Below are 65,529 nucleotides of genomic sequence, written 5' to 3'. Positions count from 1 at the left end.
ATTCATGTGTATGTACGTCAGGGCACACATACACACAACATAAAATAGGTATTTTTTAAAAATTTCAGGTAGAGGCCGGGCGTAGGTGGCGCACACCTTTAATCCCAGCACTCGGGAGGCAGAGGCAGGCGGATCTCTGTGAGTTCGAGACCAGCCTGGTCTACAGAGCTAGTGCCAGGACAGGCTCCAAAGCTATAGAGAAACCCTGTCTCGAAAAAAAAAAACAAAACAAAAAACAAAAAAACAAAAATTCAGGTAGAACTTCCAATATATAGCCTTCAAATCCTTGGCCAATGTCTCTATAATTACTCAGACTGTTTGACATTTTTCTAAACCAAAGTTATTCCAGCACAAACAAAACTTTCCCTGCTTGTAAGAATGAACTCTCCAGGGATTCTGAAGTCAAGACTGAGTCCTGCAATGGTTAGTCTTCTTGCAGCTCTACAACATGTCACCTTCTGTAGCAAAAGCTCCAAGGAGCTTTCCCCATCTTGAAGAGTGACCACACGCAGTCAATGATGCTGACTTCCTTCTGTCTTGATGGGACTGGAAAGTGCCTCTTTCCAGTGAGTGTAACCAAAACAGCTGTCCTGATACTACCTAACTTCCTCTCTCGTTCCCATTGTGTTAAGGAGCTGGGTTATTCAGACTTCTCCATTCCTTGTTTTGCTGTTTGTTTGTTTGTTTGTTTGTTTGTTTGTTTCATAAAACTACACATGGGAGCTGAGAAGGAAGAATGAGGGATGGCTGTACTGCCCTCCAGAGAGTGTATTATAGCCACTACCCAATTATCTCATTCCACCTCTGTCTTTCTTTGTAGACTGCAAACTCCTCAGTTGCCACAGTGTGACATTTTATTAGCCTCCTAGTCATTGGTCACTGAAGATTGCAAAGTACAGCAAAGACATAGGAAAAGTCATCGGTGGGCTGGAGAGATGGCTCAGCGATTAAGATCACCGACTGCTCTTCAAGAGGACTCAGGTTCAATCCCCAGCACCCACATGACCACTCACAGCTGTTTGTAACTCCAGTTCCCGTGAGTCTGGTTCCCTTATATATACATGCAGGCACAACACCAATGCACATAAAGTAAAAATAAATAATGTTTAAGGCCGGGCGGTGGTGGCGCACACCTTTAATCCCAGCACTCGGGAGGCAGAGGCAGGCGGATCTCTGTGAGTTCGAGACCAGCCTGGTCTACAAGAGCTAGTTCTAGGACAGGCTCCAAAACCACAGAGAAACCCTGTCTCAAAAAACCAAAAAAAAAAAAAGGAAAAGTCATCAGCTGGAGACATTTGGTGAGAACTAAATGAAGGGAAGAAACTCCCCTTGGAGAGCATAGAAAAAGTGATATGTAGAGCTTGGTCTTGACAGATAAAAGTAAGAATTCACAAGGCAAGTCAAACATGATAGTGCCTACCTGTAACCACAGCAATCAGGAGGCTGAGGCATGAGGACTAAATTCAAGGTCAGCCTGGGGTGCAGAATAAGACCCTGTCTGAAAGGAAAAAGGAATGAAGGAAAACAGAAAATTTACCAGACAAAAGAAAGAACAGAAGCCAAGCTACTATAAAATATCCAAGGTGAGCATAGTGATATACACTTGTAATCATTCAAGAGAGCAGGCCTGATAGCATGAGCCTATGTCAGCCTGAAATACACAGAAAGACCATGTCTAAAGAAGCCAGAAAGAAAGAAAGAGAACAGTGTGTCAAACAAGACAGAAACTCCTTTTTCCTTTCATATAGCAGTCCAGAAGTAGGCGGGCAGTCCATATCAGATAGGAGACTTGCTCTATATGCCCTGCCAAGATTATTTTATTTTATTTTGACAAGATCTCTCTATGTAACCCTGGCTATTCAGGAACCAGACTGGCCTCAGAGTTATAAAGATCCTCTGCCCTTGCCTCCAGAGTGCTAGAATTAAAAGTGTGCACCACTGTGCCAAGCTACAGAACTAATTGTATTACTGAAAATAGAGGAGAGAATGGCTATAGCCATAAATTCCAGCTTGAGGGGGCAATCAGCACAAAACTCATTCATATAAAAAGAGAACAGCTTGTTTGAAGAACAAAAAAGTTCACGTTTGTCTAAAAAGTAGAGTGTAAGCAGCTGACAGCGCCAGCAAATGAAGAGAGACGAGAGGAGGCCTCATCAGAGAGATTCCTCTGTGTTTCCCATCTCACCTCCTTCTAACCAGTCTCTTCCACACACACCCATCCTCCCGCCTCTGCTTCTTCCATCAGCGAACAGGATAGAGAGCCTGGGGACCGTTATATATCCTTCTACCTAGGATGCTCCTTTCCCCGTGTGTTTATCTATCCTTCTCTTCCGTTGAGACCCAGTTCAAATGTCATCTCCTGGGCTGGAGAGATGGCTCAGAGGTTAAGAGCATTGCCTGCTCTTCCAAAGGTCCTGAGTTCAATTCCCGGCAACCACATGGTGGCTCACAACCATCTGTAATGGGGTCTGGTACCCTCTTCTGGCCTGCAGGCATACACACAGACAAAATATTGTATACATAATAAATAAATAAATATTTAAAAAAAATGTCATCTCCTCAGAGTGGTCCTCCCTCGCATTGCCAGGCAAAGCAATGCACTCCACAACTCTTACCATGGGATCCTACTTTTCTAAAGATTGTTTTGATTTATGTGTGTGAATGTTTCTCCTGCATGTATTTGTGTGCACTGTGTTCCTGCCTGGTGCCCTCAGAGTCCAGAAGAGGGTATCAGAGCCCCTGAAACTGGAATTACAGACAGTTGTGAACTATCCACCATGTAAGATCTGGAACTGAACCCAAATCCTCTAAGAACGCAGCAAGTGCTTTCAACCACTGAACCTTTTCTCCAACCTTGCGGTACACTATTTTTTAATTTATGTGTGTTGTGTTATGGTATGTGCATGTATAATATCAGTGTGCATATAAATGTGAAGATGTACATGCATATGTGTGCATGTATGTGGAGGCCAAAGGTCAGTCAATGTCAGCTATCTTGTTTTCTATCTTCTTTTTGTTGTTGTTGTTGGTTTTTTTTTTGGTTTGTTTTTTGTATTTTAAGATAGGGTTTCTCGTAGCTTTAGAGCCTGTCCTGGAACTAGCTCTTGGAGACCAGGCTGGCCTTGAACTCACAGAGATCCATCTGCCTCCTGCCCTTTGGATGTTGAGAATAAAGGTATGCACCACCATGCCCGGTCCTATCCATCTTTTGTTGTTTTAGATTTATTTATTTTGTGTGTATGAATATTTTGCTTACATCTATGTGTGTGTGTGTGCCGTGTGCATGCCTGGTACCCTTAACCACTAAGCAATCTCTCCAGCCCCCAAAAGCAACTCTAACTAAGACGGAGTTGAATTTGATAAAGGACAGAATAAAGAGCAGTGGACACAGAGACCCTAGAATGTTTTGTCTTCGTGTAGGTGTGTGCACCATGTGTGCACTTGGTGCCGGTAAAGGCCAGAAGAAGGTGTCTGGGCCCCTGTAGTTATAGGTGGTTCTGAACCAACATGTGAGTGTTGAGAATCAAAGCCCGGTCATCTGCAAAAACAAGTGCTTTTAACTGCTAAGCATATCTCCAGTCCCTGCTTTCTGTTCTGTTCTCTTTTGAGACAAGGTCTCATTCTCAGTTCAGGTTGACCTGAAACTCCCTGACTTTGGGCTTCTGTCGATCCTCCTACCTCAGCCTCCAGGGAACTGGGATTATAAGCATGAGCCATCTTGCTGGCTGTCTTTTATTATTAGTGCTGTTATTTTAAAAATAAGCAATAGCAAGAATTCATTGCTTGCTCTATTGCAGTGTGAAGATTTTCTCTGTGGAAAAAAGAATCACATGTGACATTTCTGCCCAGGAAGAATCTCACTCTGTCTCCTAGAACAGAGACTACCCTGCCGAGGACACATTTGTGGTGAGGCAGTGATTACCCCACGCACCTGCCATCAGATCAGTAACAGGGTCTGACTGGGTCTCTCTGAGCTGCGACTGCCCTGGACTGGATGGGGCATTTATCACACTGTTATAGATAGATCAGCTGACCATCATGCACAGGATCCAAGAGCCTATCAATTAGCTCCTGTTCATTCATTAGCCCTTGTCCAAACACGCAAACACTCTGGCCCCAGTGCTGCAGCTCCATTATCAGTGTCCTCCAGCCTCGGAACTGCGATAAGGCAGGAGCTTGATAAGGCACCAGCTTGCCACCTCCTTCCATCCCTCATCTCCACTTGGACAAGCTGTCAGCTAACTAGCCAGTGGAAATAAAAATGCCTGTGAAGCCGAAGAAAATCTCGGCTAGGCTATTGTGACAAGCTCCTGGGCCTCCTCCCAGTCTCCTTCCACCCTGAAGTCTGCCCACAAGACTCCCTTTCAGTCTCTCAATCAGAAAACTACACAAGGGACCAGTGAGGTGGCTCAGCAAGTGAGGTACTTGCCACCAAGCTTGGCCATCTGAGTTTGATACCCAGGACCTACATGGTGGCTAGAGAAACAACTTTTGCAAATTGTCCTGTCTTTCACTTGTGCTGGGACACATTTGTGCTAGCACAGAAACACACACAATCAATAGATAAATAGTGTAACAAAAAATTAAGCAACTTCTTTGAAGGAAAGAGAAAGGAAAAACAAGAAGAGACTGCGTGGCCACCCATGCTGGAAGGCGGAGTCTCTCGGTAGGTGATTCAGATTCACTGGGTTTGACTCAGAAATCCTAAAGCTTGAGGAATCTGGGGAGGATTTCCTCTTTGAAAGGAACAAATAGTTTAATAGATTCGGTACTCCCCCAAATTATCAAATTGTGGAGGATCTTTGATTTCTTTTTGAAGGTAAACAGATTATGGATAATGTCATCCAGCTTTTGAAATGATTACGTGGGAATTGTCCTCTTTCCCGCGGCAAGTTCACAGACATTCCCAGCACGGATGCTCAGTCCTCCATCTCTCAGTTCAAGTTATGAAAGCCTTAAGAAATCTCTTCAGAAAGCTGATCCTCAAAGGGAAGCATGAGAGATAAAATAGTCCAAACTGCAGAAATGTCCTGCAGTGCTACCCAATGTCAAAACAGGAAGGTGTCTGAAACAACTTCCTGTCCTTCCTGTCCACCTGCCCTCTCTTATTATAGGGTATGTCTGTGAGGTACAATTGAAAATAACTGACCTCTGTCTCAAAGCCAAGTTTCATCTGGCAACATTTGGTCAATTCCTTTATGATCCTGAGGATGTATAGAGAGTAGCCGCAGCATCCTCTTTTCCCTGCATCCCTGTTATCCTCTCCGTTTGTGTTCCTAGGGCTTCATCAGTAGTCAGTCAGCTCTTACGGGTTCCTGGCTTGTCCCACTCCACTCCTACCCCTACCCCAACCTGGCTGCGGCCTAATTATGAAGACATAATAATGACTCTATTGCTTCTTGCCTGAAAGTGTTTGGTGGCACTAACAGAGTAAATCCAAATTGCCTAACTTCACAGTCGAGCCCATGATGACCTCCCAGGCTGTTCCCCCTTCCCCCACTGTGACTTGGGCTTGTGGGTACTTGTCTATGCCTAGCTCACACCATTTCCTTCCTCCTGTATACATGAAGAGCCTTTCCTCGGAGATGGAGAGATGGTTCATGGTCAGCAGCACTGGCTGCTCTTCCAGATGACCCGGGGTCAGTTGTTTTAAATAAGCCTTTCCTCAGAGGTCTGTCTAGTTGCAACCAATTTTAGCAAGCTCACCACTGAGCTCCCAGGTAGTTTTGCTTGTTATTCCCTTGGGCCTACTCTGCTTTAGATGGTGACTGTTGATGCACAGATTTTTTTTTCTTCTGCAGACAATGGACATTTTAAGAACATTCTGCTGCTGGGGTGGCACGTATTTTAGTCCCAGCACTCAGGAGGCAGAGGCAGAGGCAGGCAGATTTCTGAGTTTGAGCCAAGCCTGGTCTACAGAATAAGTTCCAGGAGGCTACACAGAGAAATCTTGTTTCAAAAAACAAACAAACAAAGAATGTTCTAGCCAAGTGTGGCAGCACAGTACTCGAGGAAGCAGAAACAGGCAGATCTCTGTGAGTTCAAGGCCAACCTGATTTACACAGTAAGTTCCACACCAGCTAGGGCTACATAGTAAGACCCTGTCTCAAAACAGGCGATAAAAAAATAGGAACCCTTTTTAGTCTTTGATATGTAATTCCACTTCCAGAAAAAGTAGAAAATAATTCAAAATATAAACAAAGATATATGCACACAGATTTTCATCATTGTATTAAATTTTTCCGTGTATGTGTGTGTGCATGTACCATAATCTGTGTGGGAGTCAGAGGACAGCTTTGTAGAAATATTTTCTCACACCCTGCAGGTTCTGGAGATGGACCATGTCATCAGGCAAGTGCCTTTATCTGATGAGTCATCTTGTCAGCCACCATTTAAATTAAGATTTATTTTTAGGGCTGGAGAGATGGTTCAATGGTTAAAAGCACTGGCTGTTCTTCCAGATGTCCTGAATTCAATTCCCAGCACCCACACTGTGGCTCACAACCACCTGTAATGAGATCTGGTGCCCTCTTCTGGCATTCAGGCATTTATGCAGGCAGAATAATGTATATATAATAAATAAATCTTTTTTTTTTAAGAAGATTTATTTTTAGTTTATGTGTCTTGTAGTTGTTTGATGTTTGGTGGTGGTTTGTTGGGTTTTAGTTTGTTTTGGAACTCACTATGTAGATGAGGCTAGCCTTCAGTTCATGTGGCTTTGCCTGCCTCTACTTCCGCAGTGCTGGGTTTAAAGGATGCCACCACATCTGCCTGTGCATGAGTGTTTAGCCTGTGTATATATAATACGGTACCCATCACATGCATGCAATGCCTACAGAGACCAGAAGAGAGCATCAGATTCCCTGGAACTGGAGTCACAGATACTTGTGAGCTGTCACGTGGGTGCTGGGAACCCAAAACCAGTCCTGCAAAAACATTACATGCTCTTAAGTGTTGTGCCATCTCTGTAGCCATAACATTTTTAAAGAAGGTTGTCATTTATTTGGGGAAGGGGTCATGGGTTTGCTGCGGCACACGTAGTCAGAAGACTGCAGGAGGCAGTTCTCGCCTTTCTGTTTTTGCCACTACAATTGTATATGTTAGCTCCCTATTGAGTCTCCTGTCTTTAGCTCCCATCTATCCATAAGGGTCCTAGGACTATAGATCTGAACCACTGAGTCCAGTTTTCTTAGGTTCTAGGGATCAAACTTAGGTCATCAGGCTTGCAAGGTAATCAATCTCAGCAGGGTGAATTGTTTTTGTTTCCTTTGTTGTTGTTTTGTTTTTCAAGACAGGTTTTCCCTGTGTGACAGCCCTGGCTGTCCTAGAACTAGCTCTTGTAGACCAGGCTGACCTCAAACTCACAGAGATCTGCCTGTCTCAGCTTCCCAAGTGCTAGGATTGAGGGTGTGCGCCACCATCACCTGGCCCAACATTATCTTTTTTTTTTTTTTAAATATTTATTTATTATGTATAGAATATTCTTTCTGTGTGTAATGCCTGAAGGCCAGAAGAGGGCACCAGACCTCATTACAGATGGTTGTGAGCCACCATGTGGTTGCTGGGAATTGAACTCAGGACCTTTGGAAGAGCAGGCAATACTCTTAACCGCTGAGCCATCTCTCCAGCCCCCAACATTATCTTTTAAAGGGTACTCTTTGTATAATTTTTTTGCTTGCTTTTATTTTCTAGTTTCCTCATCAATTAACTGACATTGCTTAGAATCTTTGGGTATATAAATATATACACACACCTTTACCTACATACATATATATATATATATGATGGAGGAAGGTCATTGGTTAAAATAAAAGAAGCTGCTTGGCTCTCATTGGTTAGGAGATAGGTGGGAGGAGTAAACAGAACAAAACGCTGGGAGGAAGAGGAAGTGAGGGCAGACTCGACAGCTCTCCGCTGGGGAGCAGATGCTTCAGAGAGAGACGCCATGCCCCGCTCCTGGGCAGACACACACGATGAAGCTCCGACCCAGGATGGACTTAGGCTAGAATCTTCCCGGTAAGACCGGTGCTATAAAGATGATAAGAAATGGGCTAGTCCAGGTGGGAGAGTTAGCCTAGAAGATGCTAAGTAGAAATGAGCCAAGCAGTGTTTAAATGAATACAGTGTCCGTGAAATTATTTCGGGTAAAGCTAGCCGGGCAGGCGGCCGGGTGCTGGGAAAATAGCCCACCGCTCCTATTACTACAAATTATATATATGTAAAGGTGTGTGTATGTGTGTGTTTCTGGAGGCTGCCACTAAGTGTCTTCCTCAATCCTCTCCATCTTTTTTTAAAATATTTATTTATTTGTTATGTATACAATATTCTGTCTGTGTGTATGCCTGCAGACCAGAAGAGGGCACCAGACTCCATTACAGATGATTGTAAGCCACCATGTGGTTGCTGGGAATTGAACTCAGGACCTTTGAAAGGGCAGGCAATGCTCTTAACCTCTGAGCCATTTCTCCAGCCCTCCATCTTATTTTTTGAAACAGGGTCCCTCACTAAACCTGACTCTCACCAGGTTTATTTGGCTGGTCTGAGAGCTCAAGGGAGCCTTTTGTCTCCTTTTCTCCATGTCCGTCTTTATGTGGATACTGGGAATACAAACCCAGGTTTATACTTGCCTAGCAACATTTTACTAACTGAGCTATCTTCCCAGAACAGGATTTTGTCTTTCTTTTTTTTATGTGTATAGCTGTTTTCCCTATATGTATATCTGTGCATGCCTTGCATGCCTGGTGCCCTCAGAGACTACAAGGGAACTGGAGCTAAATATGGTTGTGAGCTGCCATGTGGGTGCTGAGATTCAAACCCAAGCAGCCAGTGCTCTTATCCTGTGAGTCATCTTTTCAACTCAAACCCAAAAGTGTAGTCATCTTTATTAGCCACTAAAAATGTGGAGATCCCTTTATTATAGCAGTCTGTCCTCAGCCATGTGGACTTGGATAAAATAATGGTGGCAGATAAAAAGTTAGCAAACCTCTCTCCCTTCCTTCCTTCCTCCCTTCCTCCCTCCCTCCCTCCCTCTTTCCTTCCGTCTCTCTCCTTCCCTTATTTCTTGTCTTTTCTTTTGCTAAAATAGGACTCATACTGGCCTTGACATTGATATTTTCCTGCCTCAGCCTTCTGAATAAGTGGAATTGCAAGCATATTCCAATGTCCTAGGCTTAGATTAGCAGTGTGTGTGTGTCTTTGTGTATGTATACATGTGCACCTGCACCTGTGTCTCCATGCAAGGCCAGAGGTCAGTTTCAGTTATACTTCAGAACAGAACAACCATCCAGTGTTGTAGAATAATCTTTGTGTCCACTGTAAAGCTGTGTCTCTGCCAAAGCATATTCTGATTGGCTTAATAAAGAGCTGAATGACCAATAGCTAGGCAGGATTCTGGGCAGAGAAAGAGGAAGAAGAGATGACTCTAGGCATGGGAGAGACACCAGAGGACACAGAGATGAAACAGGAGGTACGAGATGGAAGCAAGGTAAAACACCACAAGGCTGCACCCTGGCATCTTTTTCTTTCTTCTCCCAAGCCTAATTTCTCCTCCTCCTTACTCTAGTGCAAGGAATACCTAAACTTCCTCCTTTGCTATTGAACATTCAAGTTTTTATTAGACCAATCAGGTGCCTTAGGCAGGCAAGGTAAAAAAGCAACACATCTCCACATAATTAAACAAATATAACACATCTTTGCATAGTTAAACAAATATTCCACAACCTTTCTCCATTTTTGTCTAAATAAAAGTTTTAGCTTTAACATATGATATATACAATAAGAACAATTATCAAGTAAGAATTACATTTACAATATCCAATCCATTTGCATTTGGCAAATTCAGAGATAAAAGTCCATTATCTATCCTATTTTGGTGAGTCCAAAGTTGTAATAGCTAGTTTACTTTCTATCCTAATTTGTGCTGTGGGACAGTGGTCTGTACCATCACTTGTATTTTAAATAAATGCTGATTGGCCAGTAGCCAGGCAGGAAGTATAGGTGGGGTGACCAGGCAGGAAGTAGAGGCAGGGCAACAAGAATTCTTGGAAGAGGGAAGTTTCAGTCTGCGGTCGTGACCCAAAGACAGAGGAAGCAAGATGTGACTGCCTCGCCAAAAAAGGTACCAAGCTAACACAGACCAGAATTATGGGCTAATATAAGTTTATAAGAATTATTAAGAAGCCTGAGCTACTAGGTCAATCAGTTTATAACTAATGTAGACCTCTCTATATTTCTTTGGGACTAAACGACTACAGGACCAGGTGGGAGAGAAACCTCTGTCAACAAACTTGTATTACCAACACAAAATTATCTTTTTTACATTTCAAAACATTTCCTTAGACAGTTTTAACTTTTATGTTTCTCAACCTTATAAACTATATTTCTTTATGTAAGTTTCTTTTTTGAATTTGGTAACAAAGAAAACATAACTATAACTATCTCATCTTCAACTCCATCAGAGACCTGAGAAGAACATACTATTACCTGAGTAAACAGGAAGTACAGAGCAAGCAACTTCCAAAAATATAGAAATAACAAAAATAGCTGGCTGCCTGGACAGTCACCCAAGTTTCCTCTGCAATATTGAGGCATCCAACTTCAGCCTACAGGCCTAGAATATGTGGCAAACTTTTCTATGAAGCAGGAATTTTGAAGGACTTTCCTGCCTTGTCTTGGCAAAGTTTGACAAAGTTTGTGTCCTGCTTGTCCAGTTTGTACAGCACACTGTCAGCAGTCAAGGCAAGAACAATTTCTTGCCCAAATGGCTAGTTTTGTCACAATAAAAGCAAACTTCATATGGAGGTTCTTCAATGTCCATCATCTTTTTGTGTATATTGGTGCTGCCGGGAACAGAGGTGTTTCACTGTCATAAAATTCCTTAGGTTATTAAACATTTTAAATGACATATTCTGTAATTCACTGAACCATTTGAACATCACCTATTTAAAGTATATATGTTTAACCTTAGAAACACACCTAACATAACTACAAGTTTGATTGTTATAGATGACTACTAACCTGTTTCTTGATTATCATAAACAGTTTGTAATAATGGCTTTCAAGAACTAGAACTTTATATTACATTTTTAAATGAGCAGCATAGGTACAATACCTTAAATAAGAGTAGTATACACATACAGCATAACAAAAATAACCTTAAATTTGTATTATTATACAAAATTTATACCAATGTAAGATATTTGAGATGAATAGTTGTCTTTTTATTCTATATTCCTATATCACCACTAAATGATGACAAACATGCATAACCCACTGAATGACCAAAAACCACTCACTCCACCTCTTGAGAATGTGGATATTGTGTTTTCTATTGCTTTTTGTTGTCTGGGGGTAACATATCCCCCAGGAGACCCTGAGAAAATTGAAATAATGATTGAGTCCTAAGCTATAAGATTTTTTTGTCCAATTTTTGTGTAATGACAAAGTATAAGGCTTATCTGAAGTCCTGGTTAGAATAGTCTGTGAGACTGGACCATCTTAGCTAGCAGTCCTGAAGTTGTTCCAAAAACAGAACTCTGAGGAAACTAAACAGAGGCACTCTAAAACACTGGAACACCGGGGCCACCCACTTTCATTGGTGTGTGGTTCCCTTGCCCCCAAATCACACAGACTTTCAAAGGTAACATACATATCTACATTAACACAAGTATGGACTATGCACTGTACGCAAGCCAGACAAAGATGATTTTTTGTTTTATGTTTGAGCAGGTAAAAGACATCTCTCAGCTTTATAAGTTTGTTTGGACTGCATAACCAAACCTATATCCATGCCATCTGAAAGGATGATATGTAACTCTGTAACCAGCAAGATGTATCATGTCTCATCCAGTCTCACAGCTGTTCCCATTTCAAGGGGTCAGCATCTATATCAACTAGCTCATAGTTTTTCTAGGTTTATTTCTTTATGTCAGTAGCCAAGATTTTCAGGGAGTCTCCCCCATTTAAATCTGGTCTCTGTTGGGTTTGAAGGAATCCACAGCCTTTCATTACCTGTGGAAACAAAAGCACAACCTCCCCCCCCCCAATGAAATACATTTTCTGAATTCCATTTTAAAGTTAAGATACCCCTAAAGTATCTAGGCTCATTTAATTCAGCAGTTCCTTTTATTTATTTTGTAAATACTTTAACTTTATTTCATGTGTATTGGCATGAGGGTGTCAAATCCACTGGAACTAGACCTCAAACAGCTGCAAGCTGCCATGTGGGTGCTGAGAGTTGAACCTGGGTCCTCTGGAAGAACAGCCAGCTCTCCCAACTGTTGAGTCATCTTCTCTCCAGCCCCAGCAGTTCCTTTTATAATCCCACGTCTCTCAGCAGCTGCTGTTTTCTCATAAGCATTCAAAAAATTCAAAGTCAACAAAGCACCATTCAGGATCCAGACTCCCCATGCATTTCCCAATGCATGTGGCTATTCTTTTTTTTTTATTACTTTACTCTTTCTTTAAAGACTTGACTTAATTATTTTTAAACTGTTTATTTTTTCCTATGACTTTCTTAAGCACTTATGCACCCTGTAAACTGTTTAAAGGTTTTTTTTGTATGTACCTGTTTTACTGTGCACCTGTAGTGTTCTCTGACTCTGTGAGTCAAACCTTAAACTCACCAATGTGGTTTTGCCCTGGCAGATGATTCTGCCCCTGCTCAGGTCAATGAGAGTCAAGCTTCACTCCTCGTGGGCCTGGTCAAAAAGCCTAGAGCTGCATTTTACTGGGAGCTGCATTCATTGGGAAGTTGCATTTAACCACCCCAGCTCTAGGAAGTTGGTACCCACACTGTGGCAGGCGTTTTTACTTAGCTTGTTGTTTCTACTTAACATGCCAGCTACTCAAGGACTTGCTGTATGACAGGGATGCACCTCTGCATGCTAAAAGCACCAGACCACTAGGAAGCTTTGTTGGGTTTTCTCCCCAGCTCTCTCAGGCCCTAGGTAGAAATATGTGCCCCACATTGGGTGTCATGCCCGTGTGGTAAGCACTTTACTAAGTTATGCCCCTAACCCCAAGCAACATCTTTTTATGTCAAAAAAAAAAAAAAAAACCTTTTCCCAGAGTTAAATGGCTACACAGCATGAGGACCTGAGTTCAACCCCCCAGAACCTACATGAACAGCCATGTATGGTTACATGCGCCCCTGTGACCCCAGCATGGTGGGGAAGAGGGGAGCAGAGGTAGCTGTATCACTGGCTCCTAGTCTAGCTCCAGGCTCATTGAGAGACCTTGTGTCAAGGTTATAAGGTAGAAGATGACAGAGAAGGAGAGCAAGAGTTCTCCTCTGGCTTCTTCACAAGCACAGGTGCATGCGCACAGGCTTGCACAGCCCTTCTCTTGTTGTTTTAGACAGATTCTCACTAGGTCTGGCCTGGAACCAGCTCAGGCTGGTCTTGAGCAGAGATCCAGCTGCCTCTGCCTCCAAGTGTTGGGATTAAAGGTGTGCACCGACAAGCCCAGAGTGCCAGTCCTTCTTAGACACCGTCACTTTATCATGATGCTTTTATTTTTAATGTCTGTCTATCTGTCTGTCTGTCTATTTATTTATAAAGGAGTTGTTCAAATGATAAGGTACACATACGGAGGTCAGGGGTAAACTTAATAGGAGCTTGGTTCTCTTTTCCCAAACTGCAAGTGTCCTTTACCTGCCGAGTCACCTTGTCATGTGACAGACACTACCACCCCCACCTTCCCTGCTTCAAAGTAAAATTAAACCTAGGAAGTGAACGTAATCTTGTGCTGAACCCTGATATGAAAATGAGCAGGTACTAGCTTTCAACTCTGTGTTACAACAATGCAAGCAAATCCTGAGATGACCAATGCCCAAAACTGTGGCCTGAGGCCTGTCTGAAGGAAGCCCAGCCTGCCCTCGTGCAGGCTCTGTGGGCACATTCTGTCTACAGGCCCCTTAGATGACTGGATTCTCCTTGCTCCAGGCAGGGGCTGTTTGCCAAATACTGCTGGCCAGGAGTACAAGAACGAGATTATGCTTCTAGGATTATACAAATGGCGTCACCTCCAGGAAGCTTTCTCCGCTTCCTTCTCTGGTTGTCACTGATCCTCCCGGCCACATTGCTCTACCTAAGAACCTTAGACCTGGACCTGGACCTGGACTTCTGTCTTCTTAGAGCAAACGCCAGCTAATCCTGCGAGAGCACATTACACACAGACCTTTATCCACATCTCTGCTGTGCACTTAAGTCTGGGTCTCAGTTTTCTCAGCTATCAGGTGTATCGAATATTGTCACTCTCTCCTGGCAGCCCAATCCCTGAGCTAAAACAGTATGACTGCAGCCAGAGAAACAGCCTGGCGCTCCAAAACGATACATGGAGACACACCGATCTGGCTTTGCCCCACGGTGACATCAGCATCCCCTTTCAGCCAAAAACTTCCAATCAGGTAAAGCCAGGAAACAACCAATCAGCAATAGCTAATGACACTCCATCCCTCTCTGGATACAGTAATTGCCAGGTAGAATGAAAAGACCCTGGTTATTAAGGATCTGTCCACTGGTATGGCCACACACGTCGAGACCTAGTTCAGCTTCCCACCAAGTGTGTTACTCCTCCTACTTCCTATTTCAGAAATTAGTGCCACTGAAGACCGAGCTGGGACTAAGTACAATATTCTCGCGCTTCCCCACTAGAACTTGGATCGTGCAGGTCTCCAAAGGTCCATGAGTTGAAGGCTTGGGCCCCAGTCTGTGGCACCATTGGGAGTGATGGAGCTGTTGCATCACTGGTGGCACGGTTTTAAAGGCAGCATTTAGGACCTGGAGCCCTGATTTTCTTTCTTTGCTTCTGGCGGCCGTTAGGTAAATAGCCCTCTCTCTGTGATACACTGAACCACCATAAATACAAAAGAACCAAGCACCATGTACTAGAAACTTTAAAACCGTGAACCAAGTCTTTCCTCCTCTGAAGTTTATGGCCCCGGATATTGTCATGGTGAAAGGAAGCTGACTACCATCCTTACTTCTCCAGTCATCCATTCCGGGCATCGCTAAGATCCGACTCTCGCCTCTTCACTCCTGTCTCTTAGGTCTATCCATTTATTGTCATCCCCACTTTTGGGGGGATGGAGGTTCAAAACGGGGTTTCTCTGTGTATCCCTGGCTGTCCTGGAACTCGCTCTGTAGACCAGGCTGGCTTCAAACTCACAAAGATCCCCTGCCTCTTCTGGGATTAAAGGTGTAGGCTGCTGCCATCACCACCACCTGGCCAAACACTGTTCTTTCTTTCTTTTTTTTTTTTTTTTTTTGATTTTCGAGACAGGGTTTCTCTGTGGCTTTGGAGCCTGTCCTGGAACTAGCTCTGTAGACCAGGCTGGTCTCGAACTCACAGAGATCTGCCTGCCTCTACCTCCAGAGTGCTGGGATTAAAGGTGTGCGCCACCATCGCCCGGCTCCAAATACTGTTCTTAAACTCCTTTCTCCCTCACAACAAACCTTGTGCTTACCTATTCCCGTTATTTTTATTTTATGAAAAGAAAAATGAGGTTTGTTAAAGTTGGAAAAATGTCCAAGGCAAAACAATACTAGTGACTAGAGAAAAGCTGAAAGCCAAGTTGATTTAATTTTTGTTAATTTAAAAAATTAAATTTTTTGTTAATTTAATAAATTTAAATTTTTGTTAATAAAAGAGCTGTAGGGGGCTGGAGAGATGGCTCAGCAGTTAAGAGCATTGCCTGCTCTTCCAAAGGTCCTGAGTTCAATTCCCAGCAACCACATGGTAGCTCACAACCATCTGTAATGAGGTCTGGTGCCCTCTTCAGGCATACACACAGACAGAATATTGTATACATAATAAATAAATAAATAAATATTTTTTTAAAAAGAAATAGAATAAAAGAGCTGTATTGTTTTATTTTCTGTGTCTGCTTGTATGTATGTCTGTGTACCAGACAAAGGTCAGAAGAGGGTACTGGACCTTCTGCAACTGGAATTACAGGTGGTTGTGAGCTGCCATGTGGGTACTGGGAATTGAACCTGGCTCCTCTGGGAGACCAGTCGGGGCTCTTAATTGCTGAGCCATCTCTCTAGCCCTGTCTTTCTTTTCTTGTCTCTGCTTGCCAGAGGGTTTCACTATGTTGCCCAGGCTGGTCTTTGTCTTCAGCCTCGGCCCCCCGAGTAGCTGTGAGTACAAGATGACCACCACTGGTCACCTGACTTGTCCTTGGGCCTGGCTTGCTGTCAACAATACACGCGTCTCCGTGCCCGTACACTTAGCACTCCTCTTCACAGACTGTTACACAGTTCTGCTTCCAGAAATTGGAGCTCCCGCAGTCCCTTCTTCCTGCTCCCAGCAGACACACCTGAGAGATGAGGAAGTCCTCCTGAAGGCCAGGGACCGGTGGAATTAGTCCTTGGACCTAAACGCGTGTGTTTCGGGCAGCTCCTCACATTCCAGAATCCGCCACCCAATCAACCCTAAACTTGCTCACCAACCCCAAACTTTCAAATTTCTCTACCAAAAATCTGTCATAGACTTCTAAACCAGGGTCCTGCCTGCTCATTGTGCCTGTCACTCCTATTTGGCTCTGAGTCCGAAAAGTTTGCTAGACTTCAGTTTTCTTCTCCCGGCACAGCGCCTCCACATTAATTATCCTGCCAAGGAATCCCCACCTTCTCAGAAGAGAAACCCTTCAGAAGAGAAACTCCCCAAACCCCTGCGGGGTTCCTAACCGGGAGGGAACTCCCATCTCACGCCCACCACCCTTAGGTCAGGGCCGGGAGAAGTACTCCCAGCCAGGCACTGGCGCCTATTCGCCTGCTTCACGGAAAGAATGCCTTTAATAAATCCGGAACGGATTTGCATCACTGCAACAAGGGAAGGGCTCCCGGATCTCACAAAGCATCAAAGTTGAGCTGAGGGTGCCTCCATTTCCCCAACCCCAGAGCTGGGGGAGGGGAGAAGAGGGAGGCAGAGATGAGACTCTGGTCCTGAAACTTGGGTTGTGGTGGTCGCTAGTCACCTCTGCCTATTTTGAGCCAGGGGAGGAGAGAGAAAGAAGCGTAAGTGTGTGTGTGTGTGTGTGTGTGTGTGTGTGTGTGTGTGTGTGTGTGTGTGTGTGAGTGTGTGTGTGTGAGTGTGTGTGTGAGTGTGTGAGTGTGTGTGTGAGTGTGTGTGAGTGTGTGTGTGTGAGTGTGTGAGAGTGTGAGTGTGTGTGTGAGTGTGTGTGTGAGTGTGAGTGTGTGTGAGTGTGAGTGTGTGTTCGCGCTCTCCACATATACAATTAAGAATCATTTAGCTGTGTGGTCTTCTTTCAAGTCCCCCTAGCAACTGCATCTAGAGTCCTCCCATCCTGGGGGTGCCTGCATCTCAGTAACTACTCCGGTGCTTCTTGAAGCACTGACAGTTCAGACTCTTAGTCTCAGCCTTGGCTCTCTTTGCGCACGCCTTTAATCCCAGCTGTTGGGAGGCAGACGCAGGTGAATCTCCATGAGTTCGAGGCCAGCCTGGTCTACAAGAGCTAGTTCCAGGAGAAACCCTGTCTCAAAAAAACAAAAAAAAAGTCCTTTCCCATGCTTGCCAGGTGTTTAAGCCTACCCTAAAAGCAGCCTTCGCACTGGGCTTGGTGGCACACACCAGTAATCCTAGCCCTTAGGAGAGTGAGGTAGGAGGATTTGCATTCAAGACCAACCTAGGCTCTGTAGCAAATTCCAGGCCGGTTATGGCTACATAGTGAGACCTTGTCTCAAAGGGGGGGGGGAGGGGGGGAGACCAGAATCCACCCTGTGGAGTGCCTGGCAGGAGATAACAGTGTGACTTTATCAAGTCCTAGTCCCTCTGTAGACCGTAGACTCTCCCTCACTCCTAGAGGGCTCTGGATGAGATGACCCCCCCCCGGGGCTGCCTCCAGTCCCAACCCTGTATAACTAGTGATTTCTTGAATTCTCAGCCTCTTTGATGACCCAACCTTGGGCAGGTATCAGGAGTCATCTGAAATCCTCCCACCTCGTTTGAATTAGCTAATAAGGCAATCGAGCCAAGTTGCCTGGAACCTCAAAGTGACAGATCTGGCAGCATCAGGACAACATGACACTACCCCAATGGGAAAGTGCCACTGCCCCAGGCTACTGAGAATCACGCCTGCTCAGAAACCTCAAATCCTCCTTCACAGTCCCTTTTCCACAAGTTCACACTGTCTTTGAACACTGAAGGACAGCGCAGGGCCCCCACGTTTTTCTACTCCAGCCTGCAGCCATCTCCATAAACAGTTCATTCCTCTCCCAACACAAGGACCTGAGTACCTATCACAGAAAGAGACTCTTCACCTTTCCAGCTGGACCCTTGGCCACTGCTCCCTGCTCTGCCCATCCATGGACTCTCATTACCCACTAAAGCCTCATGGAACTAATGCTAGTCTGAAGCCAAGGTCTTCAGACTCAGATAGAATCCGACTTGCTATTCCAGTTCTGTAACACCCTAGGCAGGTGATCTTGGACGAGCTATTTACTCTTCTTAAGCTTCAGCCCATTAATCTATTAACAGAGCTGCGAGGACTTGAGGGAGGAGGGGCAGCTCCCTATAAAGTGCTTACTTAGCATGTTCAAGAGGCCCTGGGTTAAGTCTGTAGAACAAAATCAAACAAAACACCAGAGTGACAGTTATGGACGTTCTAGAAGATTTATGAAAACACACATCGGGCTGGAGAGATGGCTCAGAGGTTAAGAGCATTGCCTGCTCTTCCAAAGGTCCTGAGTTCAATTCCCAGCAACTACATGGTGGCTCACAACCATCTGTAATGAGGTCTGGTGCCCTCTTCTGGCCTGCAGACATACAGACAGAATATTGTATACATAATAAATAAATAAATATTAAAAAAAACACACATCAATGTAAGAATGTCAAATGTAAGCATTATTTCTATTGCCATTTGCCTTTTTTTCTCCCAGGAAGCCGCTTAATATATTCTTTGAAAGCTAGGTACAGAGATATGAAGCAGAATTTCTCTAAACAAAGCCAGGAATAAATAATATTAATGAATGCAGCTGGGCATGGTAGTGCACACCTTTAATCCTGGCACTTGGGAGGCAGAGGCAGGAGGATCTCTGTGAGTTTGAGGCCAGCCTGGTCTACATAGTGAGTTCTGGGACAGCCTGAGCTACATGGTAAGACCATATCTCAAAAAAAAACAAATAGTAATAATAAAGATAAATGATGCCCTAAGCACCCAAGAAGATTCGAGGCCCAGAGGTGACAGGCTTTGCCAAAGGTCAAACAGCAGCTGTGAGTTTGTAGAATGGCAGATAACCAAGGGCAGGGTGTGAAGTCAAAGTGTCAGTAGAGGTCAGAGTAGAGATACCGAGCTGGTTCCACAGACAGCTCAACATGAGGCCCTTCCGCTGACGTTGCCTCATTTCCCATGCCTAGCAAGGCCTGGCATCTGCCTGTCTTTGGAACTGCTCCTCCTGGGTTCCCAGAAACACTAGGTAAATTTGTCTATTTTTGACCAATAATCAACCCCTGAGCTCGGCAAGGGTCTCCACACAACTTTCCCCTCAAGATTAGCTGGGTGTGAGCCAGGTGGTGGCACATGCCTTTAACCCAGCACTTGGGAGGCAGAAGAAGGCAGATCTCTGTGAGTCTGAGGTTAGCCTGGTCTACACAGCGAGTTCCAGGCCAATAAGGGCTATACATAGTGAGAACTTGTCTCAAAAACCAACTGAACAAATAAAAGTCTCCCTTTATTTGGAGGGGGGGTAGGTTTTTTGAGACAGGATTTCTCTGTGTAGTTTTGGAGCCTGTCCTGGAACTCGCCCTGTAGACCAAGCTTCTAATTCTTAATTCTCTAGGATTAAAGGTGCCCGCCGCCACCACTAGGAAGAAGTCTCCTTTCTTGTTTAACATCAGTTTGATTGCTTTTATGGTTCTGAGGGTCAGAGATTGAACTACTTGTGCTATATGTATTCCAAGCCTTAGGTTGGCACCCTCCTTCTTTAGATGCCCAGCTCCTCTAAGTACTGCCTCAGATAGATGCCCTCAACAAGGTTCTCTCTTGGGACCTTGCTGTGGAGACTCTGAATCCTGCTACCGGGGGACATGTGTCATGGATGTAAATCAAGGATCAGCATCTTTCAATAAAGCTTGCTTTTCCCAGAGACCCTAAGAGAAGCCTGATGTGTGTCGTTTAGTATCTTTCCAAAGAAAACAATCTGACATGGGTTGTTGACTTGCAATGAAGTAAGGAGTCCCCAGTAACCTCATGAAATGTTTTTAATTCTGTTTTGGTGGATTTGTTTCATTTTTCAGACAGGGTCTTACTACTTAGATAGGCTTAGATCTTGTTACTTGTTACATAGACCAGGCTGGCCTCAAACTCTGCCCCTTGAGTGCTGGGACTGGAGGAATGTGCCAATGCACCAGGCTTTTTTTTTTTTAGACAAGGTCTCATATAGCTCAGGCTATCCTCACATTCACTACATAGCTGAGGCTAGCCTTGAACTCCTGCTAACCTTCAGAAATGGCTTTGGCTAATAAATAAATAAATAAAAACAAAGAAAAGTGAAAACAAACAAACAAAAAAAGAAATGGCTTTGGTTGTGCTTCACCCCAATCAGAGAAGCTGGAGCTACTAGAACTGGGCCTGTATGTTAAGCTTCTTGTTGAAACCACACACACACTCCTGTTTCTTTCTCCTGTTTCCTTTGATGAAGGAATTGCTATATTGCTCAGCTGGTGTTAGACTCTTGAATTCAGGGGTTTCCCCTCAAGCCTCAAGTCCTGGGACTAGAGCTGTGTGCCACCACTCCTGACAATGGCTCTTTCTGTAGGCTGTTCCACTCCATCTCCACCTGTGCTCAGGAACTCGGCTTCATGGACAAAGTCTGTGTCCATCCAGTTTATGGCAGGGTTATTATTTCAGTCTAACCTCACGTACCCCAGGCTGTCTGCCTCCCCAATGAGCACATGTCTGAGCTGCTTTGAGATCTGCAGCAGAAAATCTGGCTTAGGCATCCACCTGAACACGGGACTTCACTGACACCTCAGACTTTTAATTTAAACACATTCTAGCTTTGTGGGGGGGAGGACACCATTCTAGATTCCTCAACTTCTAGTAAAACTCTTTGATGTCAAGATCCTATGACTGTGGACTCTATGAATCCAGAGTTTCAAACCTTTTTTTAATGTGTGTTTAATGAATTTTGTGGTAGACATGGTAACAGCAGCCAGTGCCCCTTGCCCTGGGGTTTTGTGTTTGTTTTCTGTAAGTTATGTCTCAATTCTGGGGTTTCTTCTGTGCCTTCCACTAAAGGCAGAAGAAGGAGATGACTAGAAAAAGAGGGGGAAATTTCCATTCTTCCTGGGGTCACAGGACAATCCACGCAAAACCCAGCACTGGGTTCACACACCCTATCTCCCTCAAGCCCTTTATCTAAGCTCCGGAGCCTGAGAAGAAACAATCTCCCTGGTCTTTGCCAGAATCCAGAGGCAGTTTAGCGGGGGAACTGACTGATGTTGCCGAATGGGTAACAGGAGGGAGGGTTAAGCCAGGCAAGGATCCAGGGAAGGGAACGCAGAGATTCCCTAGGGAGCTCTATAGCCTTCCCCAGAGATGAGGAAGGAACAGAGACCGGAAGTGGGGGTGTGGGTAAGGGCACTTAAGGGTGGAGTGACCAGTATTGTATTGTGGGCCTGGAACTGGGTTTCCGGTGATTGACCCGCTAGTTACAAGGGAACTCCAGCCTCGTGCCCCAGGGATTGTCTGGTTCAGTCAGACCCTATCCTTTGACTGTTCACCCTCCCCCCGCCCCCCGCCTGAGTCAGACTCCCAGAAAAACTCACGGAACCTGATCTCAAAAAGCCCCTTCCTTTGGGGGCTCTCTGGCCAAGAAAGAAGGGAACCAGGACCGGTAAAGCATCACACTAGGGGTTAGGGCAAAACAGGGGTGCTTCCAGTCCAGGACTATTCCTACCTTCCGAAAGATCTCAAAATGTTCCCTGAACTTCATTGTTTCTGAAGAGGATGGCGTGCCCCAGGCCACTTCCCCGGAGCAATCTGGACATACACACACACACACACACACACACACACACACACACACACACACCCCGCCACACACACACCTCCAGCCCTTAGGCAGAACAGTTCAGCACAGGGCTGAAGCTGCCAAACCCGATTTTCCGGTGGCTGCCCAAGGCTGGCTAAAGCAGGAAGCCCTCCCTCCTGGCATGTACCCCTTAGGCTACTGTTCTCCTCCCCCTCACCTGATTCCCTGCCTGGGCTGTGCCTTCTGCACCTGTGCCAGCTGTCCCAGTGTGCCACCACTTCCTCCTCCACCTGCTTCCCATCTCCCTTGGGCTGCTTCCCCAGCACCATAAGGTGTGGGCCAGTGCTACCGCCCCCTCTGGGCTTCGGTCTTCCCATCTCCAGATGGAGAACAGCGGCCTTCCCACAGAGCAGCTCCGGGAGGGGTCCGAAAGTGGATGTGCCTAGCAGAGGGCCCTGCGTTTGCTTGGTGGGTGGGTGTGGGGTTGGGAACACCACAGCGAGGGTATGTGCAGGAAGCACTGCTTGTGGAAATCTCTAGGTGGAATTGCGGGAGTGAAGGGTGCTTCTTCTGGGTTCCTTATGTTAGCTAACCTGTGGGAGATGGAAGAGAATCCTTGAAGCTGCCAGGTTCCCAGAGTCCTGCCTCCCATGGAGGAAGACCTCTCATTGTCTTCACCCACCTCATCTCCAGAACTAGCAACTCCCTTAGTCCTAGCAAGTGCGACTGAGTCAGAGCTGCAGACTGCAGGCCTCTGCTCCAGGTTGCCCCATAGCTCAAGCCCCTTCCTCTAGTCCGGGAATCATCTCTGTGTTCTCAGCCTCCAAAGAACTCCAGAGGGGTGAAAGAGTGAGCTGCACCCAATCATCCAGAGGGGCCACCTAAACTGAAGGAGTGGGTACCTCTCTCTGGCTGTTTGCTTTCTTTGAGAGCCCAGAGAGGGAGGAGAACTGGGAACCTGGAGGAGGAGGGGTAATGGAGGAGAAGTCATTGCGGATGGAGCTAAAAATAGCTTGAAGAGATGATGTCATCGAGTTTCCTCTGCTTATCACCCCCCTCATACACATACACAGAAACACATGCACACACTCAGAGACACAGATACACAGAGACATAAGCAAAGGCACATATGCACTCACCGCACACAGCGATATTGGGGAGGGAGGCATTTGGGCCTCGGGGCTGCAAGGATAGGAAAGGCTGGTGAGTGTGTCTATGTGTATCTGAGTTTGCATAAGTATGTGTCTGTGTTTATATGCTTGTGTTCTTGTGTCTGGGTGCATGTATGTTTGTGTCTGTGTATGGCCATGCCTCCTGCAAGGGGGTGGGTTGGTACCTATTGCGTTCTTATCAGTGCTGATCTCTGTTTATAGCATGTGCCTGAATACATGCATTCATTTGCTAATTACGTTGTATGGACGTGAGTCCACTTATATTTACATGACTACATTTGTTTGTCACGTGTTCGTTATGTGCAGACCCATTATGGGCCTTGGACACCAGTCCAGTCCTTTTCTAGGTGCAATTAATGTCCACACCAAGTAGCTCAGCACTCTCTGGACCCAGTATAACTGTGAATTATCTGCTCTAGCCCTCCCCTCAGGATCCCATGCTCTGGCAGGCTTATTGTAGATGAACATAATTCATTCCTCTTATGAGAGGAAAATGATATTAGCCAGACTTCTTAAAGCCCAGAGGACAGGCCACCAAAAGTCTTAGGGATTACTCCTGCTCCCCAGTCCTCACGCTAGCCCATCCTCACCCCCCAATCCTCACGCTAGCCTATGCACAAATCCACTCATTAGAGACAAAGACACTCACAATGCTACTGCACAACCCCACAGAAACACAACCCACAGAAACCTAGTTAAACCCTATGATACATGGGCACACACTCAGAAATCCAAATGGAAAATCCCCAGGCCAGACAGAGTGCAACACCCTCCCCTGTTTCTGGGCTCAAACTCAGTCTTGCTCCACCCCCCAAGTGCCCCAGCTCAGCTGGCAGTCCTGGAAAACGCTGACCTCAGAGGATGGCTGGGGGCTGAAGGTGACATGTCCTCCTACACTAACCATTCTGCACCCCCTCCCTCCCGCAGGCGGCCCCCTCCCGCTTCTGACCTTCATTCTTAGCTGAGCCAACACCGCTTTGGTTTGCCTCTGCCCTCACAGGCGCTCCTTGACTCTCGCAGCTGACAGCAGAGGCACGTTCAGTCACAAAGGCATATCTAGTCAGTCACATGTGCCTCAATGTTCCCATTCTCTTGTCACACACAGTGACACACACACACTGACCAACACCAGCATACCTCATGCTAGAGCACTTGTGGGGTTCTGTCTTTCATCCGGTCTCTCTCTTATCTGTGCCTTCTTGTTCTTTCCAAGACGCCTTGTGCCCATGGGAGTGTAAGGCAGAACAGCCCCTTACCTCACAGGGCAGATCAAAATGCTGAGGACAAAGATGGGTTTGTCTGGCTGACCTTGACCTGTCCTTCCACTGTCTAACTGTGGTCCACGCATGCTGGCTCAGAAGCTCATGCCTAAGTGTCTCCAGCCCTGCCCCTGCTCTCCTGTCCTGCATAGTTGGAACACTTCGGATGGAGAAAGACAGCTTAAGCAGAGTGATTGTATTTGTTGTTTACCACCAACAGCCCTCTGGAAGAGCAGGTCCAGTGCAAGCCAAGCTTCTGGGCATTTCTAGAGGATCAGAACGCCCCCAGGTTGACAGAGGTGTCTGAGTACTGGAGAGAGAAAAGAGAAGGAAGAATATTCAGAAAAAGAAAAAGAAAAAAAGGCAGTTGTGCAGGCTGGGGGAGGTAACTCAGTGAAGCCCTAGTTTTCTCAGGACCTGAGGTCAATCCCAGGATCCAGGTAAAGGCTGAGCATGGTAGCACATGCTTATAATCCCAGCCTTGTGGAGGCAGAGACACAGAGATTCCTGCTGTTGGATGGCCAGCCAGCCTAGCCTACTTGACACATTCCAGGCTGCTGAGAGGCCGTCTCCTAAAAAGGTTCATGGCAGCCAAGGTTGTTCTTCGGCCTATACGTGCAGGCATACACACATGCATACATGTGTACATGCACACACAAAGAAAATAGGCATGTGTGAGAACCCCATAGCTCCCCCACCTCCCCCAAGCTCTCTGTTTCACAGACATGTTGTTTTTCATTAAGGCTCTCAGCATTTGGTGACGTGTGCCTTCAAGACGCTGCCTTGGGTGGAATTTCACAAATTGCCCTTTAGAGCACGTAAGCAATAGATAGTTCTGTTTTTCAAATCACAGATCCCCCAGCCCAGACTCCCCCACCAACCTTGAGGTGAGAGGATCCACACACTGGTGGTAGTACTGCTGTTTGTGGCCATAGTGGCAAGATTGGTGGTAGCTGGGCCTGGGCCTCGGGGTTTCTGCCGGTATGTTCTGCGGCTATACTTGAACATCCTGGAACACTTGCGCCGGGACCCACCCATACCTGGCCTTCGGTATGGAGAACTCATGCCCCGAGGCCGAGGGGCACGGACAAGCTGAGAGGGCCCCATGACTGCAAAGAGCTTCTGGGGGGTTCTGTTGACCAGGCAACTGAGGTCTCTGTGACATAAGGAGCCTGCCTGAGGGTGATGCTCTTTGTCACAGGTTTGTCCCCTCCCCCACCCAGACATAGCTCAGACTTCCTCACAGTCCTCTTCATGGAGAGTAGCCCAAGAGCCAGACAACCACAGTTTGATCCCTTAGGGAAAAGAACTCTGGTGGGGGTGGGGGAAATCACTCAGTTATTTTCCTTCATCCACATTAATAATACTAACAATGTATTGAGCACCTACTGTGTGCCAGATACTAAGCTTAGTATTTCACAAACTTGATTTCATTGACTTCACCACAGCCTTGTGAGGAGACGTTATCAATAATCTTATTTATAGAAGTTAATTATCATTCTTCCCAGTAATTAGAGGTTTAGAAAGTCGTTGTAAACACTGAATTAGCAAATACTGAATCTGGGTGTACTAGTAAAGTTCTTTGATCCCAGCACTTGGGAAGCAGAGGCAGGAGGATCTCTGAGAGTCTAAGGCCAGGCAGGCTGGTCTACACAGAGCAGCAGGTTCTCAACCTGTGAGTCGAGACCCCTTTGGGGGTCGAATATCACATCTCCTGCATTTCACATTAGATTCACAACAGTAGCAAAATTATAGTTCTGAAACAGCAATGAAAATAAGTTTACGGTTGGGTCATCACAACATGGAGAACTGTATTAAAGGGTTGCAGCATCAGGAAGTTGGAGAACCATAGAGTTCCAGGTCAGCCTATGACTATGTAGTGAGACCCTGCCTCAAATAAACAATAATACTGAATCACTCATTACTTCTTTTTTTTTTAAATATGAAGGGGGTACTTTTATTATTTTCTTACATAACATCTTAATGAATACATGTACATTTTTCTCAGCTGGCAACTAAGACACACAGCAAAACTTCCCTGTGCTTGGGAAGTCAAGAGCAATCACCTGTCTCTGGGAGGATTTGGTTTCTTACGACGATTGTGATACTGTTCGCGCAGGAACCAGCGGTGCTCCGTGGTGGAGAACACCTTGCTGAGTTGTTCTATCATGGGGCCTTGCTCAAGCCATTTGCTTTTTATTTCTAATTTGACTTTAAGCATTTGTTCATGTGTTTCTTCATTATTATTCAAAATGTCAGGGTGAGGGATAGGTTTTGTGTGTTCATACGGGATGTCCATAGAAGGGTGGTAGCACACTACTATCCGCCATGGGATGTCAAAGCGAGCTCTACCTTGCAGTTGTAGTCATCTGGAAGAGAAGAATGTGTAGATTTACAACAAACACTAGATAAGGCTCCATTTTGGATTGGAAATAAATGTCTCCAGACAGTTCTGCTTGATGTCACCCATTTTACTGCTGCAGCCATGATCTTTATAAGGTGACATGAAAAAAAAAATTGTGAGGCGAAATCGCTTCTCAAATCTGTTTTTAGGCACACAGGCTTTCATTCCACTGGCCCGCCATCTTGCTTCAATCCCACTCCTTACTTCTAAGAGCTGCACAGGTTCCTGTGACTCCTGGTCATAATATTTTTGCCAGACTATCAATGCATCATCTGTTTTTAGGTCTAGAGGCTATTTATTTGTTCTTTTTTTGTCATTGTTTTTTGCTGATATCTTTCTTTTCTTTTTATTTTGTTTTGATTTTTCAAGACAGGGTTTCTCTGTGTACCCCTGGCTCTCCTGGAACTCACTCTATAGATCAGGCTGGCCTTGAATTTACAGAGATCCACCTGCCTCTGCCTCTGGAGTGCTAGGATTAAAGGTGTGTGCCACAACCACCTGGCTATTGTTGCTTTGTAGCCTAGACTGGCCCAGAACCTGCTATAGCAATCCTCCTGCCTTAGCCTCCCAAGAGCTAGAAGTAATGAACCATTATCCTACAATGAGTCACTTTATGTAATATGTAGTGTTGAGTCTTCAACACTCAGCTCACGAGCAACAGCAATGTAACTGTCTGAATCGAGGTTAGCTAAACAAAGCTGAACCGGTAGTACAAGCCTTTAATCCTGGGAGGTCAGGTAGGCCAGGTATCTAACACTTCAAGGAAATGCATATCCTCTAGAGTATATCTCCACTCTTTTGTGCAGAGGAATACTAGATAATAGTAGCTCAGCACCACGAGGGCCACTTGGGCCAGCAACATCATTAATGACATAATAATCATCCAAGAAAAAAGAAAGAAAGAAAGAAAGTAAGAAAGAAAGAAAGAAAGAAAGAAAGAAAGAGAAAAGAAAAGAAACTAAAACATTTGTAGTAATATGGGCGGCGGGGCTGCGTCCCCAACACCCCAGCCGCCTGGCTAGTTTATGCCCAAAATAACAACACACAAACTGTATTCATTTAAAAACTGCTTGGCCCTTTAGCTCTAACCCTTACAGGCTAATTCTGATATCCCGATCAACCCATCTCTAATAATCTGTGAGCACCGGTCTTACCGGGAAGATTCTAGCCTAAGTCCATCCTGGGTCGGAGCTGGGGCATGGCATCTCTCTGAGGCGTCTGCTCCCGAGAGAAGAGCTGTGGAGTCTGAGCTCACTTCCTCTTCCTCCCAGCGTTCTGTTCTGTCTACTCCTCCCACCTATCTTCTAACCAATGAGAGCCAAGCAGTTTCTTTTTATTCAACCAATGACCTTCCTCCATCAAACATTTGAATAAAAAAAATACTGGTAGTAACTAGACTGCTGGGCAAACACTGGTTTGTAAGAGCTGGAGCATGTTTCTGGGGGCAGAGGATCCCTCCTACTCAACACACCTCTACTGGACATATGTGTCAGGCACCCAGGACTCTTACCTCTGTGTACCTCCTCTGAATAATTGGGAAAGCAACGTAAGACCTGGTCTTGTGGTCACAAATGGACGTGGTGACTAGGTGAATTCACAGATATGGAATATAAATGATGAAGACTGGCCATAGAAGGAAACCACCTTGGTGAGGTATAGTCATCAAATCAGAGGCAGCTAGCTGGGGGTGCAGATCCGCTAGCTGCCGGATCCAGAGCCCAGGGCACTCATCTTTTGCTATCCTACGCTTGTTTATGTGTTTATCCAGGATATTCCATGACAACCAGGGACATGGAGGGATGTGAACTCCCAGAGCTCTTCCTGAGATGGAAAAGAAAGCCCTGTGGAAAGAGGGGTAAGAGATGTTAACCCTGGTTTCACCTGTTTTTGTAGGAAGCAGACAGGAAAATTAGGTCTTCCAGGCCTTGCGCTAAGGGGAACTTTGGATTTGCTCATTTCTTCACACCTTAACCCCGACCCTCTAGTCCTCCAGGAACTTCAGGTCCCAGATTGTGGGGCCTCACCATCCCCCACTTTGCTCTCCTTAACTTTTAGCCTCTGTACCTATGAGCCCTTGGCCCCTATTCAAACGCCTTTGCCTCCTGAGAGCTGGGATAACAGGCAGGAACCACCAAGCTCAGTCCATTTGTTTAAATTTTGAGATAGAATCTCACTATTTTTTTCCCAGAAGAGTTTTTAACTTGTAAGATCAAGAGATCCTCTTGTCTTAGCCTCCAGAGTAGCTGGGAATATAAGAATGGTCCCCTGGCTTATTATCTGCAATGCTATTATCCCTTCCTCTCTGTCTCTACAGCTGTCTCCTTCCTCACAAACACAGCAAACTAAAAAATCCACTTGCAGGCTGGGGAGATGACTTGGCAGCTAAGAATGCTTACTACTCTTGCAGAAGACCCCTTAGTTTCCAGCATCCACACTGCTTAGATCCAACCATCAGTAACTCCAGCTCCAGGTAGTCTAAGGCTGTTTTCTTCTGACCTTTGCAGACACCACACACGTGAACACACACACACACACACACACACACACACACACACACACACACACTTATTTCCTTGGCTTTTGTAGAAGATAGAAATCCCCCCAATATGGAGGCAGAGGTAGACGGAGGATCACAGCTGGGGCTACAGAGTGCGTCCTAGACAAGCCAGGGATACATAGTGACACCCTTTCTCAAGAACACACGTCAGTGCTCTTCCAAAGGTCCTGAGTTCAATTCCCAGCAACCCTTGGTGGCTCACAGCCATCTGTAACGGGGTCTGGTGCCCTCTTCTAGCCTGCAGGCATAAACAGAGACAGAACATTGTATACATAATAAATAAATTTAAAAAAAAGGAAAGAACACATGTCAGTGGATGTAACTCAAGTGGTGAAGCGTTTGTCTAGCGTGTGCAAAGCCCTGGGCCCAATCCCCAGAAACACACACACACACTTTGCCACCACCACCGTCTGTCACCTAAATCCATCCCACAATCCCTCTAGCAGTGCTCTCTGTTCTGACCTCTTGATGCTCATTGCTCTGTGCCCCAGAGCAGGGAGAAAAACTTACTATAGTCATCATAACTATTCTCTTATATAGACTAGGAAACAAAGACCGAAAAACAAATCTCAGAGATGACCAAATAGCAGGATGGGTGTGCACGCCTGTAACCCTCACACTAGGGATTCTGAGTCAGGAAGACCAAGAACTCAAGTTAGCTGGGTGTGGTGGTTCACACCTTCAATCCTAGCACTTGGAAGACTGAGGCAGGAGGATTGCCTTAAGTTTGAGGCCAGTCTGGTCTATAGAGTGAGATATCTTCTCAAAATAAATCCAGATTTGGTGACTCACACCTATGAACCCAGCACTCTGTAGGCAAAAGCAGGCAGGTTGGGCTGGAGAGATGTCTTAGAGGTTAAGAGCACTGACTGCTCTTCCAGAGGTCCTGAGTTCAATTCCCAGCAACCACATGGTAGCTCACCACCATCTACAGTGAGATCTGGTGCCCTCTTCTGGCTTGTAGAATACTGTATAAATAAATAAATCTTAAAAAAAAAAAAAGCAGGCAGGTTTCTGAGTTCAAAGCCAGTCTGGTCCACAACAGGAGCTCCAGGACAGCCAAAGTTATATAGACCCAGTTACAAAAATTGAAAAATAAATCAATAGGGGCTGGATAGGTGGCTCAGCGATTAAGAGCACGGGCTGCTCTTCCAGAGGATGCAGGTTTGATTCCCAGCACTCACATGGAGAGTCATAACTGTCTGTAATTCCAGTTCTAGGGGATCTGAAGCCCTTTCCTAGCCTCTGCACATAGTACACTGATGTACATGCTCACAAAACACTCAAGCAAAGTAAATACAATTTAAACTAAAAAGTAAGTAAATAAATAAACTGGGCAGTTGTGGCGCACGCCTTTCATCTCAGCACTTGGGGAGCAGGTGCAGGTGGATCTCTGAGTTCAAGGGTAGTCTGGTCTACAGAGTTAGTTCCAAGCACCCAGGGAAACCCAAAGAAAAACCCTCTCTCAATAAACCAAAAATAAATAAATAAAATAGGCAAAGTGACATACATCTTTAATCCCAGCACTTGGGAGGCAAAGGCAGGAAGATCTTTGTGAGTTTGAGGTTACTCTGATCTACATAGTTCCAGGACAGTTAGATAAATGAGATCATGTCTTGACAAAATACAAATACAAACAAACAAGAAAATATTCCCAGAGCCCATAACCACATAGCTAAGAAATGACAGAACCAGAATCTGAGCCCCTGCCACAGAGAAACCCTGTCTCGAAAAAAAACAAAAACAAAAACAAAAAACAAAAACAGAATCTGAGCCCCTGATCTGAATAACTGGAGAGCAAGAACTTGTGAAGACCCTCTCAATGAGGAATAGTGGCGTGGAAAATCAGAGAGGGAGCCCCAGAAAGAAAGGGTTACGGAACCTTAGAATGGGAATGTCTCCTTTGTAGGCACACAGTGCCACCTGCTGGCAGAAGGGCCAGGGCTGTGCACAGAGGCCCAGATAAAGGAGAGGGGAAAAGAAGAGAAAAAGGTGAGGGGCAAAAAGATGAAGGGAGGGGGTTGGAAAGATGGCTTAGAGGTTGCAAAGAACCTGGTTTGATTTTCAGCTCACATGGTGGTTCAAAACCTCCTATAACTCCAGTTCCAGGGGATCTGATGTCCTCCATTGACCTCCAAGAGAACCAGGCTCACATACTCACATATCAGGGATTTGCAGGCAAAAGGTTATAAAAAAAAATAATAAAATAATAAAAAAAAAAGGATGAAGGGAGGAGAAGGATGGGGAGCTTGAGGTTTTATGGGGGAAGAGAACAAATAACCATTTCCTGTTCTGAGGAGAGAGCAGAGGTTGCCAGACCATGACCATTTCCTTGAGAGTGGGTGTGTGTTTGAGAGAGAGAAAGAGAATGCATGTTTATGAATGTGCATATGTGTATGGGTGTGTGCATGTATGTGTGCTCCATTAAATGTGTGTGTGTGTTCATTGGTGTATGTGCGTGCACACACACTTCAGGAGTACCAGTCCATGTTATATATGTGACTGTGAGCTTTGTGTGTAAACATACGGATGGCAGACTGAACAGATGTGGTGCCAGTGAACACACAGATTCGAGGGATGAATCACTTTACACTATCATGAGCAGGGCACACAGAAGGTTCTGGAAAGGCACTTGTCCTACTCCTGACTCTGCTGCCACCTAAACCCCTTTCCGGAGACCAGGAGGAGCCCTAGAGTCTATAGGTGACCCTTCCAGGTGGAGATCTGTTTATTGCTTTTGGAGTTGAGAACCTATCTCCAGGCAGTAGGGGGCAGCAGGGGCAAAGGAGGCTGTTCAGCCATGGGTGGGGCCAGCGGGCGGGCAGGCGGGCGGGCAACAGAAGGCTTTAAAACACCTGCCCCACCTGTAGGTGAGCAGTGGCGAGCGCGTGAGGACTAGGCGATCCCTCATCTTTCGGCCAGCACACTAAGTGGCAGCTTCCTGGAGCTGTTCTGTTCCTTCAGGAGTGCAGCGTATTCTGTTCAGAACCTACTGGAAAGAGCCCTGAACAGGTAATGGCACAGGGCAGAGATTAACCTATGAAAGGGTACCAGTTTGGAAACAGGTTTGGGGTGGGTGCTGGAAAAAGCCAATGAGAGGGTTACTGGAAGAGTCTAAGATTGGTCCAGGAAGAGAAACAGGAAAGGACATCGAGTGTCCTGCAGTGTGGGAGTTGGGCTTGTAACACCTGTGTGAGAGAATCTGGGGATGTTAGGATCAGAGAATTAAATTCTGGTAATCTGGGTAGTATAGTGTCAGGATGGGAGCTGGGAAAAGTTCTGAGATATCGGAATGCAGGCATAGAGTGAGAAGTTTGTGAAATTTGCGAGCGATCACAGGATGTGGGACTCGGGTATGCCAGGGTCCAAAAAGCAGGGCCAGCCCAGGGCAGCTGGGATGTAAAGCCCTAACTTGTATGTGTCTGTTTCCCAGGACCCACCATGCAGTGCTTCAAATTCATTAAGGTCATGATGGTCCTCTTCAATCTACTCATCTTTGTAAGTATGGAGGTTGTGGGCTTTTGGGGGTTCCCTACAAAAGCAGGTCACAATCGGAACAGAGTTCAAGCTGGGGAATGGGAGACTATGTACCCAGACCTTGCCCTGCAAATTCCCCTTTATGGATAGGAAGCAGAGGGTCTTCCCAATGTGGATTCCTGACCCCACTGGCTGGCTGCCACACACTGGGTGAAGATGGGGAGGTTAGGGATGAAGCCTTAGGCTCCCGCCTCCCTTCCAGGAAGGATGAGTGTAAGTAGGGATAGGTTAGCAGGAGTGATTCCCCCTTTTTGATGGGCGTTCAAGGTTCAGAGATGAAAGAGGATAGGCTTAAGTGCAAAAGTGACTACCATACATGGAAAAGTTGAAAGGGGAGCGAGTCCCTGCCTCTTAGAGTTGACTCTAGCAACCCTTATGCATTCAATAAACATTCATCAACTGAGTTGACATTTAAAGAAAGGAGATTGTTGCTCAGTGATAGAGTATTTGCTAAGCACGCGTGAGGCCACAAAGAAAAAGGAAAGCTTATTCACAGCCTAACACTCTAAGCCAAGGGCTAGGGTAGAAGGCATGTAAGGCCATTTATTGCCCTTGAAGGTCTCAGGACCAGTAAACTGTCAGATAGGCTGATAATTGCTATATACACTGATAATGGCACAGTGGTCCTTTCAGATTTACCACCAAGGCTAAGGGAGCCCCTGGAGGGGTTTGAATCTAGCCTAGGAGGAAAATACTTCCTGGAGGAAGTAGCTGAAGCTGGACTGGACATTTGCATTGGGTGGGGGAGCTGTAATGGGCGTAGGAAGGCCCACAGGTAATGAAATTTGATATTGTTTAGAAAAACAGGAACAGATTATATAGGGCTTGTTTGAGAAGCTGAACCAGGAGGCCTAAGCCCTGGAGATAGTGACAGAGATAAGAAGAAAGGGGCACAGTAAACAAAGAGGTTCAATGCTGAGGGGTGGTAGAACAGACAAAAGCGAGGTCTTAGAAATGGCCTGAGCAATGCAGGAAGAAGGAAGGGGTCATCCCCCTGGCTCAGTGGACTCAGTGGAGGTGTGTGGCTATTTGAAAGTCATAAGCCTGTGAGTAGCCAAGAAGTTTTAGGGGTAGGGTGGAGTCCTGGCAACAGTTGGGGAAAGTCTATCCTCCAGTCTATCTTCCATGCCCTCCCCAAACCCGTGAATATTTTAGAATCCCTGATTTGTTTTGTTTTGTTTTGTTTTTTGTTTTTTTGAGACAGGGTTTCTCTGTAGCTTTGGAGCCTGTCCTGTTACTAGCTCTTGTAGCTCTGGCCTCAAACTCACAGAGATCTGCCTGCCTCTGCCTCCCAAGTACTGGGATTAAAGTTGTGTGCCACCACGGCCCGGCTAGAACCCCTGATCTTAAAGAAAGTCAGTTCTGAGAAACTGAACACATTAGAGATGTGCAGAAAAATAACCACCGTGAAGGGGACATGGAACGGTAGGAAGGAAAGGAGGAGAACAAGAAGTATGAGAAAACAGTGGTCAGGGGCTGGGGCCACCAGAGAAGAACAAGAAAACAGTGGTCAGGGGCTGGGGCCACCAGAGAAGAACGAGAAAACAGTGGTCAGGGGCTGGGGCCACCAGAGAAGAATGAATGAAAGGGGAAACAGTAGAGACATGAAGTGTGACCAGTTTAAAGAAATTGGGGACGCCGGGCAGTGGTGGCGCACGCCTTTAATCCCAGGATTTGGGAGGTAAAGGCAGGTGGATCTCTGTGAGTTTGAGGCCAGACTGGTCTACAAGGGCTAGTTCCAGGACAGGCTCCAAAGCCACAGAGAAACCCTGTCTCGAAAAACAAAAAAACAAACAAAAAAAAAAACAAAGAAAAGAAAAAAAAGAAAGAAATTGGGCCTAGGAGCCTGGCAGTGGTGGCACATGCCTTTTAATTCCAGTCCTTGAGAGGCAAAGGCAGACAGGTTTCTATGAGTTCAAGGCCAGCCTGGTCTACAGAGCGAGTTCCAGGACAGCCAGAGCTACAGAAAAACCCTGTCTCAAAAAAAAAAAAAAAAAAAACTAAAAAGAAAAAAAAAGGGGGGAGAGAGAGAAATTGGGCAGAGTAGGCAGTCTCTTTGATTCCAATGTGATCTGTACCTTGGACTTCCTTTGGCTGCCATGAAATAGGTTTTATTAATATAACTGAAGAAAGTACTAAGATTTTGACAATTGGGAGTGCCAGGACTCTGGCCTGATAGGGTTAAAGCAAATCCAGTTTGGTTTCCGTCCTCTGTTGCCCATGCCTTGCCAGACTGGGCAGAACAAGGTAGGGAAGCCAGGCTCCTTGAAATTTGACCCTGCAGGCTAGAAGCCCGGCAATCTTGTCCTTAAGCAAACATCCGGGGATACAGCCCTTTATGTATATCTCTTTACCTCCATCCCAGACTCAGTTCCGTAGCTGGACAGTGGGAGCTGGGCACAAGTTAGTGCCCACTGCTAATCCACTGAAGCCCTGGCTAGGAGCTGTGGGACCAGGGCCTCCACTGAACCCCCTCGGAGCCTCAAGATCACCTCTGAAAGCTGAGGTTAACTCAGTGTCTTGAGGAGAAGCTGTAGTTGTGTTCAACCCGTTTTCTCAGTTTCTATTGTCAGGCAGTAATGTAGGTGAAAAATGTAGGCGTGGCAGCTGAGTCCGTCCTGGAGGGGAATCAAATGGGGCCTTTGGGCCTGTGAACCTTTCAACCTCCACCCCCTTTCAAGGTTGCAAGCAGGTGGAAGCCTCACCCTGCTGTTACTATAGTGACGGTTGAGCCAGCTCAACCCTACCACCCGCCTCCTTCCGTGTATCAGAGAACAGAGTTATTCTAGGCATTCGCAGCCCAAGAATGAGAGGCTGGACCTGTTTTCACTCCTACCTATGTGGCAGGACCCTGATTATAGAAAAAGGAAAGTTTTATGCCTCCTCCCAGCCTGTGGATCTTTCTAGAACCCCTGATATCATTTTTGTCTTCCTAGGTAAACAGATGGGTGAATTTGTTACGTGTCCCAGTTCCCACCTTTCTGGTACTAGTTAAGGTCCCCTCCAAACACAACACGTAGTTAGATTCCCTCGTTAAGAGAAGGGAAAGTTTCCAGACTTGATGGTGTCAAAGGGAACCATTGCTAGCACTGTTTCAAAGCCTGACTTCTGTCCGCAGCTGTGTGGTGCGGCCTTGTTGGCTGTGGGAATCTGGGTATCCGTCGATGGGACATCCTTCCTGAAGATCTTTGGGCCAATGTCATCCAGTGCCATGCAGTTTGTCAACGTGGGCTACTTCCTCATCGCGGCTGGTGTTGTGCTCTTTGTCCTTGGTTTCCTGGGCTGCTACGGTGCTCACTCTGAGAACAAGTGTGCACTCTTGATGGTGTGTCAGACCCAGCACCCCAGGCCACAACCAAGGGTCCCTTCACCCCTGACATCTTCCTCTGGGGATCCCAAAAAGCTACTCTGGATTCCGGGAGCATCCCCATGGGGACACCCTGCCTCTTTTATGGGAGTGGGTAGGGCAAGGAAGGCGGGTCTCCCTAAAACGTATTTCCTTGTTTCCCACTCAGTTCTTTACCATCCTCCTCATCATCTTCATTGCTGAGGTTGCGGCTGCTGTGGTTGCTCTGGTGTATACCACAATGGTGAGCACAGGGATGGGGCAAGGGAGAAAGACGGGCTAAAGCCCCGGAAGTGGGTGTAGCCTGTGAATGGCTACTTTCCCTACCTCTCTCTTAATACTGACCTGACCCATCCAGGCAGAAACCTTCCTGACATTGGCAATAGTACCTGCCATCAGAAAAGACTATGGTTACCAGACCGAATTCACCCAAGTGTGGAACACTACCATGAAAGAGGTAAGGTGGGCTGGGAGGATTTGGGAGTGGGGAGGAAAAAAAGCAAGGCCCCATCATTCACCAATCCCACTTTGTCTGCAGCTGAAGTGCTGTGGTTTCAACAACTATACAGATTTTAACACCTCGCGTTTCGTTGAAGAGAATAAACTCTTTCCTCCTTACTGTTGTCGCGGAGCTACCAATGGCACAGCTACGCAATCATGCACTGAGAGCGAAGCCGAAGAAACAAACGTACCGGTATGGGCTGACATGGAAGGGTGGCTTTACTTTTTTTTTTTTTTCAAGACAGGGTTTCTCTGGGTGGCCCTGGCTATCCTGGAACGCCCTCTGTAGACCAGGCTGGCCTCCATCTCCTGAGTACTGGGGCTGAAGGTGTGCACGTGCCTGGCACGGTGGGATTGTTTTAATGGTCTTACAGTAAGTAGTAAACAGATCAGAGGTAGGGCACTGCCAGCTATAAATACTTTCTCCCTTCCGCCCAAGGGTTGTTTCAAACAGCTTCTGCATGAGATCAGAACCAATGCGGTCACTGTGGGTGGTGTGGCAGCTGGAATTGCGGCCCTGGAGGTAAGTCAGTGAGGAGACTGGACCTGGGTACCAGTCTCTACTAGACCTGTACAGATTAGCCCCTCTCTGAGGCTTCTCTAGAGGAGTCAGATTTCTTGTGTTTTCATTCTGGAGCTGAGGGCTGAACCCAGAGGCCAAACATGTCCTCCAGCATCAGGAAAGCAGGGCTTCATGTTGTCTGTTCAGGAAACAGTCCTTGATCGTGTCCTTTCGTGTCTCCCTGTTCCTCCCCACCAGCTGGCTGCCATGATTGTATCCATGTATCTATACTGCAATCTGAAATAAGCCAGTTTCTCCCTCCCCACTTGCTGCTGCCACATGGAAGCCAAAAAGAGACAGCTAAGCAGCAGTGATCCGGGTGGAGATGAAATCTAACGTCATTTGGGCCGGAGTGGACCTGCCTTTGCTGCTCTGGACTGTGGGCTGAATAGGGACCACCTCCTTCGGGCTGTGTTTGCCTTGTTCTCTGTTGGTGGGGCTCGGGGCGGGGGCAACATCTGCTCCAGAGTCTCTGAAGCAGCCACTCTGCCCATCTCCTGAGTCTCTTCTTCAACCCTTGACACATCCTTGGTATAAAAGTGGTTCTTGATGATCCCAGCACCCCACTGGTGGATGAAGGCACTTACAGCCTGGGCATATTCAAGTCCAGCAAAGCCATAGAACGGATGTATAGAAGGCATTTTGGAACCTATAAACCAATAAAAATACTTCTATTTGGACTGTGTATACTTGGAGAGATGAGTTCTGCTTGCCTAAATTGCACTGCTTTTTGTGAGACTGGAGACTCAGCAGGGTAGAAGTGAGGTAGTGAGGTGGGTATTTAGGCTCCAGGTCTGGGAGGGAGAGTAAGGGAATGGCCAAGAGGGCACGAGGAAGTGGGAGCCAGGTTAGTCTGCCTTTATGTATTATGAGAGAACTTTGTCCTGAAAGTTCTCCTGCCTGGTGAAGGGCACTGGTCTGGAAAGCTATGAAACTAATGAGCGTGTGCCAAGTCAAGGAGAGAACAGAATTATTGTCAGGGCTGTGGCAGTGGAGTCGGTCTTTGGGCTCCAAGAAGCCCTCCTGGAACCCTGAGAAGCAGCTTAAAGTGCCCTACTTTGGAGAATCTTTTGCTTTTTCGAGACAAGGTTTCTCTGTGTAGCCCAGGCTTGCCTCGAACTCAAGAGATCCGCCTGCCTCTGCCTCCCGAGTGCTGGGATTAAAGGCGTGTGCCACCACCGCCAGGCATCTTGCTTTTTTTTTTCTTTTGAAACAAGGTCTATGTAGTTCTGGTTGTCCTAGAGCTTGTTCTGTAGATCAGGTTGACCGCAACTCAGAGATCTGACCGCCTCTGCCTCCCGAATGCTGGGACTAAAGTTGTGCACCATTACACCTTGCCAAGATTTCACTTTTTTTATTTTGTCTTGGTTTTTTTTTGTTGTTGTTGTTTTTTTGAGATGGGGGGGTCTCGTGTAACCCAGACTGGCTTTGAACTTTCTATATTGCTGAGAACACTGAATTCCTGCCTCTACCTCCTTAGTGCTGAGTTTACAGGTAGGTGTCACAACATCTGGTTTTATTTTGAACTACACCCAGTTCCATGCGCTCAGCAAGCACACTAATGCTTGAGGAACATCCCTAGTCTTTACTTCGGTTTTTGATTGCCAAAGTCCCACATGAGGCCGAGACTTTGACCAGACTCTTGTAACTGGTAACCAGGGAGACCTTGTTTGGTACAGATACAGTCCAACCTAAAGAACCTGAACCTGGAGAGATGGCTCAGAGGTTAAGAGCACTGGCTGCTCTTTCAGAGGTCCTGAGTTCAATTCCCAACAACCACATGGTGGCTCACAACCATCTATAATGAGATCTGGCCTGCAGGCATAAAAAAGGAACCTGAACCTGACCAGAATATCCCTGACAAAAATCTGAATGCCTATATATATATGCCAGATGGCAGTGGCACATGCCTTTAATCCCAGTACATGGGGGGAGGCAGGGCAGGCAGATCTCTGAGTTCAAGGGCAGTCTGGTCTACAGAACAAGTTCCAGAACAACCAGGCCTATAAAGTGAAACCCAGTCTCAAACCAAACTGAGTGTCTCTGAACTTCGTGGCAGCACCAAGACAGGGGCTGCCACCACGCAAAGCCACGCAAAGCCACTTGACTAACTGGCTTCCGCTCCTCCCTTCTCTTCGACAATCCCCTAACCCCCATCTGTCTCTATGGGCTTTTCCAGAGCAGCCTACAGTTATCGCCTACTTGCTGGGCCCAAAAAGGAGCAGAGATTTGGCCAGAGCCACACAGCTTCTGCTGGTGAAGCCTGGCTGAGCATCTTCTAGAGTTCTAGGTAGGGAGAGGAAATAGCTGGCCTCAACCCTTTGCGAGCATTCACCTCACATACCACCACTCTATTCCGGGAAGCAGGGTGAAGGGATCTGTTTGCCCAAGGAGGGCTGCCACTTCATCACGGACTAACTGCTTCTCCCGTGCCTGCTTTGCCACCTGAAACACTAAACAATGAAGGGGTCAGGGTGGTGAGCAACGTCAAAGCCACTGCACCGATGCCATTGCTGTGTGAGCTCCAGGTGCTAGTGAGAGAGGCCAGGACCACGAACAGATAAAGGGCAGGAATTCCAGTAAGTTCCTGACTCCTTGGCAAAAGATCTATACCCTTTCCTACAATGCAATCTACTCAGGTCCTGATCTTAATCCTTCAGAGACTTAATTTAAAGGTCATGTTCCCCTGGCTTGGTCTATCTGATTGCCAATGGACCAGAGTGTCCACTTTCTGGTGACTAACTCAGACTTTCCTACGCTCCTCTGAGTTACTAGCCTCTTGAGAATCTGTTGAAAACCATGGCCCTTTCCTCCAGAAAAACACCCCTACATGGAATTCTGCACACAACCAATCCAGAAGGCCACAGAAACCCTTGCTCCTACATCGCTTGCCCAGTATTCTATAAAATCATCTCCCCACTCCTGGTGCCGCCACTGCTTTTGGTCCAGTCACTTCTTGTCTCCACTGTTTACCTATTCTCCCATTCCCTCATTCACCCCGTGATCTCTCCTGGCTACAGCACTAATGGGGACAGGTGCTGGGCCCAGACAGGGGCGAGCCCGATGGTAAACAGTGAGGAAGGGGTGTGAGATGGCTGCTAGGACATAAGGCCCTAACTGGGAAGGGATGATGTCAGCTGGTCCCAGGGTGGAGCCTGCTTAAAACAAATAAAAACCAAAGACTTGAAGTTTGAGACTTGGGCATCCCCTGGTGGCCAAATGGCTTCCACAATAAAACTATGGAAGACAGTAAAACAACCAAAACACATCACCATCAGTCCAGATGATTCCCTCACCACCACGCTGTTCTCCCCACAAAACTACCACAAGACACACCCCAAAGGTTTTCTCCTTTTTTAATCAATGACCACCTTTATCCAGCTTTGGAAATCTGGACAAAGAGAAGGCTGAGAGGAGGCCTGGTCCAGTGTCTAAGGGTCTCTGAGTGAGTCTGCCAGCACATGGACCCAACTGGGCCTGTCATCAGTTGGGCACAGCAGTTTCCTGAGTATGAGCCAGTCCCACCCTCAGGGCAGCGTCCTGGTCCAGAGAGGACTAAAGGCCCCAGGTTGCGCCTATTCCCAAGGCCTTCAGGACGGTCAATAAATAGGTTAGATTCTGAGCCAGGCCTGGGAGGATGGGGTGAAAAAGAGCAGGATCAGCTGTCCAGGAATCCCAAAGAGGTCCTGGGTACTCTCCTGCCCTTCTCCAACAAGGAAGTAATAAATAGACCTTAACCTCAGGAACGGGGTGTTGGAGCAGGGGATCCTTCCCCTCAGAGTTAGTAATTAAATCCTCATGTTAAAAACAAACCAGCCCTAACCCCTACCAGCATCTACAAAATTCTACAGGAGAGGGCGACGGGCTAGCCTGCCTGGGGGTACACAGTACCCAGCCCTGCAGGGTCCTGGAGGAGGCTTCACGTTTGCTCAGCGACCCCTGGGGCTCCTTCTTCCTTTGGGGGTGGCTCCAGGAAAATAGGGGTGACTGATGGTGGCTTCTTCACTCTGAAATTCAACAGAAGAATGATACAGAGAAGAAGACATGTTTCAACCCCAGGAGGACATTTCCCAGGCACAGCAGGAAACTCACGAGTAAGGGGAGGCTGGGACCCCCACCACCAAAAAGTGGTTCTTCTTCCGAAATAATCTCCACAGGCCATGGTGGTTGCCACGAACATCCAGGTCCCAAATATGGAGGCACTGACAGGGATAGAGCAGGGGAAGGAGAAGGGTCAGGAAGCTGTGGAGATGGCCACTGAAGGTCTGGCAGCTGCCTCAATCAAGAGCAAGTATGCTCGGGAGTATGGATTTGAGCAAAGGGTTAGAAAAGAGGTTCTTTGTTTTTTTGAAACAGGGTTTCTCTGTGTAGCCCTGACAATCCGGGAACTTGTTCTGTAGACCAGGCTGACCTTAAACCTAAGAGATCCGCCTGCCTCTGCCTCCCTGAGTGCTGGGATTAAAGGCTGCGTCACCACTCAACCACACCTGGCCGGAACATGAAAAGGTCTGAGGCTGAAAACTCTACAGCAAAGTCTCTCTGCTAGTCGGGGCAAGGCCTGCTGGTGAGGGCACCTTGGCAAGCTGAGTCCAGGTAATGAAGTCATCATCTGTCACCATTTGGATAAAGGCCACATAGGTATGGCCCTCTGTGTCTGGCAGGAAAGAGTCTTCACAAGGGTCCTTGCTGTGGTCCAGAACCTCGGCTTCACTGCATTGGGGGTAGAAAAGTAAGGCCAAGACAGGAGTGGCACAGAGGCAGGGCCCTAGGCTTGGGTTAATGCTCTGCTGTCTCTGTCTCTGTCTCTCCCTCTCTCCCTCTCTCCCTCTCTCCCTCTTTCCCTCCCTCCCTCCCTCCCTCCCTCCCTCCCTCCCTCCCTCCCTCCCTCCCTCCCTCCCTCCCTCCTCTCTCTCTCCTGAGAACTTGCACCAGTCTGGCCTCAGAGATCCACCTGCCTCTGGCTCCAATCACCACCCTGACACCTTGAAATTCTTTATAATGTCTGCACTAGAGAACTCTGATTTTCATTTTCTATAGTACCAATAATTGTGGTACTAAGAAAGCCTGTATCTGATTCCCTTACTCAGGAATCAGTTTCCAGTTTCCCCAAGCCATACCTGAGCAGCCTGTGAATTTCCACTTCATAAGCTTCTTTCTTCAGACTGAAGGGGAAGGAAAAATTAATCAAGTGACGGCAAGGCCCTCAGGTTCAGGGAAAGGAATGGGCAGGGCAAAGGGTCACGTGGGGAAACGGCCTAGCAGGGCTGACAGGAAAGAACTAGCAAAGACTGGTCTTCGAGCCTTCAGATATCCACCCCTTGACGTGCAGCCAGTCTCTACCTGTCTACATTCCTGAGCTGGACACTTGGAACCGTGTTGAACTTGTGCTTCTTGAAGTAGGCCTCCTGAAACGCAAAGGATAGAAGTCAAGGCTTTCTTAGTCTGGCACACTTGCTCAGTGACCCACTACAGACATACAAGACCCCAAAAACGAAGTACTGATTCTGGAATGGGCTCTCTGATTTCCTCTAGTCTCTCCATTTTCTTTGCACCATCTTTGACAAGCTCTTACTAACTTTAATTTGGGCTGATCTCTTGGCTTATGCTACTGACCCACTGAACTAGTGTTGTTCCCACAAGTTTTTCCCAGGCTTACTGCAGAGTCCTAGAAATAAAGAAGAAAGATAGAGGAAGGAGGGTCAAGACCAGTCTCGGCTATATAGTTTGAAGACAGCCTGAATACAAGAGATCCTACCTAAAAAAACAAACAAAACAGGGGCTCGAGAGATGGCTCAGAAGTTGAGAGCATTGACTGCTCTTCCAGAGGTCCTGAGTTCAATACCCAGCAACCACATGGCTGCTTACAACCATCTGTAATGAGACCTAATGCCCTCTTCTGGCCTGCAGGTAAACATGCAGACAGTATACTATATGTATATACAAAATCTTAAAAAAACTTAAAAATGATTAAAAAACCAAGAGTGGGTGGTGGAGACACACACAGAGCTTTCTGTCGGATGCAGCCAAGAGCGTGAGATGGGTTAGAAGGAAGGAAACTGCCGATTCAGGCTCTGCTATGAACGACCTGAGGAAGCACTTGCACTTCCTTGGGAAGTAAGGTTCTTTTATTAGCTTCCTCTGGGGGTCTTGCTGTCTTCTAGGAGGTTCCAAACTAAATACACCCTTTTCAACTGGACTGTTTCAAATGCACTCTTATTCTAACAGGAGAGTGGAACAGAGGGGACTAGCAACATCCTGCTAACCTCAGGTTGAAATATGTGTGCCAATGCTTGCACGGACAGAAGGTCCAGTGCTTAGAACAGGCATATCCTTTCTGCATCCAAGTCCAGTGGTAAGAACAGTAGTAACATACAGTACCAGCTACCAGTTTCTCTAATATAAAGCTTATAGGTTTGTTTGTTTGTTTTTTGAGACAGGATTTCTCTGTAGCTCTGGAGCCTGTCCTGGAATTAGCTCTTGTAGACCAGGCTGGCCTCAAACTTAGAGATCCACCTGCCTCTGCCTCCCAAGTGCTGGGATTAAAGGCGTGAGCCACCACTACCCAGCAAAGTTATAGTTTTTAACATATGCATTTTACAAATATGAACTCATTTAAACTTCATAATGAGGCTGGAGAGATGGCTCAGTGGTTAAGAGTTGCTGCTCTCTTATAGAGGTCCCTGAATTCTCAGTACCCAGATGATGGTTTACAATCATCTATAACTTCAGTCCCAGGAGACCTGGCGCCCTCTTCTAGATACCTCAGCTATCAGGCATGAACATGATACATATACATACAGCAGGTAAAACACTCATATGCAGAAAATCATTTTTTTTTTTAAATTCAGGGGCTGGATAAGACTCAGTGGTTAAGACCACTTGATATGTGCGGTGATGGCATATGCCTTTAATCCCAGCACTCGGGAGGCAGAAGCAGTAAATTCGAAGCCAGCCTTGTCTACAGAGCAAGTTCCAAGACAGGCTCCAAAACTAAAAGCTGGGAGGTGATGGCGCACACCTTTAATCTCAGCACTTGGGAGTCAGAGGCAGGTGGATCTCCGTGAGTTCGAGGCCAGCCTGGTCTACAAGAACTAGTTCCAGGACAGGCTCCAAAGCTACAGAAGGACCCAAGAAGCACCTAGCACCAACATGGTGGTTCACAACCATTCAGTTCCAGGGAATCCAGTACTGCCTTCTGATTTTCTCAGGCACCAGGCACATATAGTGCACTTGCTATGCATACGCAAAACACTCAAGACACATAAAATAAATAAATCTATATTACTTATTTTTTATTTTGTTTTTTCAAGACAGGGTTCTTTGTGTAACCTTGGTTGTCTGCACTGTAGACCAGGCTTATCTCAAACTCTGAGATCCACCTGCCTCTGCCTGAAGAATGCTAGGATTAAAGGTGTGCACCACCACCACCATCAACAGACTAACTTTTTTCTCTTATTTCAGATCAAGCCTCATAAGAAGAGAAGTAGGTTTTTTCTGGGTTTTTGATTATCTTTTTTTGCAGGGAGATGAATACGGGTATTACACTGTAGCCTCAAACTCATGAGAAGCCCACAGACTCAGCGTCCTAAGTACTGGGATTAGGCCCAGCCGGTAGTCTTGCTATTGTTTTTATTTTCTGAGGATCTTCATTATGCAGTCCAAATGGCCACAAACTAATGTCCTTCCTGCCTCAGCCTCTCAAGTGCTAGGATCCTAAGGCCGTGATCTATGTTTGGCCCTTGGGAAGTAGCATTTTTTAAATGGATTTATTTATGTGTATGGATGTTTTGCCTGCCTGTATGACTATGCACCACCATGTATGTGCAGTGCCCAGAGGAGGGTGTCTGATCCTCTAGGACTGGAGTTACAGATGGTTGTGAGCCACCACGAGAGTGCTGGGAATTGAATCTAGGTCTTTCAGAAGAGCAGTCAGTGATCTTAACCGCTGAGACATCTCTCTAGCCCCACAGAGGTAGCATTTTTTATCTTCATCTTCCAGATAAAGAAACTGGCAAAAACAGAACAGTACTGACATGGCTGAGTGCCGCGACTAGGCTCCAGAACCCAGGTCCTTGACCACTGAATCATACAGTACCCAACTCACGTGGAAGTAGCCGTTCATGTTGAGGCCTACGATGCCAAAGTGATAGGATCGGGAAACATCTGGGATGATGCACTCTCGGCCCCGGCGCTGCTCTGGCATCCGCATCCACATGTCCCAGTCCCACAGCTGGGGTCACAGAATGTTATGAAGGCTAGAGGTTTGGAGTTGAAGGGATTCCAGCCCACTCATCCTATCCTGCTGGGTACCTTTTCTGGTGTGGGCCACTTGGGCTCAAGCTCCTCCTTGTATAAGGATTTCCGAAGCACCCACCCCAAGCCAGGCATGGTCTCCACACGGTACAATAGTGCTGGATCCTCAGCTGTGTGTTCATACCCCTATGACAGGGCGTGTCAGTAGCTCCAAGCTTTGACAGATTCCCATGCTGACTAAGTCCCTGGCCACCCAGCCTACCTGGTCATTCCAAGCAGAGATGCAGTACAGGCTGTCATCTTCCTCCAGCAGGTGGATGGACTGGCTCAGGAAACTGAGAGCCAAAGTTCAAGAGCTCAGAGAGTGGCAACCCAGATCCACCGTGATGCTGGGAGGGCAGAGCTGATGGTCCCACTGTCTCTACCTTTTCTACTGTGTAAGCCCAGCACATGCGTCCTAGCCATGCAAGCTCTCCCCCTGCTTTTGAACTCACTTAAAGCTGCCCAAGGCACCTCACTATATCCTTCCCTGAAGACCCCAGTCAAGTACAGAAGTCCCATGTGGCTTATAAGCACTTCAATGGTGGGCTACCCCTGTCACCTGAAGAAATCCACAGCGATGTCCAGGTCCTCTTCCAGAACCACTGCAAACTTGGCCTCCTACAGAGACAGCAGGGAACATCATGGTTCCAAGGAGGTTGCTCTCATGCCTCGGCTTTCTTTCTCCAACCCTCATGCTCAGGAATTGCTCTGCTCCCCCATTTTTCAGATCAGAAGTGCAAGGCCAGGTAAGGGAAGAGTTTTCTCCATAACATAATTTCTCTCCACAGACCCAGGGTATCTGTGGTACTCACCGGAAACAGGTTGAAAGTGGCAGTGAGGCTGGCCTTGTAGTGCTGGGTGGGGAATTGGGCACGTTAAGATTTGAGGCAGAGGATGAGACCAGGTTTCTGCCCCTTACACCCTTGCCGAGGAATACCTGAGACACACGGGCGTTCTTGATGCTAATAGGAGTGTGCTGGATGCCCCTCAGGCCAAACAGCGCCACCACATCCATGGGCTCCTGGAGATGGGGACACTGGTCATCACGTGCATGACCTCTACACCTCTACAGGTCCCAATAGGTCGAGCCTCTCATATTTCCCTGCCCTTACCAACCCTCAGTGATCGCAGCTGCTCAGTACCAATCACTCTGTGTCCTGCTCTGCCCCCAGCCCCACTCACCTCATAGTAGCCATCAATGAAGACCGTGATCATCTGCGGAGATACCCCTTGGGCTGAGAGCAGAGAGCGCAGCATTCTGAGGAGCCCGGAAAAGTAGATTAGCGCTTCTTTGTCCTCTCAACTGACCCCTCCCATGTTCACAAACCGGCTCCTATGTCCCGTGTCTACCCATATCCAACAGGCCTAGCATCTGCCGCTTTTCTGCCTCCTGTAAGAGTCCCTTGTACAGGAAGGCAAGCTAAGCACCCACCCACTTCCTGAGTATCCCCATTCACTGCTGGATACAGTCCACTTCCAAGCTCACCTGTACAGGTAATTGGGTCGGTTCCCTGCAATGACAGCCACAGGCACATTGAGGACCTTATTGTCTGGAAGCTGTGTGAGAAACAGCTTTTAGCTTCCCTTACTCCCCCTTCCAACTGGGATCTCCATTTAGAGACGACTTCTCAGGTGCAGTGAAAGGCCTCGGGAACAGGCAGGGAAGGACCAAAGGTCTTCCTTGTTCTTTTTTTTTTTTTTGGTTTTTTTCGAGACAGGGTTTCTCTGTATAGCTTTGGAGCCTGTCCTGGAACTTGCTCTGTAGACCAGGCTAGTCTCGAACTCACATAGATCCGCCTGCCTCTGCCTCCTGAGTGCTGGGATTAAAGGCCTGCGCCGCCCCGCCACCACCACCCGGTTCCTTGTTCTTGTCTTTACAGACATAAAATCCAACTCAGCCCTGATAACAGGGCCTGCGCCACCCCCAACCTGTGTTCAGAGTTCAGCATGCATACATTCTGAGCTCCTACCAGGTCAAGGTAGATAAAACCTAAGCTCTGAATCGTTCCTAGGGCCCTTTGCTAAACTGTGAAGGAGTCCATGGCTTTTGGCCCCACTTACTGGGTCAGGGCTGAACTCAATAGGTGTTGGGTCCTTGCAGCTGCACACACTCCCATAGCCCTCCACTTTGCTGCAGAAGCGCCTGCGGCGGCGGTTCAGCTCTGTGTCTGACCAGTGACACTCGGCCTCTGAGGGAGGGAGGGAGGGAGGGAGGGAGGGAGGGAGGGAGGGAGGGAGGGAGGGAGGATATCAACGGGATGAAGGCGGCAGGCCAGCTAGGTTAGGGAAGCCCCAGGTACACAGTCAAGGAAAAACAGCCTCACAGAGGATCCAAACGCCCACTCTCCAATCAAGCCTTGCCCCAGAGCCTGGCCCCCACTGACCCCACCTTCAGCCGAGCTCAGTGGCACATCTGTCTTCAGCAGGACTGGGTCACCCCAAGAGGAGAGGGCGGGAGATTTAGAATGTTTCTCGCCAAGTACAGGACCTGGCCGAAGGCAGGAATGAGGACAAATGAAGGCCCAGACAGGAGCAGGGGGCATCTTCCCAACTCTGCCCGCTTTCTCCCTAGGTATTACACCTGAGTCCTATCTTCCCCATCCCGCACCATCATTCTGTCCCTCCCTTGATACTACAGGGTGGATAGTCTTTAGTGCCCAAACCTCCTTTTCGTCCCACGAAGGCCCAAGTGTCCCTCCAGCCAAGGGCAGGGCCTGCCTGGCTTCCCAGGCTCCGCAGCAGAGCCTTCGCTGTATCTTTGAGGTGGAAGGAGCCCTCATCCTGGACGACCAAAAGAGACAGCCACCATGATTTGTGTGGGTCCCAGAGATCCGGCCTTATGTAGTACTGGCTATTTCCTGCACTACATAGAAACCCTTTTCCTTAAGCTGGCTCACTGGGTGACTCCAACAATACTCTTTAGTTACTGTCATTCCAGAAGTTTCTACCAAGGATGTTTTCCCTCCAGACAACCACCAGGCTTACTCCTCTCTCCCTCCAGTCCTTCCTAAAATGCAACCGTGACATTCTGCTTTTCTATTTTCTTCTTCTCTTGTCCTTTCCTGACACTATAGGCTGGGATGACTGTTCTATTGCTACCACTGGGATGTGAGCTCCAGGGAGGTAGGAATTCTGTCTGCTTCCTGCTGTATCTTCAGCAACCAGTGTAGTACCTGGCACACGGCAGGGGCTCAGTAAAAAACAAACAACACCTCCCCCCACCCCCCAAAAATAATAATGACCCAACCAAGGCTTGGACTAGAACCTGAATTGCCCTTCTCCAAAACTTCTTCCCATTCTCTTGAGCAAAGTCAGAGCTAGGGGCATGGAGAACGGAGCCAGGGGGACTCACTGACCTTAACAGTGCAGATCAACACACGGCCGGGCGCCACCATGTTGAGGAACAGCACCATGGCCTCATCCTCGTGAGGAGAGTACGTGTCAAACACACGCTTTGCCATTACATGACCCTGGCAGGAGAAAACCTCTTATGAGATAGTGTTACCAGTAAGGACGAGTCCAGCTTCAGCCCTCTGGGTTTCCCATCCCAAGCTCACCGTGGCCTGGTTGAGGACAATGACATGGATGCCTCGGCCCTGTTCTCGGGCCTCATCCTCTAGCACCTATAGAGCAGCAGAAACAAAATCCAGCTAGTCACCCTGGCATTCATGGTGACTCTGTCTTACAAGCACGAAACATTCCAGCCTGCCTGTACTGTCACTGTTTACAGTTCTAACTCAGACTGAAGGCCAGGCGCCTCTCCCAGAAAGCCCCCACGGTACCCTCATCAGAAAAGATCACATCTTTCTACAATCTTCCTTTTAACACTTCCAAGGCACCTAGAGTCCTGGACTGTCTTTGCTTAACTCTGAAGATCCCATCATCCTCTACCAGTAAGGCTCTCTAGGAAGAGCAAGTCCCATTACCTCTAGAGCTCCAAGTACCTGGGGCAAGGCAGAAGCCAAAGAGACTAGGAAGTGGTTACATAATAAGTAATCTGGGGAGTTAGTGGCCTGCTGAAACTCCTGATCACTTAGGAGACTCTGTCACACAGACATTCCATATACCTTTTACTTAATCCTAATAAGCAGAAACCATCAGCCAGACAGGGCTTCAGGGCCCAGTCCGCAGCGGACTGAAGATGCTGGTCCACTCACCGTGGTGCCGTCCACTGCCACGTAGACTTTGCTTCTACTTGAGTAGACTTCCACATCCAGGACACGCCGGGGACTGCTGCCTCTGCGCCGAGGGGATTCCAAGTGTCCTAGGGCCTCATCTGGAGAAGGAGTTGGTATAACAGGCATGGGTAACATCTCACTAGCAGTTGTACCCTGTAGGATCTGCACGCCCCTCTGCCACGAGACCCCAGGACCCCCGCCCCACCAACCATAGTCTTGCTCTGGTTCCGAGTCTTCATTGGCTTCATTGATCGCTCTCCGAGTGTCTAGGATCAACTTGATGTTGACAATGACAGTCACCAGCAGGAAAAGCACAGCCCCTGTCTGAGTGGAAAGATGGGGTGACTGAAGCACACCCCATCCAGATCATAGAGGTTTTCTGAAAGTTTGACCCTGGCTGTAGAGGACACAGGGATAAAGAACCTGGGACCCGTCTCTCTTCTTCTTGGTTCTCAATCAGGACACAGGTTTGTGGCCATCTCCTGAAGAACTTTCCCATCCGGGCCCTCTTACCCAGAGCTCTTGTAGTTTTCCATTTGAGTCCTTGTCTTCCTTGCTCCCCTCCATAACTAGTTCCGAGAGATGGGTTTAGGACCCGAGAACCACAGTGGAGAATCTGAAGACACTGAACCTGGGCCACACTACCTGACGGTTGTGTGTCAGGGCAAAGCCTTCCTGACAGACTCGTTGTTTCTACTGGATACCTAGGAGGTCAGACTTGGGTTCTGATTCCAGAATCCTGGGTCTTAACCACTGCCTGAGAAGGATGTGACATACAAAGGTTTCCCCTCTCGGAATCTGCTGCCTCTTCCTGATGGCCAAGGTAGTAGGCCACAGTCAATTGCTAGGGTCAAGTTAGGAGGCCAGCTTTCCTAACATGTGGGACCTCATTTACCTGACAGAATCTCCGCAGGGCCCGGTGGTTTGTCAGTTTATACTTCCAGGTAAGATACCAGCTCCGTTTCTTCCTAGCCCCAAAGGGCTTGATGGGGGGACTAGGCTTCCAGTCATCCATACTGGATTAGGGAGTCACCCCTGTCCCGGCCAGGTCCATGACTTCAGGAATCTGAGGGGACCGTGGAGTCACATGGAGTAAGACGCTTCCCCCAAAGCCTAAAGCCTTCTGGAAGGATGAGGAGTTCTTAGCAACACTTCTCTCAACAAGCTGCTGAGCTGTGTGACCTAGGCAACGTGGCTCAATTTCTCTGGGTCTGACTAGAAAATCTTTTAGAGGAACTGGATCACCTGAAAATTCCCTAGGGCTGGAGGAACTAAGTCCAGGCTAAGGGCCTCAGAGGTGCAGGCCAGAAACTCAACTATCCGGATTCACCAGTCCTTACAAGGAGCAAATCCCAGTTCTTTCCTGTCCCGGGGTGGACGAGTTTACAGCGACCTCCCGCACCCTAATCCTCCACCCTCGCCCCATCCCATCTGGCTCAGCTCCTCTCCTCCCAGGGTTCAGGGACGCCGGAAGGTTCGGAAAACCCACCCAGCCCGCGCCAGCCCTCTGGGACCCGCACCGAGAGGCACTCACGGCTCAGGGGCCCCGGGGCCCACTCGGGCCCGCACAGTTCGGCCCCGCGCGCCGCGGCCTCCGCGGCCTCCGCCTCCTCCATGCCGCTCGCGCCCCGCCCCGGCCCAGCCGGCCCGCCCCGCCGCTTCCGCCGCCGCCGCCGCGGGGTGAGAGGGCGTCGGGCGGCGCTTAGGGCGGCTGCCAGGGCCGGCGTCTGAGGCGTGCGAGGAGTTCCCGCTTGCACAGCCTCTCCTGCAGGGTCGCAGCCGGGCGCCAGTGGGTCTGGGGCGAGAGCAGATCCCCGCACCGCGGAGCCGTGAGCGAGCGGCTTCCCGGGGCTTTGGGCCAGTTTCCTGGGCGCTTCGGGATTAGAGGGCTGCAGCATTAGGCCTGCGTGGCCCAGCCCTGCAAGGATGCTTCCAGGCTGAGGAGGAGGAGAGGATTGCAAACCTGCTCCACTACTGTTCAGTGCGCTTATGTTACCTCGGTTCCATAAACCGTGAATGATAGGCGCCGTGATTATCCGAATATTTTGTTTTTTGTTTGTTTGTTTTTAGTTTTTCGTGGGGTTTTTTTTTTGGTTTGTTTGTTTGTTTGTTTTTCGAGACAGGGTTTTTTTGTGTTTCCTTTGCTATCCCTGGAACTCACTCCGTTGACAAGAGATTCTCCTGCCTCTGCCTCCTGAGTGCAGGGTTTAAAGACTTGCATTGCTATTGCCCGGCTCTCCTGAGCGCTGGGATTAAAGATTTGGCGCCGCTACCGTCCGATTCTTTAAAAAAACAAATAAAAAACCCTAAAAATTGTTTTTTCTTAAGATTTACTTATTTATTTACTGTGTATACAACATTCTGCCTCCATGTATGCCCACACGCTAGAAGAGGGTGCCAGATCTCATTACAGATGGTTGTGAGCCACCATGTGGTTGCTGGGAATTGAACTCATGACCTCTGGAAGAGCAGCCAGTGCTCTTAACCACTGAGCCATCTCTCCAGCCCTCTAAAAATTATTTTTAATTATGTCAATGTGTGTGCCCCTTGTGGAGACCAGAGCTACTACTATCTGATAGCCCTGGAGCAGGAGTTAAAGAAATTTGTGAGCTTGCCTGTCATGCTGTGAAGGTAACTGCCTCTCTAAGAACAGCAAGTGTGCTTAACCATGGAGCCATCTCCAACCCCTGAGTAGTCCTTTTTTGAGGGAGCAGGAAGTTGAGATAGAGTCTTTCCATATTGCCCTCCCTATGTGTAAACCAGGCTGGACTTGAGCTCACAGAAGTCCATCGCTGTTACAGAACATTCCTTTACACTGTGTGAAGATGTGCCATTGTGGTTGGTCTAATAAAGAGCTGAATGGCCATTAGCTAGGCAGGAAGAGGTTAGGCAGGACCTATGAGGACAGGGAGGACTCAGAGAGAAAGAGAGGCAGAGTCACCAGCCACATGTGGAGGAAGCAGGATGGGCAGTTCAGAGTAAAGGGAATGAACATAGATTAAAAAATATGGGTTAAGGGCTGGAGCGATGGCTCTGTGATTAAGAGCACTGGCTGCTCTTCCAGAGGACCCAGGTTCAATTCTCAGCACCCACATGGCAGTCCATACCTGTCAGTAACTCCAGTTCCAGCGCTTCAGACACGCATGCAGGCAAAAAACCAATTAACATTAAATAAAAATAAATTATCAAAAAATATGGGTTAATAAGAACTTGTTAGGAATAAGCCTAAGCTAAGGCAGAATTTTCAAGATGATAAGCCTCTGTGTTGTATTTGGGAGCTGGCTGGTGAGACAGAAAGACTCATTACACATCTGCCTCTGCCTCTCAAGTACTGTATTAAAGGAATGCACCTTTGATTTTTTTTTTTTGACTCTCCAAATTCCACCTGCCTCCTGCATGGAGGGATGGTATCTTTCAACATGCTAACAGTGTCGGGTTAGTATGGTGTTGTGCCTTCCCTCCTACAGAGGGGACGGAAGAAGAATCTTCAGTTTGAGTCAAGTCGGTTTTCATAGCAAGATGCTAAGAGCTCCCCATGGTAATCCACTTCTGCACTTCCAGCATTCAGGAGGCTGAGGCAGGAGGATCCCCATAGATTCCAGGCCAACTTGGTCTACAAAGTGAGTTCCAGGACAGCCAAGATTATAAAGTGAAACCTGCTCTCAGAAACAAAATTAGTTTGGTGGGTTTTTCCTTATTTAAAAACAAGCAAGCAGACGTTTTCTCACCGGTTTCTGACCCTTTTCTGTTCTCATTTATTCTTCATAGGCGATCTTATCCACTCGTGATCTCTATTATTGTCCTGTTAGGAACTAATCTTTTTGTACACTGTGAAGATGTGTCTTTACCAAGACGCCTTCTCATTGGTTTAATAAAAGGTTGACTGCTCAACAGCTAGGCAGGAAGAGGTTAGGTGAGAAAGCCAAAGTAAGAGGATGCTGGGAATAAAGGTGGAGTCTCAGGAGTTGCCAGCCAGAAACAGAGGAAGCAGGAAAGCAACATGGGCAGAATAAAAGTAATAAAGACATGAGGAAGAAAATAATTTTTTAAAATGGATTGGCTTAAGATATAAGAGCTAGTGGAACAAGCCTGAGCTATTGGCCAAGCTTTTGTAATTAATAATAAGTCTCTGTGTGGTTATTTGGGAGCTGGCAGTCCCAACAAGAAATTCCACCTATATTGTCCAGTGTCACAAACTCACAAGTGCAGTCCTCATTTCTCTCCTGAGCTTTAGCTCCTATGTCTACCTGCTTGCTGCATCTCTCCATAGAACCCACAGTTCCACAGCTACTGTACTGGTCATATCCATTTGTTCTCAGATTCTTTTAGGTTCCCTTGTTTGGTAAATTGCATCAGGCCATATAGCTGGGACTCACCTTGTCTTTTTGCAGTGATGTTAGTTGTAATCAACTTTCATGATAGTTGAAATAATTTGTGTTTTTTAAACAATATTAAATACCATTTGAAATGAATGAATTATTCAGTTACCCAATTCTTTCAGTGGCACCTGTTGTGATCAAATTCTAACAAGCCACTTCTGGTACTTTCAGTTGTTTGTTTGTTTGTTTTGTTTTGTTTTTTGGTCTCTAGCTAGTCTCCTTGACTCAGAGTTTTACTTCTCCAGTTTTCCTTGCTCCTTGAAAATTCCAGAGTAAGGTGGGGCTGTGGCTGTGCAGACCTTTAATCCCAGAATTTGGGTAGAAGAGGCTGGCAGGTCTCTGAGTTCAAGGCCAGCCTGGTTTACAGAGTGAAATCCAGGATAGCTAAGGTCACACAGAGAGAAACATTGAGAGCTCAAATATCATCTCCATCTAAAAGCACAAAGCAGAGAGAACTAACTGGGAATGACTTGGCCATTTTGAAACCCTAAGGCTGACCCCCAATGACACACCTCCTCTAAGGTCACACCTCTTAATCCTTCCCAAATACTTCCACTAATTGAGAACCAATATTTCAAATATATGAACCTATGGGGATCATTCTTATTTAAGCCTCCACAAAAATCATGGGTCAAGTAATACTAAGGAGAGGTGAGTTATGATGGTATATACTTGTGATTCCTGACACTTGGGAGTAACAAGCAGGATCAAGTTCAAGGTCCTCCTCAGCTCTGCAACCTGGGCCATATGAGACTGTGTCTTAAAGAAAGTCCATATATTTGAGCCTGGTTCAGTGGCATAAATCTTTAATCTGAGCACTAGGGAGGCATAAGCAGACAGATCATTGAGTTCAAGGCCTCAAAAAGAAATCCATATATTCATAAGAAGTCAGTATATAATACTTAAATTTAGCCAAATGGGGTTGCACACCTTTGATCTCAGCACTTGGGGGACAGAGGCAGGCCCATTTCTGAGTTTGAGGCCAGCCTAGTCTACAAAGTGAGTTGCAGGACAGTCAGTGATACACAGAGAAACCCTGTGTAAAACCAAAATAATAATAATAAATAAATGTAGAATGAGTGGTAGAAGATAGTTTAGAATTATGGATGGTTGAACCAGAGAGACGGCTTAACAGTTAGGAGTACAGATTGCTCTTACAGTAGGATCTAAATTCAGTTACCAACACCTGTATTGGATGGCTCACTATTGACAGTAACTACAACTCCAGGGGATCCAAGGCCCTCTTCTGACCTCAGGGGGAATCTGTACTTATGTGTATATTTCCACACAAAGACACATACATGTAGGAAATTAATAAGTAGAATCTAGAATTATGAGTAGTTAAATACACACACACTACAAACAACAAACTGAGAGTGGGCTGCCTTTGGGAAGTGGGCCCCCAGGTCTGAAAGAGCAGAGGGAAGGGGCGCATTTCATTGTAAATATTCCCGTAATGCCGGGACAAAACAGTTTTTCATGGCCACTCCTTACCTGTAGAATTAAGTCCAAACAGCTTATAAATATACCCTTGTTACTACTCAGTGTGGTCCTCAGAGCAGGAGCATGCCATCCCCTGTAGCATCCTAGAAATGCGGACTCTTGGGGCTGGAGATGGCTCAGCAGGTAATAACACATAACTGCTCTGAGAGAGGACCTCGGTTCAGTTCCCAGCACCCGTTTTGCACAGCTCACAACTGCTACATCCAGTTCCCAGGGATCTGATCCGATGATGCCCTGCTGTGGCCTCTAGGCACCTGTACTCCTGTGCATATACTCAACTTATGTGAACATGTACATCTAAGTAAAAGGTTTTTATGAGCCGGGCGGTGGTGGCGCACGCCTTTAATCCCAGCACTCGGGAGGCAGAGGCAGGTGGATCTCTGTGAGTTCAAGGCCAGCCTGGTCTACAAGAGCTAGTTCCAGGACAGGAACCAAAAGCTATGGAGAAACCCTGTCTCGAAAAATCAAAAAAAAAATAAATAAATAAATCTTTTGAATAGGACTTTAATCCCTGTACTGTTGAGGCAGTGGTAAGTACATCTCTGTGAGTTTCAAGGCCACCTACCTTACATAGCAAGTTCCTGGCCAGATAGAACCAGCAAGACCCTTTCTGCCCCTCATTCTTCTCAAAAAAGGGCAATGCAGTATCTAAGGCCCTAACTACAAGAGGTCTTCAGACTTCTGATGACCCATATTTAGTTAAGTATAAGAAGCACCTCTTTTTTTTTTTTTTTTTTTTGCAAGACCCTGTAAGCGCAAGAGCAAGACCGTGGGGGATCCCTTGAATTTTAATAATGGTTTCTTCTCAATGGCCAGGGGAATTGCCCTTCTATTACTCCTTCAGTCTGATTTCTGGGCACTGGGAGGTGTCTGTGAGCTGGGCAGCTATATTCTAACTCCTGTAACCGACACAGTTATTAGCAGAAAGACTTCCAAACCCTCTGCAGCCCTGTTAATTCTGACTGAGGCTGTGTACTTTTCATTCAGCAAACATCTTTTTAGCTGTCTGCTGTGCGTTTAGCTGGCGTCAACGTAATGAGAAGGCACTGAGCTTCCTTTGAGGTCTTCAGTTCCAAATCCAGTAGCATGCCATCCACGGCTAGAAGTTGTGTGCGCAACACTCGGTATCTTTCTCTACCCGACTGCGCGGCTTTTCTGAGCGTTACGGCGCCCTCCTCCTGCCCCCAGCGCGGCGCAGGCGGGGACCCACCGGTTTCGCTCCGCGTTCGCGGCAGAGAAGGGAGGACTCTAGGGAACTGGACCTCCGCGTCTGGTCGCCCAGCCCTATTTTGGCTTGGGCCCACATGGAGGGGACTGCAGAGTCCCAGACGCCTGACTTGCGGGACGTGGAGGGCAAGGTGGGCAGGAAGACCCCGGAAGGGCTGCTCCGCGGGCTGCGAGGCGAGTGGGAGCTGGGAACCTCTGGGGACCTGCTGCTCCCTGGGGCACCCAGCACCGGCCACAGCCTGGGGGACAAGATCATGGCGCTGAGGATGGAGCTGGTGAGTGTGGGTGCTATAGGCCACGGGGACAGGGACGGGGTCCTCAGCATAAGGCCATTTGTAGGGATAGGCTCAGGTTCCCGGAGTTAGGCTACAGAAGAGGGAGGAGGGTCCCTCCTAGATCAATCCATATACCCTAGGTTGAAAGTGGAGAGAAGTGACGTCTCATTGCATGACCTCTCACTCCCAAGGGTGAGTGAAGGGTTGAGAGTGCCTGGGAACTGGTGTAGGAGGCACAGCTCTTGGAACTTTTCCCTGCCCAATAATCGGGAGGAGGGAGGCCAGGGCTAAGTAGTACAAAAAACTTAGTTCAGTGCAAATTCTTCCCATCAGCATCCGGGGCCGTCAATTTCCTAATACCCCATTATAAGACAACTGTTTTCTATCCACTCCTTTGGCAAACTGGGGAAAGGTTTCATTCCTAAGGCCCCAGGGTGTTTTGAAACTGCCTGCATTAGGGGCACACTAAAAACATGTCTCTTTCCTAAGCATCGCACCAGCATGGTATTAAACATTCAAAGACCTTAACAGAGTCAGCAACAGAGTAGCAACACACAGTTCGAGTTGGTCCTTCACCCGGGATTCAGTCTCCTTTCAGACTCTTGGGGGGAGGGGAGGAAACAGCAGCACCCCGCCTTCCCTGGAGCTGTTGGTCCAGATTCTGAGCCAAAAGGGCAGCTGGGCCCCAGCGGGCTCCCCCAGGGCCCTGGTTCCGGTGAAACAGATGAATTACACCTGCCGCCACTCTGCAGCAAGGTTCTGAGGAACTGAGGAATTGCCAGCTCCTCCTGGGCTCAGAACCAGAAGCTGTGACGATGCCAGTTAATAGGTCTTCCTGGGGCCCCACTGTGTGCCCAACCTTGTGTAGAGCAGATCTGGAAGGGTGGAAGGAGAGACATGGTCTACTTCTAAGGCCAGCCCAGGGCTCTCGTTCTATGCTAAGAGAGCCTCCTGGGATGAGGATCAGAGAGGATCCCAGGGGGCAGAATATGAAGGCCAAGTGTGTGCTTGGTCTTGAAGGTTAGTTGAATGCCAAATTCTCCAGAGCAGGGCTTACTGTACTTACCTCTGAATGCGAACTGTTCAAGGCATAGCGAAAGCCTACCTACTTTGTCCTTTGAAAACTACGTTGTTTTGTTTCGGTGTTTTGAGTCTGTGTAGCTCAGGCTGACCCCCAAACACATATTCCTCATGTCTCACTCAGTCTCTTGAGTTCCGGGATTATGAGCATGTGCCACCATACCCAGCTAGAAATTAAATTATACTGGGAATATAAGCCATGTATCAGTGCCCAGCGTGATACATGATATTTTTCTCTTTAAAGAAATTTAAGAAAATTGATGTGCAGGAATATTTGCCTGCGTGAATGTGTGTGTAGCACGTGCATGCCTGTTGCCCATGGAGGTTAGAGAGCATCAAATCCCTTGGAATTGGAGTTACGGATGGTTCTGAGCCACTGTGTGGGTGCTGGGAACCTAACCTGGATCCTCTGCAAGAACCAGCGCTCCTGACTTCTAAGCTGTCTCTCCTGTGCCACCCCCCCCCCCAGGTGCTGAACCTAGGGCTTTGCATACACAGGGCGAGTGCTGTGCAGCTGAGCTGTACCGCTCTTCCTCCTTGCTACCCCCTCGTGCTCAGCTAGAGGAGCGCTATTTTATATATGAACTGAAGCAGTTGCCCACGGTCGCTCATAAAGTAAAGTCAAGATTTGAGCCCAGATCATTTGACCACATTGATCATGAAAACCTGTTTTGTGCCGACACTTTAAACACATTTCAAGTCATTGAAATGAGAAAAGTTTCAAATGTTCGTGGGCTTGCTTCTCATGCAGGAAATCTGGAGGCAGGCCTAACCTCTGACTCTCATTCTTTAGAAACTCTAGGGAAGTATATTTGTTTTTTTTTAATATTTATTTATTTATTTATTTGGGTTTTTTTTTTTCGAGACAGGGTTTCTCTGTAGCTTTGGTGCCTGTCCCAGAACTAGCTCTTGTAGACCAGGCTGGCCTCGAACTCCCAGAGATCCGCCTGCCTCTGCCTCCCAAGTGCTGGAATTAAAGGTGTGCGCCACCACCGTCTGGCATTATTTATTTATTATTGACAGTGTTCTGTCTGCATGTTTGCCCGAGAGGGCACCAGATCTCATTATAGGCAGTTGTGAGTCACCATTTGGTTGCTGGGAATTGAACTCAGGACCACTGGAAAAGCAATCAGTGCTCTTAACCTCTGAGCCATCTCTCCAGCACCATAATTCCTTGCTTTAACTTTTGGTCTATCTGATCTAGGGTCTGAGGTTTTCCATGAACAGTGCTTTGGAGACTGGAAGAGGGAAAAGATCCATGTCAGGCTTCTCTCTCCCTCCTCAGTCCAGGAGAGCATTGATTTCTTCCTGTACTCTGTTCCAACCACGGTTTACTGAAGCACAAGGGCGGAGCAGGAGATTTGAGGCCAGGAAGACTGAACTGACCAAAGCCATCGAAGGTCTGTCCTTCAGTTGCCCCCTCTCTCTGCTCTCCTCAGTAGGAGCAGAGGCTTGCCCTTCAGGCCAAGGTCAGTGCTACTTTTAGCTTTCTACTCTCGTGTTGTTCCCTAGTCTGAAGCTGAGTGAGGGAAGAGCCAGTCTGAGATGTGTGGGAATGGCAAGCAATGGCAACCCCTCCATCTACCCAAAGAGGTGTTGCTATGAGAAGCCACCTCCACGCGCAGTTGGTGAGAAAACATTAGTCAAGGATGGTGGAAAGGAATGAGTTCAAACCTTGTCTCCACTTCTGATGTATTGTGTGGTCTTAAGGAGGGTCCTGTCTCTTCCTTGTCCTTATGGTTTTTTGTCCTTTGATGGAGGAAATAAGGGAGTAATTGTGGAACTAGACAACTGTTAAGGACTTCTATTTTAGTGACAATAGTTAATCCCAACAGTCAGTTACCAGGGATCTAGAAATGGGTCTTCAGGCTTTTAACCTGAGACCTAATTTGGGTTGAGCAAAGAGGGAGCCCTGCCCAGGACACCTGGGCTGGGCAGAATCTGATCTACATAGGGGGAGGAAAAGGGAGCCTCCAGGGGAAAGCATTGGGTGGCCTCTATTTATCTTCTGCTCTGTTTCCAAAGAGATGGCATGAAATGAGTGTTTCTTTTTCTGGTGAGAAAGCCTTTTGCTTCTATTCTGGGGGGATGATGTTGTCACAGTCAGGGAATCCCACTGTCGCAGGATTAAAGAATCTGGTGCTCCCATTGGTTTCCTAAGCAACACAGTAAACTCAGCCCCTTGAGAATCACAGAGCTGAACGAAAGGTGCTCGGTGCAACCTTAGGCAGAAAACCTGCAATGAGTTGGGCGGGAACTGCTCTGAGGGAGTTGATGACCTGGGATGGGGAAGGAGGAGACAGACTGGGGCTTGTGCAGGAAGAGAAATTCTGTGGGGAGCTAGACATGGAGAGTGCTTGCTTGCCTTGTATGCAAAAAGCCCTGAGTTGAATCTTAAGAACTACATAAAAATTGGGTGTGGTGTGACATGGCTGTAATCCTAGCACACAGGTGAGGCAGCAGGATCAGAAGTTCAAGAAAAAAAAATGCTGCTGGGCCTGCCACCCAGAAGAGCTGACCTGGAGTGATGTGGTATCAAATGTCCTCCATTTAGAATCAGAGGACGGTACATCCTCTGGCTGGAATGCTTCTCCCCACTGGTCAAGTCCATGTCTCTCAAGCTCATGTCTCTCGTCTAGGTTTGGGTTAAGGCTCTCCAGGTACACACAAGCCTCTGAAGCATTGTTTTCTCTACCATTTGCCACATGGAATGAAAAATATATAGCTTTATTACTTTTCTTCTGTGTTCGAGTGTTTTCAATGTTTATGTGTATGTGTGGACTACACGCGTGACTGATGCCTGCAGAGGTCATAAGAGGGCTTCATATCCCCTGGAACTGGAGTTAAGGATCGTTATTAGCTTACCACGTGGGTGCTGGGAATCGAACCCTGGTCTTCAAGAAGTGAAGCCATTCATTGTGGCACACACCTTTAATCCTAGCACTGGGGAGGCAGAGGCAGGTGCTCTGCTAAGTCATCTTGCTGGCCCTCAAAGTCCTTTTTAAAAATATCTTTTTTTTTTCCTTAGCATAGCCAGATGGTGGTGGCACATGCCTTTAATCCCAGCACTTGGGAGGCAGAGGCTGAGATAGGGTTTTTCTGTTTAACAGTCCTGGCTGTCCTGGAACTCGCTTTGTAGATCAGGCTGAACTCTAACTCACTGAGATCCACCTGTCTATGCCTCCCAAGAGCTGGTATTAAAGGTGTGAGCCACCACCAGCTGACTAAAATATCTTTTTATTATGAGACAAAACAATTATCTGGAATGTGCTTGAATTTGCAATCCTGCCTTCACCTCTTCATTAGCTGGGATTACAAATTTGTGCCACCAGGCCTATTTCTATATGAATGTATTAATTTGGTTAAAAGTTTAAATAAGGGTTGGAGAGATGGCTCAATGGTTAAGGGCACTGGCTGCTCTTCCAGAGTTCCTGAGTTCAATTCCCAGCAACCACATGGTGGCTCACACCCATCTGTAATGAGATCTGGTGCCCTCTTCTGGTCTGGCATGCAGACATACATGCAGACAGAACAAAATAAATATTTAAAAAATGTTAAACTAAATAAATCTAAATTTACAAGCAATAATATACCAGGACTCAGGAGAGATGGACAAGGGTCATAATATAACAGGCATCTACTGATATGTTTATTCTCTCTGAACACTGCAAAACGTAGGGGCAGGTTCAGACTTGTGCTTGAGAAAGGTTAACTCAGTACACTTGAGGTGGGAGGGACCTCTGGAGGTTACACTGTAGTTCACACTTCTGGAAGACTAAAGGGAAACTAAAGGCCCCAAATCCCCAGCATTGGGATTCTGACCCTGAGCTCTACCTAGCCCTTCTCCCCATTGGGCCTGGTCACCAAGGGAACCAAGTTAGCACCCTCTTGATTCCTTAATTCCCATTTCCTTTTGGCCCAAACTGTTTCCCAGCTGACACCTTAGGAGAGCTAGCCTTTGGTTTCTAAGTTACACTGGTGAGTCTAGATTGGTAGAATAGTTTACTGTTGTTTAACTCTGGCACAGTGGCTGTGCCTTAACCTACTGCTACTTCAGCCAGCAATTGCAGCTCCACAGTTACTGGCCTGCTACTCAGGCCACAGCCTGATGTCCCACCAGGCTCTGTGGCTACCGCTAAAGGTAACCTTAACTAAATCTCTATCATTCTCCTTATAAATAAAACTCAAGATTCGAAGACTGGGGTGAAAACCTTTTAACTCAGAGAGACTGGGTCACAACGACCTAACCTTTTTTTACTGGTGTCTCCAAAAGACCCATGCTTCCACTCTGACAAACCATAAAAAACTGGGCCACTCCAAATCCCTCCCTACTACTTCCTGTGTCTCTCTGTCTCTCCAGGATGCCCTCTGATGCTCTGTGATTACTTTCTGTCAACTAGATGCTAACTCAGTCTCCTGACCCAAGGTTAATTTTATTTAATCAGCGCAAATGAAAATTCAGGGTTCACAGTATGACGGAATATACCCCAACAGCTTACCTTGAATAGGAAGTTTGAAGCCCAGTAGAGTGGATTTTGGATTCGTGTGTGTGTGTGTGGTGTGTGTGTTTGCGCACGTGCTCGCATGCATGTGTGTGTTGTGTTGGAGACTGGATGTGCTCTGCATTAACCCTAACTCTGGATTTGTTAGTTTTGTGTTTGTTTTGTTTTTCTTCAGTGAAGAGTTTTACTGAGATAAAGGAAATGGGGGAAGGAAGAGAATGGGATAGAGAGACTGAGAAAGACAGAGAGAAGCCGGGAGAAGAGAAAGAAGAGAGACAGTGATTTACTAGTTCTTACACTAGCCTCAAACGCCTTTAAAGTTTTAAAAGTATTTATTTTTATTCATGTGTTTATGCATGTTTGTGTGTATCAAGGTCAGAAGAGGGGACTGGATTTTTTGGAGCTGTAGTTTAGAGGAGGCTGTGAGCCACCTCATATGGAACCAAGCTCCAGCCCTCTGCAAGGCTTAACCATGAGTCATCTCTCTGGCCTCTGGCCTCAAACTCTTGTTCCTCCTACCTCAGCCTCTTTATTTTGTCCATTTTTTAAAAAAATATTTATTTATTAATTATGTATACAATATTCTTTCTTTTTTTAATATTTATTTATTTGTTATGTATACAATATTTTGTCTGCCTGTAGGCTAGAAGAGGGCACCAGACCTCATTACAGATGGTTGTGAGCCACCATGTGGTTGCTGGGAATTGAACTCAGGACCTCTGGAAGAGCAGGCAATGCTCTTAATCACTGAGCCATCTCTCCAGCCCTACAATATTCTTTCTGCGTGTATGCCTGAAGGCCAGAAGAAGGCACCAGACCTCATTTCAGATGGTTGTGAGCCACCATGTGGTTGCTGGGAATTGAACTCAGGACCTTTGGAAGAGCAGGCAATGCTCTTAACCGCTGAGCCATCTCTCCAGCCCCCTTGTTTTGTTTCTTGAGACAGGGTTTCATTGTGTAGCCCTGGCTGTCCTGGAACCAGGCTGCCTGCCTCTGCCTCCCAAGTGTTTCCTCTGCTTCTTAGGTGCTAGATCATCACAACCAGTTTTGTTTTATTTTCTTTCATTAATTTTAAAACAGGGTCTCACGAAGCCCAGGCTGGTCTTGAACTGCTGACATAGCTGAGAATGACCTAGAACTTCTGATCCTCCTGCTTCCATCTCCTGAGTGCTTGGATTACAAAACTACATCACTACACCTACTTTACTGGGTGCTAAGGAACCCAGAGCTTAGTGCCTGCTAGGCAAGTGTTCTCCCCACTGAGCTGTGTCTGCAGCCCCCGAGCCTCATATTTTAATATTTAAGTACGTGCCTGACAGCATTTCAGGAACCCTTGCTCCCGGGCTATGAAGTGGGTGATGGCTTGCTTATTTATTTATTTATTGTTTGTTTGTTTGAGATAGGGTTTCTCTGTGTAACCCTGGTTTGGCTGTCCTAGAACTCACTCTGTAGAATAGGCTGGTCTCGAACTCACAGAGATCCATCTGTCTTTGCCTCCCAAGTGATGGGATTAAAGGTGTGTGCCACCTCCACCTGGCTGTCTGTCCAGGTTTACTAAAACTGACACGTATGGCCGGGCGATGGTGGCGCACGCCTTTAATCCCAGCACTCGGGAGGCAGAGGCAGGCGGATTTCTGTGAGTTCGAGACCAGCCTGGTCTACAGAGCTAGTTCCAGGACAGGCTCCAAAGCCACAGAGAAACCCTGTCTCGAAAAACAAAAAAAAAAACAAAACCAAAAACATAAAACTGACACGTAGCTGACTGGACCGCAAGGCCAGGGAAACACCTGGGAAACTCACAGCTTAGAACTGGGAACTAATTTCTCTTCTCACTTCTTCAGGCTTACCTTCGAGCTATCGATGTGAAGATCCTGCAGCAGCTGGTGACCCTGAACGAGGGCATCGAGGCAGTTCGTTGGCTGTTGGAGGAGCGGGGAACACTGACCAGCCATTGCAGCAGTCTCACCAGCAGCCAGTATAGCCTGACAGGTGGAAGCCCAGGCCGCTCAAGGCGGGGCAGTTGGGACAGCCTGCCAGATACCAGCTCAACTGACCGGCTGGATAGTGTCTCTATTGGCAGTTTCTTGGACACTGTGGCCCCCAAAGAGCTGGATGAACAAGGACCCCCTGGGCCTTCCTGTCCTGAGATTGACTGGGCAAAGGTTATACCCAGTGAAGCCAGGACTGAGGTGGATGTAACATCCACCAAGCTAGGGAGCTTAACGGCTCCTTGGAAGCTCCCAGGAGACGAGCTGCAAGGTGGACCACCTGAGCTATCAGAGGATGACAATGTTAAGCAGGGCTTTGAGGCTCACTGGTTCTGGGGACAGTGCCAGGATGATGTGACCTTCTTGTAAAAACTTCCCTACTTATTTGTGCTTCGTGGCTCTTTCAGCTTGTGGCCCAAGTCTCTCTCAGTTTTCCCTCAACCTCCGACTAGACAGAAGCTATACTGAAATCACTTACCACAGAAGCCTGGCTTCTCTCTCTGCTCCCTGGGGAGCCTTTGCATTTATCCCTCAATTATTGGGTCCCTGGAGCTATTTCCATAGAGATATTGACTCTAGAGAACTAGCCGGTGGCTCCTGATGTAAGGGTATCCCACATCCTTCCCCAGTGAGGTGAAGGTTTATGAAATTAGGGCTTCTAGGACATCACTGAAGAAGAGATGGGGGAAATAATCTCCTCATCCAAACCCTGGGAGGCTGGGATGCCTCATAAAAGATGGAGAATTGGGGAAGGGCGTTCAGG

At 47.2% G+C, this 65,529-nt stretch overlaps 4 protein-coding genes and 1 pseudogene across 7 annotated transcripts; 2 read left to right on the top strand and 3 right to left on the bottom strand.

Annotated features, from left to right (window-relative positions):
- Positions 1 to 24,698: 24,698 nt before the first annotated feature.
- P3r3urf (PIK3R3 upstream open reading frame) lies at positions 24,699 to 25,539 on the bottom strand. The gene is made up of 2 exons (XM_075946981.1): positions 25,314 to 25,539; positions 24,699 to 24,742 (listed from the first exon to the last, which is right to left on the bottom strand). Exons 1-2 carry the CDS (start codon positions 25,537 to 25,539, stop codon positions 24,699 to 24,701), a joined length of 270 nt encoding a protein of 89 aa, XP_075803096.1.
- A 955-nt stretch (positions 25,540 to 26,494) lies between these two features.
- On the bottom strand, positions 26,495 to 26,919 carry LOC142834298 (large ribosomal subunit protein mL42-like; annotated as a pseudogene).
- Positions 26,920 to 32,263: 5,344 nt separating this feature from the next.
- Positions 32,264 to 38,024, top strand: Tspan1 (tetraspanin 1). The gene is made up of 8 exons (XM_075946942.1): positions 32,264 to 32,405; positions 32,827 to 32,891; positions 36,049 to 36,255; positions 36,446 to 36,520; positions 36,635 to 36,733; positions 36,815 to 36,970; positions 37,217 to 37,300; positions 37,538 to 38,024. Exons 2-8 carry the CDS (start codon positions 32,835 to 32,837, stop codon positions 37,583 to 37,585), a joined length of 726 nt encoding a protein of 241 aa, XP_075803057.1. The 5' UTR covers positions 32,264 to 32,405; positions 32,827 to 32,834; the 3' UTR covers positions 37,586 to 38,024.
- A 2,655-nt stretch (positions 38,025 to 40,679) lies between these two features.
- On the bottom strand, positions 40,680 to 51,468 carry Pomgnt1 (protein O-linked mannose N-acetylglucosaminyltransferase 1 (beta 1,2-)). Of its 4 annotated transcripts, none has more exons than XM_075945326.1 (22): positions 51,347 to 51,468; positions 50,708 to 50,878; positions 50,022 to 50,136; positions 49,792 to 49,910; positions 49,192 to 49,257; positions 48,991 to 49,104; positions 48,298 to 48,415; positions 48,024 to 48,122; positions 47,696 to 47,823; positions 47,121 to 47,191; positions 46,817 to 46,892; positions 46,572 to 46,655; positions 46,447 to 46,488; positions 46,194 to 46,252; positions 45,855 to 45,927; positions 45,650 to 45,778; positions 45,444 to 45,569; positions 42,680 to 42,744; positions 42,457 to 42,501; positions 41,914 to 42,049; positions 41,432 to 41,541; positions 40,680 to 41,346 (listed from the first exon to the last, which is right to left on the bottom strand). In XM_075945326.1, the coding sequence occupies exons 2-22, from the start codon at positions 50,825 to 50,827 to the stop codon at positions 41,259 to 41,261; spliced, it is 1,983 nt and encodes a 660-aa protein (XP_075801441.1). In that variant the 5' UTR covers positions 50,828 to 50,878; positions 51,347 to 51,468; the 3' UTR covers positions 40,680 to 41,258. The 4 variants fall into 4 exon arrangements, with proteins under 4 accessions (XP_075801441.1, XP_075801443.1, XP_075801444.1 ...); XM_075945328.1 differs by having other exon boundaries at positions 51,333 to 51,466; XM_075945329.1 differs by having other exon boundaries at positions 50,708 to 50,935; positions 51,347 to 51,437.
- A 5,346-nt stretch (positions 51,469 to 56,814) lies between these two features.
- Positions 56,815 to 65,172, top strand: Lurap1 (leucine rich adaptor protein 1). The gene is made up of 2 exons (XM_075945533.1): positions 56,815 to 57,196; positions 64,620 to 65,172. Exons 1-2 carry the CDS (start codon positions 56,999 to 57,001, stop codon positions 65,133 to 65,135), a joined length of 714 nt encoding a protein of 237 aa, XP_075801648.1. The 5' UTR covers positions 56,815 to 56,998; the 3' UTR covers positions 65,136 to 65,172.
- The last annotated feature ends 357 nt before the right edge of the window (positions 65,173 to 65,529 follow it).

This window comes from Microtus pennsylvanicus, chromosome 13, assembly GCF_037038515.1.
Source record: "Microtus pennsylvanicus isolate mMicPen1 chromosome 13, mMicPen1.hap1, whole genome shotgun sequence".
NCBI lineage: Eukaryota > Metazoa > Chordata > Mammalia > Rodentia > Cricetidae > Microtus > Microtus pennsylvanicus.
This window is presented reverse-complemented; position numbering and strand designations above follow the sequence as displayed.

Excerpts from the sequence above, each read along its gene's own strand:
- Tspan1 (XM_075946942.1), top strand. The coding sequence starts at position 32,835 with ATGCAGTGCTTCAAATTCATTAAGGTCATGATGGTCCTCTTCAATCTA. Across the intron at positions 32,892-36,048 it reads TCTTCAATCTACTCATCTTT|CTGTGTGGTGCGGCCTTGTT; the intron begins GTAAGTATGGAG and ends TTCTGTCCGCAG. Across the intron at positions 36,521-36,634 it reads CTCTGGTGTATACCACAATG|GCAGAAACCTTCCTGACATT; the intron begins GTGAGCACAGGG and ends TGACCCATCCAG.
- P3r3urf (XM_075946981.1), bottom strand. The coding sequence starts at position 25,539 with ATGGGGCCCTCTCAGCTTGTCCGTGCCCCTCGGCCTCGGGGCATGAGT. Across the intron at positions 24,743-25,313 it reads GTGGATCCTCTCACCTCAAG|TACTCAGACACCTCTGTCAA; the intron begins GTTGGTGGGGGA and ends TTCTCTCTCCAG.
- Lurap1 (XM_075945533.1), top strand. The coding sequence starts at position 56,999 with ATGGAGGGGACTGCAGAGTCCCAGACGCCTGACTTGCGGGACGTGGAG. Across the intron at positions 57,197-64,619 it reads TGGCGCTGAGGATGGAGCTG|GCTTACCTTCGAGCTATCGA; the intron begins GTGAGTGTGGGT and ends TCACTTCTTCAG.
- Pomgnt1 (XM_075945326.1), bottom strand. The coding sequence starts at position 50,827 with ATGGATGACTGGAAGCCTAGTCCCCCCATCAAGCCCTTTGGGGCTAGG. Across the intron at positions 45,779-45,854 it reads TCTCTGCTTGGAATGACCAG|GGGTATGAACACACAGCTGA; the intron begins GTAGGCTGGGTG and ends GCCCTGTCATAG. Across the intron at positions 42,502-42,679 it reads CAGCTCAGGAATGTAGACAG|TCTGAAGAAAGAAGCTTATG; the intron begins GTAGAGACTGGC and ends CTTCCCCTTCAG.